This window comes from Pyrus communis, chromosome 4 (assembly GCF_963583255.1).
Source record: "Pyrus communis chromosome 4, drPyrComm1.1, whole genome shotgun sequence".
Lineage (NCBI taxonomy): Eukaryota > Viridiplantae > Streptophyta > Magnoliopsida > Rosales > Rosaceae > Pyrus > Pyrus communis.
The window spans coordinates 11079208-11150715 of NC_084806.1; the positions used below are offsets into that span (position 1 = coordinate 11079208).

General features: G+C 37.2%; 6 protein-coding genes and 1 pseudogene across 8 annotated transcripts; 2 read left to right on the plus strand and 5 right to left on the minus strand.

The window, feature by feature from the left end:
• The first annotated feature begins 16927 nt into the window (after positions 1-16927).
• On the plus strand, positions 16928-30923 carry LOC137732296 (nucleoside hydrolase 3-like). The gene is made up of 12 exons (XM_068471604.1): positions 16928-17260; positions 18120-18299; positions 18414-18524; positions 26446-26778; positions 27130-27306; positions 27406-27693; positions 28287-28409; positions 28501-28698; positions 28997-29250; positions 29461-29665; positions 29742-30047; positions 30265-30923. The coding sequence occupies exons 1-12, from the start codon at positions 17054-17056 to the stop codon at positions 30568-30570; spliced, it is 2688 nt and encodes an 895-aa protein (XP_068327705.1). The 5' UTR covers positions 16928-17053; the 3' UTR covers positions 30571-30923.
• A 963-nt stretch (positions 30924-31886) lies between these two features.
• On the minus strand, positions 31887-33636 carry LOC137731479 (histidine-containing phosphotransfer protein 1-like). Its single transcript, XM_068470595.1, has 6 exons — positions 33440-33636; positions 33180-33310; positions 32967-33035; positions 32462-32533; positions 32265-32337; positions 31887-32160 (listed from the first exon to the last, which is right to left on the minus strand). The coding sequence occupies exons 1-6, from the start codon at positions 33497-33499 to the stop codon at positions 32101-32103; spliced, it is 465 nt and encodes a 154-aa protein (XP_068326696.1). The 5' UTR covers positions 33500-33636; the 3' UTR covers positions 31887-32100.
• Positions 33637-37101: 3465 nt separating this feature from the next.
• Positions 37102-39997, minus strand: LOC137731158 (probable prolyl 4-hydroxylase 4). The gene is made up of 7 exons (XM_068470268.1): positions 39729-39997; positions 39571-39628; positions 39371-39475; positions 39020-39077; positions 38296-38471; positions 37743-37812; positions 37102-37631 (listed from the first exon to the last, which is right to left on the minus strand). The coding sequence occupies exons 1-7, from the start codon at positions 39854-39856 to the stop codon at positions 37336-37338; spliced, it is 891 nt and encodes a 296-aa protein (XP_068326369.1). The 5' UTR covers positions 39857-39997; the 3' UTR covers positions 37102-37335.
• Positions 39998-41370: 1373 nt separating this feature from the next.
• On the minus strand, positions 41371-44930 carry LOC137732290 (receptor-like cytosolic serine/threonine-protein kinase RBK2). The gene is made up of 9 exons (XM_068471598.1): positions 44764-44930; positions 43893-44011; positions 43376-43807; positions 43003-43254; positions 42746-42900; positions 42579-42658; positions 42347-42482; positions 42086-42235; positions 41371-41931 (listed from the first exon to the last, which is right to left on the minus strand). The coding sequence occupies exons 1-9, from the start codon at positions 44829-44831 to the stop codon at positions 41749-41751; spliced, it is 1575 nt and encodes a 524-aa protein (XP_068327699.1). The 5' UTR covers positions 44832-44930; the 3' UTR covers positions 41371-41748.
• A 1063-nt stretch (positions 44931-45993) lies between these two features.
• LOC137732678 (uncharacterized protein At4g15545-like) lies at positions 45994-48556 on the minus strand (annotated as a pseudogene).
• Positions 48557-60930: 12374 nt separating this feature from the next.
• On the plus strand, positions 60931-62176 carry LOC137732249 (uncharacterized). The gene has a single exon (XM_068471552.1). The coding sequence runs from the start codon at positions 61127-61129 to the stop codon at positions 61679-61681; it is 555 nt and encodes a 184-aa protein (XP_068327653.1). The 5' UTR covers positions 60931-61126; the 3' UTR covers positions 61682-62176.
• Positions 62177-63079: 903 nt separating this feature from the next.
• On the minus strand, positions 63080-69936 carry LOC137732248 (DNA topoisomerase 1 beta-like). Of its 3 annotated transcripts, none has more exons than XM_068471550.1 (16): positions 69692-69936; positions 67969-69083; positions 67584-67778; positions 67116-67196; positions 66827-66886; positions 66609-66703; positions 66309-66465; positions 66081-66206; positions 65726-65806; positions 65539-65629; positions 65278-65411; positions 64487-64555; positions 64304-64393; positions 63896-63999; positions 63643-63811; positions 63080-63495 (listed from the first exon to the last, which is right to left on the minus strand). In XM_068471550.1, the coding sequence occupies exons 2-16, from the start codon at positions 69046-69048 to the stop codon at positions 63427-63429; spliced, it is 2601 nt and encodes an 866-aa protein (XP_068327651.1). In that variant the 5' UTR covers positions 69049-69083; positions 69692-69936; the 3' UTR covers positions 63080-63426. The 3 variants fall into 3 exon arrangements, with proteins under 3 accessions (XP_068327651.1, XP_068327650.1, XP_068327652.1); XM_068471549.1 differs by having other exon boundaries at positions 67915-69083; XM_068471551.1 differs by lacking the exons at positions 65726-65806; positions 66081-66206; positions 66309-66465; ... (4 more) ...; positions 67969-69083; positions 69692-69936 and having other exon boundaries at positions 65531-65610.
• Between the last annotated feature and the right edge of the window lie 1572 nt (positions 69937-71508).

Genomic DNA, 71508 nt, shown 5'->3' on the forward strand with positions numbered 1-71508 from the left:
GAGGGCTCTCGATCGCCTCGGCTAAGCGTTTCGACGGCCCGCTCGTCGAAAAGCGCCTTCAGGTCAAGAAGGGAGGGGCATCCAGAGAGAGCCAGAGAGAGCGGCGTCGATTGGGAGGCCGGATGGAGAAGTCCCAAGGATAGCCGTGATGTCGAGGATCGTGGGGCCGAGGGGGCCGAATGGAAGGACCATAGTGTTGGTAGCCGAACACCATAGAGTCAAGGCCGCCATAAGCAGCTCCTTGTCCATGGTAATCTCCATGGTCGAGAGCAGGATGGCATCGTAGATACCAAGGGCTTTCCACTCCTCACCGAAGAAGGACCTCATTCGGTCCACCCAGGCGGCCCAGGCTGAGGTGGTCGAGGGCCAAGCTCCTTGAGGCCGAGCCAAACACCATTTCGACCAGTCAAACCCTTGAAGCAGGGGTGTCAGGCACTGCTCCTTGAGAAGATTAGTAACAGACGACGGCACGTCGTCTCTAAAAAGGGGGCCCAGAATCTGGTGAGTCGTGGCCATGTCATTTTCAAACCGCAGCGTCTTAACGGCGCTCCGATTAATGAAATCTTTGCACTTGTTAATTTCGTCAGAGAGCTTTGAAATAAAGGAGGCCATTGTTAGAGATGATAGGAGATAGTTTGGGAGAGGAAATTGCAGAAGGAAGAACTGGAAGGATTTTTGCTTGAACGAACAGGGATGATAAAATTGGGATTTTGGAATTTCTGAAAGCGTGAGATGCGAATAACAGAAATCTGGGTTTTTATAGGCTTTTCAGAGTGAAGACCAAGCGACTGGAATTCGAAAAGCACTGGTTCAAATTGGGGGGAAATTTAACCGGGAAAGGTCCAATCATTTCGGATATTTTGGGAACCTGCGAAGATAGGATCGAGGGGTCGAAAAATCAGGACGCACGATTGCGTGCGGCGCTAGTTTTAATGCATTAATGAGGATAAGACGGTTCAGTTAGTGCACGGTTTCGAGGCCCAGGAGTGAAGGTTATTAAGATCGGCGAAAAATCGACACGTGGCCACGCGTTGGGGGCAACGAGGAAAGTGCAATCACGTCTCATAAATATGCAGGAATAATGGTCATTAAGTAAAGTCCAAAAAAGCAATAAACGTTTTCGCTTCTTCAAGGCCGAGGCCCGACCCAGGTTTAACAGTCGGCGACCTCAGAAGCGAGGGGGCAATGTTTGGGCCCAAAATATTATCGGTGGGCCGAGCAGCAGGATGTGCTCGGCCCAAGGTGATGACAAATACTATGCGCCGAATAATAAATCCTGGGCCAGATGGCAGGGTCGGCCAAATCCTATCCTAAGTAGCCCGGATAAATAGAAAAGGGCGAGGAAGTCCTGGTGCGACCAGGATTCTCGACCGGCAAGGAATAAAGCTTCGAAAATAGGGAAAGTTCAGAATCCCAGTGAGAGTAGGTTTGTTCGAGTTAGAATCGAAATGGTACAAGGACTCCCAATCCAAATCAGAATACGAATTGGTTTCAAGGAATGAGGTACTATAAATACAAGAAATCATGCAACAGAAAAGGACCTTCACAATCAGCATACAATTGCCCTGCGCAAAACCTCTCAAACACCTTGAGATTTTTCCTTTTCTTTTCCCCGCCGACACACCTTCAGTTTGGATAAACAGCACTGTGGAAGCACCCGGCGAGCATCTTCAGTTTGGATAAACAGCACTGCTGCCGCAGAATCAGCCGACCAAGAAGCACCTTCAGTTTGGATAAACAGCACTGCGTCGAGGTCGACCGATTATCTATCTAAGTCTCGGCCGAGAAGGGTTTTCGAACCTTTATTGGCAGAGGTCACCTTGCTAGCCTTTTCGGCATAGTCAGGTGTTACGAATCGCATTGCTCGGCGTACAGGACGCCGAGTTATTTTATGATTGGATACTCGCAAGTAGGTTTCAGGGTTCGGCATTCCGACGGCCGAACTACGTTTACCATCAAGACATACATCACGTTCGAGTACCTGTGCCCATACAGTTTGGTCTCGATTCGACGTGCTTATACTCTTACGAATATAATCACAGTGACCGAATCGGGCTCCGACGATTATTGAACTCTGCAGAATTAGCAGCCTTGTCTTCAGGCTGTAGAACTCAGAGACCGAGAGCGTTCCTTCCTCGGTCGCAATCGCAAGATAGAAGTCAACGACGCGCTCCAAGCGACATCAACAAATTTTACTCCTCGGCCGAGCTCGGCCGACGAGTTGGCACGCCCCGCATTCAACCGAAGGACGTAGTTAGCTTACTAGTTACTCGGCCTGCGCGCCACGTAGGTTCTGTAATTTTTAGGGTCAACAACATCCTATTGTGAATATTAAGACACATTAATGTGAGCATCACACTCTTACAAATCAGACGATTTTCTTGAGTGAAATTGAATCATCTTCCTTAGATTAAACTTGTTTTTTCCAATGGTCTAGTTGTGAGAATTTAATGCTCACGTTACTTTCTATTGGTATGTATTTAATAACTCACGGTTACCTAAACACATCGGTGGGCCGACCAATCTTATTAAAATTCATTCCTATTGAACAATTCGTATCCATTGATTTTTTTAATTTATTTTTTTTCAAATTTGTTTGTTTTTTAATAAAACGAAACTGACATGCATGTTTTGGAGAGAGGATCCGGCGACCTTGGTGAGGATCCCTGAGATTTTTTAATCACATTCCTTTATTGTATATTGTACGATCAGTTTTTGTCAGGTAGTGTTTATATTCAATTTTAAATAAAAAAAATTACAATGATTTTTGATCATACGATATAGGATGAACGGATATGATTAAAAGAAACTTATGATCCTCACAAAAAGGATCCGCTGAGGATCCTCCTGCCATGTTTTAGATAGATTATACATGCCCCTGTTATCACGATTACATTTTTCCCTAGTTTGTTGACTATTCTGCGCAGATCTTATGTATCTTCAAGGTCATAGCCTTCCATTTCGCGTTCATACACACATGCCTGCACCATATTTGTCCCCTTCTTTACATAAAAAGAAATGAAAACAAAATTGAATGGTCATGGAGAAACCCATAATCCATGCATTGATTCTGAGTTTTCTTAGTTTTATATTAAATTCCAACCATCGAGGGTTGAAGTGTACACGTGATCCAACTATTTTAAATCATTTCTTTAATATCAACGATCTAACGATAAAATATTGTCAAAAACAACAATTAAATATTGACAATATAACAATCATATACGATGATATACTAAAAACTAATCATCTTAGCAAATCAGATTGAAAATTAATCATTTTAGTCAATTGTCCGAATCAAATTTCCATGTGCAGATGAAACCATCATTGCTCACCACTTTCTTTGATGAGCAGTATTTAATTTGATTTTCTACATCAATGGAATGGATTAATTTGCGATCAATCTAGAAGAGTTGAAGTGGATTGGTTAAGTTTTATAATGTTTTAGGGTTATCTATTAGTAGAAATTGCAGTGAACACCTCGAGGTTATGGAGCATGAGCTATATGAACACTAGCATGTGTTCTTGCTTTTACATGTGTGGGTTTGACTTTGTATTCTCACTATAATTAAACTACCCATTGAAAAATTCATTTGAATATAAATATATCCTTAATTGATCTATCCTTGAATCCTACAACTTGGCCTCTAAAATTTTCTAGATTAAATTTGAGATGTTGGGAAATAAGATCTTTAGAGGATCCTCAACCTTTATCTTCCAAAGCATTCACTAACTTGACAATTCAGTTGACTGGTGTATAGTGGCGAAGCCACTTGAGGACTAGGAGAGATCCGGGCCTATCCCGAAGTTTCTTCATTTTTAGTTTTTGTTTGTGTGTTTTTGGTTGGATACTTTGTATTTTTTGATTTATGTACTTTTCCTCCCAGCTAACTTTATTATATTTCTCTAGTTGACCAAAAAAATGTGTTTTACAATAGTATTGTTATGAAACCAAATCCTTATATCAACTAGCCTTCTTTAGTTAGTCACCCTTTTGCATGATTTGTTGAACAGTGAAACCACGCATATATGGCATAGAGGAAGAAATTTTTATCAATTCGGTGTAGTAATTTTTCTTCAATTTCAATGTAGGAACTTAGAAAGAAGTTCGGTGCTTATGATATAATTATCTCAATCTTATCTTTTTTTTCACGACTCTATTCCTCTCTTTTGATTAAAATTTTCCATTCCACTACAAAAATGAACTTTTCTCGCATTAGTTATATTATTTTTTGTCCAATTTCTTTCCTATGGCTTAGAGGCCCCTACTAGCTTCGATTTCTAGCTCCCACAGCTTGTGTATAAAACCTTAGATGATTGTTATTTAGACTTTCTCAAAAACAAGTTTAAGTGAAATTTGTTATAGGAAAACTTTGATTCTGGTCCCTGATTGACGAAAATCATACATTGAAATTTTATCAATTTAAATACTTTTTTAAGAGAAATTTAAATACTTTATTTAAGGACAAAAATGTTAAATTTTAGTATTAATTAAGAAATCTATTAAAAAAATTACTAATCCTTCCTAAAATCATGCAAAGATTAATACCAAAAAGGTTTTTTTTTTTTTCTTCTTAAATTTGAATTGTGTGAAATCTGATCAGATTTTTTATTTTTTCAAAATTAAAATGTTTTATTTGTTTTTCAATATTGGTACTTTTTAAATTAAAAACGTACATTTGATTATAAAATATAGGTACATTATAAATAGAAGGCCTAATTGGATAAATGGTCCCTGTGATGATAAGGTAATCGGAAGATAGCCCTCGTAGTAAAATAATTAGGATTTAAACCCTTATGGTATAGTCTGTTAGCAAATTTAGTCCAAAAGTTAGATTTTCAGTTTAATGCAGGGATAAAAATGTATTTTAACTCATTCTTTCTTTCTATTCACATTTTCTCTTCAAGTGTGGCGAGTTTGGACACATGGCGAGGGACTGCTATCAGGAGGTGGAAGCTATGGTGGCGGAGGCGGCTATGGAGGTGGTGGTCGTAGCGGTGGTGGAGGCAGTGGTGCTTCTGGAGGCTTCTACCAGTGCGTTGAGTCCGGCCATTTCGCGAGGGAGTGCCTTAACAAGGGTTGAACCAATCATTTCCACTTCACTGTCTCTCTGCATATGCTGCTGGTCTGTTTGGTTTTTGCTTAATTAAGTCTTGGTTTATATGAATCAAAAACTTATTTTGAGTGTTTCGAGTAGTCATAGTTGTCGGTTTTATGGTCATCTCTCATGATTTCAATCTATGGAAATCATGAAGTAAATGATTCATTTTGGTATGGTAATTTTTCTTTCTTTTTTTTTTTGTTAAAGTTTTTAAGTGAGGATTCAGTGTTATTCTGGCAGAAAATGTGGATCTATGTTTAGTGGTTGGATTTTGATTCATACACATGAATATTAATGATAAAAAGAAAAACAATTTGTTTCTACGAGTTCGATTTCAATTTCGAACTTCCAGAGCAACCTTTGAGTTCTTTGTGCACATCAAGGTAATTGGAAAGCAAGCAAGCAGAAGCATCAAGGCCATTAAATCCATCATAAATCCCTATGAAAACCCAGTCATGTTCCTTCGAAACAACCACATGAACTCAATCCTTGCTGGCTTTTCCTTGAGCTGATTCAAGATTTTGGCTTCCCATCGAGTAATGTCCACTCCCACCATTCTCATTCTCATTCTCATCACTCAAACTCACATGGCTGCTCAAACACAAATTACAGAGACAGCAGAGAGATGAGAAAAAAGAAGGCACACGTCAAAGTACATTTTTATCCTTGCATTTAACTGACATTTAACGGAAAATTCACTTTTGGATTAATTTGGCTAACAAATTACACCACGAGGGTTTAAATCGTATTTTTTTTTTTACCACGAGGGTTATCTTTCGATTACCTTATCACTACAGGGACCATTTATCCGATTAGGCCTAAATAGAAAAAGTGAATAGATTTTACATAAAAAAATTGGTACATTTTCAATGAAAAATGGGTATCATTATAAATAAATTATGGGTACAAAATTTAAACTACCAAAAAATTATAGACAATAATGTAATTTCATACAACCAAATTTTGCTATTTTTTATTTAAGCCCCACCTACATGTGATGTTAGCATATATCTAATATTAAAAATTAAAAAATTAAATACAAAAACCTCTCTCTCCACTCCCAGTCCCACTCCCTCTCTCTCCCTCTCCTTCCCAATTTAAAAACAAAAATAAAAAAGTTTACACACAAAGTGTGTAGGCATATATGCTAGTAAAAGATTAAAAAAAAATTATGGGTCCAAATAAAAGTTTTAAAATATGGTCATAAAAAAAATTTATGTGGTACATGTCACATCTTGGCCCGGGGCGGATCACTTCCCGGGCCCGCTCCACCACCGTAGCACGATATTGTCCGCTTTGGGCTTACCATTCCCTCACGGTTTTGTTTTTGGGAACTCACGAGCAACTTCCCAGTGGGTCACCCATCATGGGATTGCTCTAACCCCCTTCACGCTTAACTTCGGAGTTCCAACGGAACCCGAAGCCAGTGAGCTCCCAAAAGGCCTCGTGCTAGGTAGAGATGGGAATATACATATAAGGATCACTCCCCTGGACGATGTGGGATGTCACAATCCACCCCCCTTAGGGGTCCAACGTCCTCGTCGGCACACCACGACCAGGGTTAGGCTCTGATACCAAATTGTCACATCCCGGCCAAGGCGAGACCACTTCCCGGGCCCGCTCCACCACCGTAACACGATATTGTCCACTTTGGGCTCCCATCACACCCTCACGGTTTTGTTTCTGGGAACTCACACGAGAACTTCCCAGTGGGTCACCCATTTTGGGAATGCTCTCGCGCGCTACTCGCTTAACTTCGGAGTTCCCATGGAACCCGAAGCCAGTGAGCTCCCAAAAGTCCTCGCGCTAGGTAGAGATGAGAATATACATATAAGGATCACTCCCCTGGGCGATGTCCCCGGGAATATACATATAAGGATCACTCCCCTGGGCGATGTGGGACATCGCGCCAGGGGAGTGATCCTTAAATGTATATTCCCATCTCTACCTAGCACGAGGCCTTTTGGGAGCTCACTGGCTTCGGGTTTTATCGGAACTCCGAAGTTAAGCGAGAAGCGGGCTAGAGCAATCCCATGATGGGTGACCCACTGGGAAGTTGCTTGTGAGTTCCCAAAAACAAAACCGTGAGGGAATGGTAAGCCCAAAGCGGACAATATCATGCTACGGTGGTGGAGTGGGCCCGGGAAGTGATCCACCCCAGGCCAGGATGTGACAGTACAAATTAAAAAAAAAAAAAAAAAAAAACTGGTTGCAAATTAAAAATGGGCACAAATAATAAAAAAAGAAATATATGATACAAAATTCAGCCATAAATGTAAATGTATCAAATGTACGTAAAATGGTTAAATAATTTTTAGTTATAAAATGACATGTAAATATTTTATTTATTGAAATAATAATATGGATACAAATCAAGGGACCTTAATAAAAAAAAAAAAATATTTCAATCAATGAAATAAAAAATGGGAAATGGGAATCTAAATTCTCCTATATTATATCACCTACATTCCTTATCTTAAAACTTGTGTTCTAGTTTGAACCCATTATAACACAGTAAAAACGAACCATTTGTAGATGTCGATAATTCTCACTTGAACTTGCTTTTCAAAGAGCCTAAATAGAATTCATCAAAGAAATTGATAAATGATCTTAACACTTAAGCTACAAGCCGTTATGATAACAAATGACTTTATTGTACTTGATATTTGATCCCAATGTTTTTTCTTATCCGGTGTAGAATACATCAATCAATCTACAATTTCTAACAATATTCACGTGAAAAAATTTATGACATACCCTATTAGTTAAGGCTCTGGATCACATGGATAATAAGGGGGAGTCAACTCCATCATGGGTTACAAAGTCTTTCTTCCCCACATATATATGATGTAAACTGACTTTAAACTTTGCAATCATAACCATCCCATCATTCATGATATATATATGTAATACATTATGGAGCGACCTTAAAAAAAAATTGTGTCCTTGAATCCTAACCTCTCTCTCTCTCTCTCTCTCTCTCTCTCTCTCTCTCTCTCTCTCTCTCTCTATATATATATATATATATATATATATATATATATATATATCACTCACTTATTAAGAGTCAGAAGAGGATCGACAGACGCCCACCTTAAAACGTTATTATAGTCAACTTAACGATTTTGGCAGAAATTAAGGATATGTCTTGCTTGATATATCAATGACGGCAGCTAGATTCATGCTTCCTATACCACCTTCAAATTCAATTAGGGTTGGTCGAGGAGTATGATGACATACAATTTGTCCAAAATCGCTCAAACGCCGTGCACCCTACCACCCCGCAACTGCCATGAATATTAAAAGTTAAAAACCCCTCCTCTATTGTTAAGGGCCATCCTCTCAATTGAGATAGAATAAAAGGATCACTTTAGAATAATATATATCAAATATATGTGTGTATATAGGATATGCTAAGACTAATGAGGCCCCTTTAAAGCATACATGAACCAGTTCTATTGCGCATGCTCAAAAGAATCTGTTTTCACTATATATTGTCTATAGTTTCAACGATAACGTCGGTCGATTCATCTTAGCACTACTTTTCTTCACTAGATGTGAGATCTTTCACTATTACTTAGAGAATAATTAATCACTTGAGTATATGATTTGTATATGATTTTATATTAATTATAAAATGATAAGAAACTTATAAGGTGAGATGATATAAATACTAATATTATCAATTAATTACTATATATTAGAGTAAATTACATTCTCTCTTTAGCATATATATGCAATGATTGTTAATATTGCACGGGACCAACGACCAACTAATTCCCATATAATATATAAACTTTGATTTGTAGTGCGATATTGGGACGTCCAACGACTAGCCCTCACACCTCATAATCATATTATCCTTATGATGACAACTAGAGGTAGCTTAATTAGGCAGCAAATTAAGTAAATTGCTAACTCTAATTTAATTACGTGTGTAACATGAGTAGTTTGTCTAGGCTCTTGAATTTGAAATTTTCTTATTGTTTTGTTCCTTGGTTCACAAACAATCATAGGTGGCACAACCTGATTAAATCCACGAATGGTACAAAATAAATCTTGTTAAATCCACGAATGGTTGAGAAGGACTTACCTGGCATTGTCAAATTCGACTTTATGTTATGATATGAATGGACAAATATTTGAAATATACAAATTACACAGTGGAATTATAGGATAAAGGATCACAAGCGGTCACCCTAGAAATCCTAGGAATCCAAATAGGAAAGGAATCAAACAAGTAACAAATATAAAAAAGATCTTACAATATTAGAACCCGAATTAAACACATTAAACGACGACATAATTCACCCAAAATCCAACTGGGCTTGTTGCAAGTCTTGTAAATATCTCATCGATCGTTTTCTTCGAATCCATATATTAAGGGTCCAAATTTTACATGTACAACAAAAGTAACGTTAATCCGAACAGCCTAAAAAATCCAAAACATCCACTTTCGATATATTTGCAAATGATTTGTTAACTTGTGAACTACCAGTTCTCCAATCACTTTTCTCACTTCCGTCTTTTTAACTTTCCCACATCTAATATAATACCAATTCCGTCCTCTTTAAAAAAAAAAAGGAAACTAAATCAAGGTGATTTTATTTTCGTGTCCAAACACCACATTGATTAATTCATTTGACCAAAACAAATGATATATTTGTCCTAGTCGTAGAAAGTAAAGCACCATTAGTTTCCTCTTCTTTTTTGATAGAGATGTGTATATATGAAGAATCATCATGTACAAAGATATCTAAAATATATTAGAGAACTTATTTTGTGGGTGTAATATTGATCATATTGTGAAAAAGCATCTTACACCCCAATAGTGAATTTGATGTATTATTTGTAAAATTGTCTTGCACCCCGATAGTGAATTTGATGTATTATTTTTGTAAACTTGTCTCGCACCCCCAAACTGTTTAAATTTCATCGTAATTTTAGATTTCTTGTGTATTAAGTAGAGTATGAAATGTCTTGTACAAATGTTTTATTATTGATCAATGAAAAATTGGCTTGGAACTGGTGTGGAAGCCAGACTTGTGATCAGGGGGAGGTTGAAATGCATATGTGTCTTTCCAGCCCTCAAAAATAGTAGATAATCGTAGCTTGCCACCAATTGCCCCCCTTTTTAAAAGAAAAAAAAATTGACTCGAAAATTCATCTCATTCTATATCTCCTTCTCATTATTCTTTCACACTTTTTTTCTCATAATTCCTTCACTTTATTGCCCATTAACTAATATGAATATTGGCCCAAATGGGGTATCTTTAATTTCATCCCAAATATTCTTTATCTTAATTAAGCTGAAACTTAATGTGGAGCCAAAAATATTCACTAGGCGACACGTGAATTTTTGGACAAAAGATGACAAAAATATCCTTGAGGCATAACGGGATTCCTATGCGCAAGCAGCGGGCAATCATCCCTCAACAAAGTCGAAAATGCGCAAAATAGGTAACAATTAAAAACCTATTTCATCAAATCCCATCTACAAGGTAATTCCCAAAACCTATCTCATTCCATATATTTTCTACTTCATTATTTAGCTAATCAATTAGTTAAATAATTTATTCACTCCATAATTCCTAAAACATTCCTTCTAAAAACATAATAATTGACTAATTAATGGGTTAATTGCCTAATTAATCCCTTAATTGTCAATTAGGTCATCCATTTTACCCAAAAAGCACAATAAGGCCGGTTATCCTCCACCCCAAAGAAATCAACCATGCTTTCTACCTTTTCTATCACATCTTTCATTTTTATGATAATAATTAGCTAAGTTAATTAGAGAATTATTTTGATTAATTAGCTAATTATTTCATAACTCCCTATTTGAAACAAATCAAGAACCTAGCCCACAAAAGGAGCTAGGTGGCCGGTCCTCTCTCACCCAAAGAGGCTGGCTATTCACCTATAAAAAGTTCTCCATTCTCTCCCAAAGGGGACTTCCAATTCTCTTGCTAAAATTCTCTAAAATTCTCGAACACTTTCTCTCTAAATTCTAACTTTGGCATTGGAGGATCCTCGGCCAAAGCTCGCCCCCCCAATTCATCGTGGGCACGTGAGGCTCTTGGCCTTAACCAAATGTGTTAATTGTTTTGTAGGTGCAATTTTGTCCAAGATCAAGGAGGAAAAAATTTGTATCCACACTTAACCCTTCATTCTTAGCACGTAGAAATATCAATAAATTATTGGAAATTGATATGACCATGGAGTATGGACACCTAATTAATTAGTACTGTTGACTGTAGTCCTCCATCTTCAAGTGCACAAGAACAAGATAGCTTTTACCCTTTTAGATATTGCTTCTAAAATCTTCTAATAACTTCTTTGCTATGCGCCTAATTATGCTTAATAGTCAATATATTCAGTTTAGCAACTAATCCAATATATAATAAGTTGAAATTTCTTTTACTGGATTGCCACCATTGTCAAAAAATCAATAAATAATGGCAATGCGTGCAAGATATATAATATATATGTGTGTGTATATATATATTATTATATATCCTTCAACCATAAAGTTCATGCTCATTCAATGGCTGCAAAATAGGGATCTTTACGTGGTGGGGCTTTCCTCAGCATATAGGAGTGCATGACGTCTTGGAGAACAATCAATCATACAAAATTTAGGGTTCATAAATGATTTGAAGATGAATACGTGATATATCTTCAACTTATAATGTGAACATTCGATCCAAAACCAAAAGTTAATGAGTGGAGAAGTTCAACATCTTTTTGAGCATTTTATACAAGACTTTATAAATATTAATAGTCTCCGACTTTTCTAATGTAAGATATTCTCAGCAACACATACGTTTAGTGATGTATCATCTTATGTAGATATTACTATTGATTTTGGAGAAGTGCTTGATCAATATTAAACGTATTATATTAAAAACATCTTAGTATTATTTTGTATTGATAATGACCCTTAATTTGGATCTTAGTATAGAGTAGGGATAGGGATGCTACTTAATTTGCAACCCTAGTTGTCAAATTTTCAGTAATCGTAATTAATTTTTGGGTCTGATTTCCAGATTGTTCATTTTGTGACTTCCTTCCTCGTTCCTAAGGGTAATGCTAGGAAGATTAAATTTGTAAACTAAATTATGTGTCCCTAATAAGAATTAACACGTTTATCAACGCATAAGTAATAATCCAATCATCAATTTCCATATCATTTAGTTCACAAATTTTTGTCTACAATTTTTGTCTCCCTAGCATTACCCCGTTCCTAATTAGTGGATATTAAGATTGATTATATATTAATGGAAAGTTTAAATAGTGGATTATAGAATAAAAAGAAAAGTGAAAGAATCAAATATATTCCAACCGCCAGAACTGAAAATGGATGCTAGAATTTGGAACCAAAAATGTGTCGTGGGAAGCTGGGAATCCCCATAACGACGATAATAGAAAGTTAGAATGGTGACTTGTGAGGTGTATATAGAGTCCCACAAATGAGAAAGCAATCGGTTCAAATCAAAATAGAATTGCTTGTAACACGTTGGCAGATGCCATTGGACAGTTTGGAAAGTTGGAGTTTTCTCTTGGAGGCGATATAGGATGAAGTATTATGTTGAATTGTATGACATGCACATATAAATCAAGATTCAATGTTCAATCAATAATTTAATGATCAACAGTCAACAAAAAATAATTACGGTGGAAGGAGAAACCCAAAATTATTTAAACAACTAAGCCAAAACTTTCTTTATCAAAAGACCTAATAGAATAGTAGTGATGATGAGAAAAATAGAAATTGAACATTGAAAACAGAAAATATTACCCAAGCTCTAAACAATGGAAGAGAATCCTCTCCTGATTAATTCTATCCAGATCCAAGTGATCAACAAATCCTGATCGTTAGAAATAGACCTTACGGTCAAAAATTCCCTTTACTATTTCCCCCACAACACTTCTTTCACATCTCTCTCCTTCTCGCATGCACTAGATTCCAGAAAGAGGATAGCCACCATCATCCCAACATGTAGTCGCCAATACTTGTTGCAGCAATTTTTTAGTGACAGATTAGTATGGGTGGTGTTTGTAGTTTTCGTACATGTGGTAGCTAGTTAGAGTTTTATTACAGTTGTTTGTTTAAGGAAATTCACTCTAGATCATTGTCTTGATCATTGGAGTTATTTACTTAATTGGGACAAATGTATTTGTTTCGATTGATCAATGAAATATCAACCATCGTTTCTTGTAAAAAATTTATGTTATTCTCTATTAGTTTTATTTCTACTCTATTTTATCTGTTACTTGAGCGTTTAGAATTTGTAAACTCTTGATTGGTTCTTCCTATTGAGTTTAATAATTCTTTCAGCTAGTATAGATAACAAGGTTATCATGCAATATAATTATGAATAAGGTGAAAATATAAAAATATCGATACATATGTTGTTTTGGATTTTGGATTAATGTGGATAGATATATTATCATATTTTGGTTAATAATTTTATAAATTGTGGGTGTGGAATCCAGACTTGTGGTCAGGGAGAGGCTGAAATGCCTTTGTGAGTCTTTCCGGACCCCGAAAAGGATAGAAAACCGTAGCTTACCACCAGTTGTCTCATTTTTCAAAGAAAAAATAATAATTTTATAAATAAGTATCCGATTTTCTTTCACATTTGTGAGAAGTACGACTCCACACAATTCTGCCATTGAATATTATAAAATAAATAAATACCCCCAAACTCATACTATCCGCTTTACTCGATAACAAAATTCTCTTCGACAAAACAAAAGTGAAAACTGAAAACAGATAATATATCTTAAGAAACTCATATTTCAAAAGTGAAAATTATTTGTGTGCTATTTTTGGATCACTGATATCTCTGTAGGTCCCATTATTTCCCTTCCCCTTGTTTGTTATGGTCTCTTAATAATTAATATGTGTTCCTTGTTGAGGCTTGTCCTCCTAGTCTTTGGTTGATATATTATATATTTAAAATTTAAAAAAAAAAAAAAAACCTTCAGCTGGGGATATTGTTTAAATTTTAACACTAATTGACATACAACTGATTAAATGAGATAGAGTTTATACAAGTTTTTCAGTATGTTCGAAACATAGGGTAATACACAAATAATGAGATACTTGTGTTAAAAAATTAATTACTTAAAAAATAAAACTTTCTACCACTTATCCAATAATACATGGTACACAACCCGTGTTTCGAACATTGAGAAAATTTCCTCCTCTACATTAGCCACACTTCTTAGTGTTTCTGGAGTATTTTGCTCGCACTTACCGGGAAAAAAAAAATATATATATATATATATATATCTATATATGTAACATCCCACATCGTCTAGAGAAGTGAATCTTGTAAGCCTTATATGTATATTCCCATCTCTACCTAGCACAAGGCATTTTGGGAGCTCACTGGCTTCGGGTTCCATAGGAACTCCAAAGTTAAGCGAGTTCGCATGAGAGCAATCTCATAATGGGTGACCCACTAGGAAGTTCTCGTGTGAGTTCCCAGAAACAAAACCGTGAGGGTGTGTCGGGGCCCAAAGCGGACAATATCGTGCTACGGTGGAGTCGAGCCCGGGATGTGGTGAGGGCCCAGACCGGGATGTGACAATTTGGTATCAGAGCCAATCCCTGGCCAGAAATGTGTCGACAAAAACATCGGGCCCCTAAGGGGGGTGGATTGTAACATTCCACATCGCTCAGGGGAGTGGATCTTTTAAGCCTTATGTGTATATTCTCATCTCTACCTAGCACGAGGCCTTTTGGGAGCTCACTGACTTCTGGTTCCGTAGGAACTCCGAAGTTAAGCGAGTTCACACAAGAGCAATCCCAGGATGGGTGACCCACTGGGAATTTCTCGTGTGAGTTCCCAGAAACAAAATTGTGAGGGTGTAGTCGGGGCTCAAAGCGGACAATATCGTGCTACGATGGAGTTGAGCCTGGAATGTGGTGGGGACCTGGGCCGGATGTGACAATATATGTATATATATACACACACAGTATCAAACATGTGTAATATACACACACACACACATACACAGTATCGGATATGTGTAATGCAATCTTACAAAAATAAGTATAGTTCTATACAATGCATGGATTGTCAAGTAAAAAGTTTACTTCTTTCAAAGAAAAGATCTCTGAGTTATGTTATGATGATTGATGGACCTTTCTATTGTGATATTTATTTTGACAAATATGCAATTGACATGGAAGTAGTTTTATTCTTTATAAACACGTATAAGATCTCTTTTTTTTTGGGACGTGAGATTTATAGTCTCAACACACGCTTTTATGTGTGATGAATTTTCAAGTTTAACATGTGAGAACATAAATCATGTGAAGTGAAGTATGTGGTTGCGCTTCACAAATAGGCAAACATGCTCTATATCATGAAGGAAGTCGATGTGTCACTATAAAATCAATTGACAACATAAGTAGTAACTCAATTCCTTATAGAGAATATTTTATAAGGAATTAGGTTGGGGTTTTGGTGCCGAAATTAGGTTGGGGTTTTTTTCCTTGTTGAGGGTTGAAAAGTTTTATGCAGTGCTACCTTCGTCGAAATCAAGGTGGTGTTGGTTTTCTTAGGGCAGCTTCTCTTGTGACTGTCGGCGAAGTGGTTGTTGTGGTGGTGGCATTTTGCTGGATAGGGATTTGGGTTAAGATTTTTCTTTTCAATTTTTGTTCTTGTTGAATGGACTTTTTGGCTATCCTTTGTCGAATTCAATGTGTGTTGGTTTTCTTAGGGTGGCTGCTCTTGTGACGGTCAGCGAAGTGGTTACGGTGGTGGTGGCATTTTGCTGGATAGGGATTTGGGTTATGATTTTTCTTTTCAATTTTTGTTCTTGTTGAATGGACATTTTGGCTATCCTCAATTTGCATTGGATTGTTCGATGTAACTTGTATTGGGTCTTTTCCCATTTAATGAATTTCTATTTCCTTGAAAAAAAAAAAAAGAATTATATAGTTTATAAAGAGAGGTAACTTATCAATGTCAAGGGTCCCCTTGTAAAAGAGTAAAGTGAAATGTAAAAAAAAAAAAAAAAAAAAAAAAACTGGAGGAGGGATTTGTTGGCAACTCGAATTTCGAACTCATCGGTTGGACATCCATTGTCTACACTCTTTACGTCTCTCTATAATTGACCAAGAAAAACAAAAATGAATGCAATATTATAGTGTATATTCATTTTAATTGACTTGGTTACACTTGTATGAGTTATGTTTACCGCTTCAATTTTATTTATTTTAACATGACTAAATAAGATACTAACAAGTCACTGTATTTGAGCAGTAAAATCCTTCTCTTGCCCCAACTCGGCAGAAAAGTGGGAAACATATTCAGTAAGCAAATTTGGGACGAACAATGTTGAAGAAATAAAATTGTTCTTGAGTAAGCAAATAATTCTCTTATGTGCATATATTTTTGTTATTTACTAAACTCGCGTACTAACATATTATTTGGTTAACAAATTTGATAGTTCTACCCTTGTTGATGAAGTTATAACCTTCTCACCAATGTAAAACTGTGGTTTCCATAGAGTCCAATCAGACAATTACATATATCCTTAATAATTCTCTCAACTAAAAATTGTGGACAGGGAGAAAATGAACCCAAACCCATGTTGAATTTGAAAGGGTAGAAATGTGAAGTAGGACTATAGTGGTTGGAGGTGGCTTTGAAAAAGGAACTAAAAACATAAGTAATAAAATTCGATTGGTGCGATTCATGCGCCTTCTCGTTCGTCACGTGCCTCCGGCGTGAGTGACGTGTGTTCCATCCCATACATACCTTCATCATAAATATTTCTAAAACTCTCTCGACCAATATCTCTCTAATTCTATAAATCTCTTCCCATGGTTAAGTTGCAGGCTTAGCTCCAACCAGCATTAAAGCATCATATCTTTGTAGTCTGGAGGGAAAAGATTTCTGGGTTTTGGTTGAAATTAAGAAATAGAAATGTTGTGGCAGAAGAAGCAGCGTTTTAATTGGGTAGTGCAGATGCTAGTTGCTGTGGGATTAGTACTAGTTGTGATTGGAGCTGGTAATTTGCAGACTGTGGAAGGAAGGCCTCACAGGATTCTTGTCGATACAGATGTCGATACCGATGATTTCTTTGCTCTCTTGTACCTCTTGAAGCTTAACAGATCAGAGTTTGAGTTGGAGGTGAGTTCATCATCCATCATCATCAATTGTTTGTGTTCATCCAGAAAGTAAAGGCTATAAGTTGGGTTTGTCAAAGCTAAGCTTTCCAAATCTGCAAATGCTTAGAGCTCTCAAAATTTACATGTCTCTTCGATGTACATCTTTCCAACAATCGTATATGTATGCATATATATATATATATATATGCATGCATGCATGTATATATACACACGCATATATATATTATATTCATTTCTTGCGTTAGGAATCTAAGCAAGTGATGATCACCAGAAAAACTCATCGAATTAGTTTTGGTTGATTTAAATTTTAATTGATATTTGGTTTTGAAGGTGCAGAACCTTTTTTTATTTATTTATTTTTTTTTTAATGCCTTGAGGACCGAGTCAAATGATTCATACACTTGAATGGATTCTATATTTGGGAAAAGGTGTAATTTAATAAAATATCAAGACAGTGTTCTTGGAGTTTTAATATTTTCTCAAGCTAAACCTTGTTTAACTAATTAAAAATTAATCTTTTTGGTCAAACGACATGTAAAAGTAAAACAACTTTTATTTCCTTTATGCAAAAGTGAATCATTGTTTTTACCTTAAACATGTTTTCTTGCAAAGTAGAAAAATAAATTCCAACTATAGTTTTCTTCCCTTGCACCCAAATTCTTGTCTCCTTCTACAGTTTTCATCTCTTGCAAAGTAGAAAAATATATTTCGACTACAATTTTCATCTCTTGCATCCAAGTTCGTGTCTTCTTCTACGACAGTTGGAAAAGCATTTTATTTTAAAAAAGTAAAAATAAATAAATCATTATTGTTTCCTTAAACCTTGGTAATTATAGAACTGTAAATTTGTTTTACCACAGGCAGTGACTGTGAATGCAAATGCTTGGACCAATTCTGGGCATGCTGTGCATCAAATCTATGACATTTTGTACATGATGGGGCGTGATGACGTGAGAGTTGGAGTGGGTGGTGAAGGTGGGATCAAAGAAGATGGTACAATTTTGCCAAATGTTGGAGGATATCTTCCAATTATCGAACAGGCATGAACGGATTATATATCTCAACTCATGAATCATAATTATGCTTACTTAATCATGTTAAATTCATATTTACAGACACTAATTTATATTACTTTAAAAAACAATTAACTTCAGAGGACTACAACAGCAGGAGGATGCAGATATAGACAAGCCATTCCTGTAGGTGCTGGAGGTCGATTAGATATTGATTCTAATTTTGGCCTCAGAAAATCATTTCTCCCCCAGGTAAAAATAATGTACACACAGTAATTTTAAGCTGTAATTCTTATATTCTCTGGTTATTTTCTTCTTCACTTTGAGTCTGCCAAAGTTTTGCATACATTTTTTCTCCTTCTGCAAATAACTATTATAAAATGTATCTTATTAAAGAACGATGTGAATGAGAAGAAAAAGGGCGTGTAGAAATCTTTTTTCAAAATTAAATCTTTGACTTGAAATATGGTGAACCAAATGGCTCTACGTTGAAAGCTGATAGGAAGAAATTATAATTAGCACTATTACTGTAGTAAATCGACATCATTGACTAAGGTTCTAAAAAACGATAAGCGCTAGTCAGACGGCGAGCAGGGATCTAATGTCTAGGCAAATTAGGCAGAATTAATTAAATTTAGTATATAAAATATAAATAAGTGCCTACTTACACTCTAAAAATTAATAATATAATTGTATTGAGAATTTAGAAAACTTAAAACTTAAAACTTAAGCCATATTGTCACCATAACTGACAAATGCAACAAAAAAAAAAAAAAAAAAAAAAAAAAACCAAAAACCAAAATTGAAAATTCACTAATTAAGTAGGTTATTTAGAAAAACCTTTAACTTAATTAAAAAAATTAAAAACAATGAAACCGCCTAGCCCCCCTAACTCGCCTAACCAGCCTAGCCCACCTAACCCGCCTAGCCATTGCCTTAGCATGCCTCGCCCTTACTCGATTTTTTCCATGTTTCGACCTAAATCGCATCGGTCCTCCACCATCTAACTACCTATACTGATTTTTAGAACACAGATATCGACCCATACTAGTACTTAATTTATGTTATATAACGACTCTTTAAAGCTATTAATTAAGTTATAACCATACCAATATATATATCAACAACATATAAAAACGATATCGATATAATAAGACAATATCGACAACATATAAAGATGATATATGTTGCAGGCATAATTTACTGAACAACTATGGAGGCCAGAAAGAGAAAGAAATGTGCTGCAATAGTAGAGAAGGAGAGATATGTGTAATTGTGGGTGTGTGTTATTCCACCTCATTGTGCCTTTATTTATAGTAGTAGGGAAGGTTAATTCCTTACCCTTTAGGATTAGAACATTTAACAGGTAATCTATTCCTAATAGGAATATAAGATACATTCTCATATCTACTAGGATTTACATAATCACATTCCTATTCCAATAGGACTGCAACACTCCCCCTTGAGTGTGTAAATACTCAAGTAAATGACACATCAAGTCTTCAGTGATGAAGCAAGTACATTTGATGAAGTCGTTGGCACAATGAGCGAATGCGAGTCTCAAATCAACGGAAGAATGCATAAAAAGTAAAACTCACAGAACCTTTGCTATGGTAAAACTCAAGGTGGGAGAAAAACCCATAGACTAAGGAGAAAAGTGAGAAGTTGCATTAAGTCAAAACTATACGCCTTTTGGACACAAGTAGAAGAGCTTTCAAGGGTATGATCAGCCCAGGATGGGTGCCTCATTAAAACCTAGTTAGGTAGCAACAACCTAGTGGAAAAAATGCTCCTAATTGTAGGGAAAAAGAGTACATTAAGATCAACTGAGTATACTTCTCTTGAGTTTGACATAACTTCCAAATGAGAACTACAAGCATTGCATATGACAGTTAGGCATACCAATTCCTCGGACAAGCTTCTGGAAGGTTGACTTCGGCAGTGATATTGTGTAGAGGTCGGTAAGCTTGTCTGGGATCGGCTTGCATGACTTTAATCTCCCGATGCTCTGCTGATGTAGATGTAGACGCAATATGTCTTGACGTTGACTTTGTTGATGTATCATGTCATGGTCGGGTGGATACATGCGGTATAGTCTTCGTAGATCGTCGTTGGGACTCAATGATGGATGAAAACACAACAAATACTTCAAATATGCTCAACAAAAACTCCTAACCTTGTCTCACTTGTGGCGTAATGAAGTGAGGTGAGTCTTGGAACGATTCGAAGATTTCGTAACTAAGGTCATATCGTGGACCTCCAAGATATTGCGATATCCTTAACGGTAAAGACATAACCATTTAGGGATTTTACCTTGTGCCGGTTTGATAAGTAACCTGCGTCAGCATAACAAGAAGGCAATCATCATTTCGAGGATCAGGGGGTTGGATCCGCTTGAGATGCGTTGGGATTTGCCCTCGTAGTACCTTCAGGGTATGTCTTTAATACAAATTTAGTGGTTGTGTGTAGATGTAGTGCTGCATCTTTACCAAGATCAACAACGAAGAAGATGTCCTGCCTAAATACAATGAGCTAAGTACAACGAAGCGTAAAGTTGAACTTTAGATATGGAATTTCGGATTCCATAACCTATTCAAGGGTTTTATTTGCATATAATGTATGGACGATCAAAGGTATACTCAAAAGTGACACATTCAGAGTGTAGTTCGACTGGTAGACTAAGGTACCGTCAGAACAATGCTTGAACTTCAGGTCAAGGCATAAACAAGTTTTGTTATGATCCTTCATCTCAAATTTCTTCTTCAGGTGCGAGGGAGGATTCTCAAGCTTTTCCGGAGTCTTAGTGAGATTTGTGTTACCGACATAAACTGTAACTCTAGTAATTCAGAATAAGACTTCATAGTTTAACATGCAAAGGCATAATTTATATCCCTGACTGATCAAATAATCACTTAGACGAGTATACCACATCCGTCGAATTGTAAGTGAACGCCTTAAAACGAGTTAACAGGGTGTTCCGTGGTTTTGGAACTATTTGAACCAATCCATGTAATTCTTCGGGAACTTACATGTAAATCTCTATATCTATATCCCCATGGAGAAAACACTAACCACATTTCATAATGCTGCTATCAATCACATGACATTTTGAGAGATACCTTACGCCATAAGGCATGCATCATATCGCACTATTTCATTCATCTCATAACACTTCCTTTCCCACTTGTAACACAACAGGGTTACCTTGGGCAGTGTAGGAACAGCAGGTCCAATACACACTTTGGTAAGAAATTTGACCTGGATTGTAATTTCAGTAGTCCAATTAGTTTTATGTTGCCACTTAATCAACGAAAGACGGTTCGATATCGTCGCTTTTCATTTATGTCGGTAGCTACCATGTAAGTGAAAATATCATCGATGATAATCTCATTTCAGTTCCATGTAGCTCATCCAAACTAGTGTACTGGACCAAGAACTTCAAGTCTCGGGAGTAATCCGGATTAATCTCATGAGATGGAAATGATTTGAGACAACGATCAAGTTTAGATTCATTGTTGTGCTGTGTTTTCCTCTTTTAGGGAAGTGAATCCTACGAACCGAATGATCTGTCGTGCTCCAGGCTAAGATAAATTGATTGGCTATCCGCCAGTGTACCAGACCCTCCAACAGGGGGCGTTTAAACAGTCTAACAGAGGCGGCATATCCTCCAGGGATGTTGACTCGACGTCCGTTAAGTAAGTCTATCCTTGCAGGTATGTTTGCAGCTGGTATATGATCTCGTCACTTTAGCTAGATCAGAGAAATGCGTCTGGAGCAACATTCTGAAAACTAGAATTCATCGCACTTGCTTATTACATTTGTGCGGTATGAGGATTGAGATGAGATATAGTGGGCAACGTCCATGCAAATTCATGTTGTTTTTCAAGAACGTTAACGTTCTTATCTCCCCCTAACGACGGGAAGACTATCTCATTAAAGTGACAACCCGCAAATAAGCGGTAAAAAGACCGCGTGCAAGGGCTATAAGAAAGCTAGTGTGAAGGAGAATCATGATCGACAAAAGATACACATCCTTTTTTAAGGACCCATGTTGGTATGTTGCGGCATCACAACTTGACACATGGAATGCACACCCAAATGCATAAATACGAAAATCATTAGGTTCGTACCCAGTAACTAACTGTAACGTCATATAGGTTAGGTGGTAATGGGCCTCAAGGCGGACCAACATAACTATGTACAAGGATTGCATAACCCTAGGCAGAAACCCAAAACTTGGTACTTTTACCAAAATTCGGGCGATCATTTAAATTTGCACTTTATGATCGCTGGGCAATGCTATTTATGGTGAACATGGGAATTCAATGTTCAATTATAAACCCAAAATACATGCAATACATTATCGAAAACCGTCGATATAAACTCTCTGGCATTATCCAGTCTCCCGGACCTTAAGGGATAAGTAGGGTGGTGAACCCTTAATTAGCCAGTAGATTTAGCAGTAATGTGTGTGGACAAACATGTGACCAGTTTGTTAACTCATTAACCAAAACCATAAGTATTTATATGGTCCGCATTTTGGTTGGATTAGTCCACATTTATTCCCTTGAATCCACTGTGAAAAGAGAGTCGTGTTGTATCTTTGCGAGGAATGATATAGAAAATCAATTTCCTTAATGAGCATGCTTGGCAAAATGTGCTTGTAGGCACAATATCCTTACTTCAGATAAGGAGACGCGTTGTAGCATCATTGTTCAACCTAAGTGTCCCAAAAGGTCGTGCCAAAGCAAGTAAACTGCTCAATCACCAGGCTCCAGGCCGACCACATATGGTGTATTCCCAGTTGGAAGACAACCCATTGGCCCCAAATCAAAGCTTCAGGCTCATTTTTGGAGGTGGTGCAAAGATATTTACTCTATTTTCTTCAATGGTTTCATTTATGATCATTGTCATCTCGAGTATCCTTAAAAACTCAATGTCAGGGAGAATTTAAGGTCCCTTAAATGGTGATGCAATACCATTCATACAACAAGGAGCGTGCCAATGTTCTTAATTAGGTTGGATAGACCTGAAGTCGTTGTTAGAGATATGATTTATGTGTAAAGTTAGTGTGCGTAGTACGCATTCATCGAGACAACTAACTTTCCCACATTCCTACCTAATCACGTGTTTAATTGAATTGGTCACATGTATTAAGAAACATGATTCAATTAACTCATATTCGAGGACAATATCAATAAGATTATCCATAAGTAAAACATACACCAAACTTGAATCCAAGAACATGGAAAAATGTTCACAAAGTAAACCAAAGTTACTAGGGTGGATTCGGCCAACAAGGTCATCCATGTCAAAATTCTGCTCTTCCAACGATGTTTGGTGGAGCAAAATTAGTCTTACATATTGACTACTAGAATGGTACTCCTTAGCAACACTGGTAGGGGCACGAACAGGTGCATAACCAATGATCTATTTCATCAAGACGGAAGTAGATTTTGCAAGGTTAAGGTTTGGGAATACTATCCCTTATTCTTGAAGTTTTAGGTCTTAGGTGTCAAGGATCACGCTTCGGGCATGATGCCACATCTTGGCAGGCCTTGATTTTACCATATGTTTTTTGTGAAAAAACTCCAAATTGGATTTTGAGAGAGTATGTCATTCGGTGTATCCTTGCCAAAGCAGTGCATCACCATTCGGTTAGGCTTTGACCGAACTGGGTTGAGCCATTCGGTAGACTCCAGCCGAATTGGGTCTATACCTTTCTCTCACATTTGTGGTAGTAATCAGATCCGAGAATTTGGTAAACTTCCTCTTTCTACATTGCTGCTTCAGAGGCGAGTTAGAAACATGAAGGACGAGAAAAGTATTCTCTAGTCAAAATTTGATCGGATTTATAAACTTCAGAATTGTACTTATTATGGACGTAATCATGGTGTGCTTCAGGTAATGTCTTTCATGATTAAACGGTCCATGGAAGCCAGCCAAAGAGCCATGGAATCCTCGTTCATGAGGTATTTCCATTTGTAATGCTTCGGATACAAGTCTTCAAATGAAGATCTTGTTGGCTACAATGGTTTCTCAGCTTCTTGATAGTCAAGTGGAGATTCACGTCTTCTACCCACATAAAGTGGTTTCTAATAGAAACATCCAAATCAGGGAAATCGAACTTGTGACAGTTTGACAATCCATTGAATTGGAGGGAATAAGATTGTGATTGGGGCTATGGGAATAAATCATCCATAAGCATCAAAGTTAGAACATTCGGGGTTCTAAGACATGGTTTTCATGAAAAATTCGGGTTTTCATGGGTGTATTGTTTTACGAAAACTTCGGGTTTCAAAGGCACTAAATTTGAAACTACAGGTTCAATTTAGTTTATGAACGTTTAGTTCATAAAAGAGAGGTTCCTGCAAGAAACAAAGAATGCAATATACAATTAAGTGTAGGGGATTTGAGGTTCTTCGGGAACTCAAGTGTGAGAGCTTCGTTACTACGAAAGTATGTCAACGGTTCAAAGTATAAAAACAAATTATTGAATCGTTAATGTCCAAAAGTGATCTTCAAGTCAATAACTTTGGAGTCATTATCAGATTAATGAACTGCAAGTCACTTTTAATTAATTCAATAGATCGGAGCCAAACAGGGTCTCGATTGTAGAAGCTAAATAATATTAACATACGGGTTAATACTATTTAGAATGCTAAAATAATAGCATGTGGGTCGAAAAAATTGCCCCAAAAGATAATTGGGCTCGGGTTAGGTACCTTGAGTAAAAGGCATGGCCCCAAAAAAGGGCATCGGGTGTGAACTTTCAGGTCACACGGTGAGGGAGAAACCCCAGCCGCAGCTGGGTTTCAAGGTTGGACCTCGGGGATGGCACAGGACAAAGCCCAGCAGATTTGTTGGCCTGTTAATGCACGGCAGCCCAGCCACAGTGGGCTTGCGTCATGCAAGGACCAAACCCATGTATATAGGTTGATACTGGAGTAGGCTATAAGCCTTAGTGCGCGTGGGACAGTAGCCCAGCAAGCATGACAACTTGCTGGCATGGGCCGAGAGTAGAGGGAGGTTTAAAAAGGAAAGCTACAGGCTTCCTTGATGACTGGGGACTACGGGCCCGAGACAACCCAACCAGGCCAAAGGCCTGGGGTGTGTATATGCTCGCATCAAAGCTGCGGTCAAGGTCCATGTGGGTGCAGCAAAGCCCAGAGGGCTGCTGCCAAGTTTGTGCCACAAAGGGTGGTGCCATACCATTCCCAAAAAATTTTTCGACATATGTAGGGTTTAAGAAACCCTAGAATTGCTTCTAATTTAATTTGATACTTTGACTCACATATTCCACATAACAATTTAATTGTGCGATGCAGGAAACAAATATATGAACATATACAATATATTTATCGGAAGGAAAATATAAACATAGGGGGTATCATGGGGAATGTTTTCATGCTTCATGGTTGTTTCAAATATCTTACTTTATTTTAAGCGTACCTGATTAGCAAAAAACAACAATAGCCTTTGAATTTGTAGAAGATCCTTCTCGGAAAGCCGGAATTGCGTCTCCAATGCGTTGTATCACGTTCAACAAAGAAAAAATAAATTGAATCAATAGCATGTCGATCAATTCAAAATAATAAATTAATCATAAAAAGAATGATTAAAACGTAATACTCTCCTAATTGAAGAATAAACTCTCTTTAGCGTATCGTCAAGAGCGTGCTGATAACGTATTGTAGGTATAATTTACTGAACAATTATGGAGGCCATAGAGAGAGAGAAAGGTGCGGCAATAGTAGAGAGAAAGAGAGAGATGTGTAATTGAGGTGTGTGTTATTCCACCCCATTGTACCTTTATTTATAGTAGTAGGGAAGGTTAATTTCTTACCCTTTAGGATTACAACATTTAATAGGTAATCTATTCCTAATAGGAATATAAGATACATTCGCCTATCTATTAGGATTTACACAATCACATTTCTATTCCAATAAGACTGCAACAATATCGATATAATACGACTATTTGATAACAATTATAGTGTTATGGAAGAGCACTGCTATAGTGATAATGTTATATGATTATGATAGCTTGTCTGATAAATTCATACATGAACTAGTGAAGAACTGTTTTCTTTATTCATTTTTTGGTGTTACATTAATTCTATATCTTGCTCAGGAATTTTTCTTTTCTTTTCTTTTCTGTAAATGAAATTAGGGCAGCAGGAGATACACTCCCCTTCGACAACCTACTGCTCAGCAAGTGATGATTGACAAAATATCTGGAGGTCCCATTACTGTATTTCTGATAGGAGCACACACAAACTTTGCCCTTTTCCTTATGAGCAATCCACACCTAAAGAAGAATGTTGAGCACATTTATGTCATGGGTGGTGGTGTGAGATCGAAAAACCCTACTGGTTGTTGCCCGGAAAATTCCACGTCGTGTGTTCCTCGGCAGTGTGGTGATCCTGGCAATGTCTTCACAGACTACACTAGTAATCCTTACGCAGAGTTCAATTTCCTTGGTGATCCCTTTGCTGCGTACCAGGTAGTACTACAGTTCAATATATATTTTTCGGCCGTGAATCATTGCTAGACGGTGAATTTTGACATCACATTTTGACAACAGCCGTCAACTGAATCAATGGTTCAAATTTACAGTTTGACGACATAAACATCTTATGTTGCCAAGCAGTGACAACAGAACATTATATAGTTTTATGGAAAACGAATTATTATGTCATCAAATTCATACATTCGGGCAAGAATCAACCTCGTTAATGGTTCATATTCACAGTAGGTCTAGTCTAGCAAATACGTCGTCCAATAGTTTGAGAAGAGAAAATTTTCCGGTTTTATAAATGGTCGCGTTGGTGATAATGAAATTGATATATTTCAGGTTATACATTCTGGGATTCCAGTCACCCTTGTTCCTCTGGATGCAACAAATACCATTCCCATTAGTCAAAACTTCTTTGATGCCTTTGAGAAGAGCCAGAACACATATGAGGCACAATATATCTTCCAGTCCTTGAAAATGGCTCGTGATACTTGGTTTGATGATCAATTCTACACGGTACATCCACGATTATTCGATTTTTCTGTGTTTATTAGACTTTGCATACCTTTCTTAAGGATCAAATAATCTGATATGATACAATATGACTATTTTCAGAGCTATTTCCTGTGGGATTCATTCACAGCTGGTGTGGCGGTATCAATCATGCGAAACAACTCGAATAATCCTAATGGAGAAAATGAGTTTGCGGAAATGGAGTATATGAATATAACTGTGATTACTTCAAATGAACCTTATGGGGTAACTGATGGCTCTAATCCTTTCTTTGATGGCCTCAAAGTTCCAAAGTTCAACCTAGACAAAAATGGTGTGCATAGTGGTCATGTTCAAAAGGGACTAAGAGATCCATTTTGCATTGGGGAGAATGGCAAAGGGAAATGCAAGGTAACTAACTTGCTGTCTAGTTTACAACTTCCAAAATATAATCTCGTAAGCCTCATTTGGAGTTTGGTATTGAATTGGAAGGGATAACTCACTAGATTTAATGTTCGTTGAAAGAAGAAATGGATGTCAAATTCTAAAATTTTGTCCAAGGTAGAAGATGGATTAACCATGAAGGAAACTTATCCTTCCGAGTCCTATCATTTTGTGGGGATTAGAAGAAATTTGTTTTCTTTATCAGTAATCCATCTTCTACTTTCAACTTGGACAAGATTCGAAATTTGGCATCGGTTTCTTCATCCAATCCCAATTATAGAAACCAAAAGAGGATTTAGTGGTTGTAAGCTTAACTTACACGAATTCTCATTTAAGGCAAAGTGCAATCAAGTTTATCGATAACATATGCACATTCTGAAAAAGCGTGGATAACTACACTACACAAAACTTTGCTTGCTTATGTTATAATCTTTGTAAACTCGATTTTGTTTTAAAATCTTAGAAGTGCTTAAAATAAGGGTAAGCTTGATTTAATGAACAAGAATGCTAATGTTTAAACATGATCTTCAAATGTTGAAGAATTTCCTATTTTGATACAGGATGGTTATACAGAAGAAGTAAGAGGATCAGAGGCAGTGTCTGTGCTTGTTGCTACAAAAGCCAAACCAAATCAGGACCCTCAAAGCCCACTTGACAGAGAATTCTTCATAAGTTTCTTGGATGTAATTAAGCTCACTTAAATCTTCTTTCCATTTAAGTTTTGCAGGTTTGTATAATTTTTTTTACTCTTTTCCAATTTTTTTTTTCTTGCAGGTTCTGAACAACCCTCAACAAAAAGGGAGATTCAATTTAACAACCCAATTTCCATTTTACAAGGAAGTTACATACAAACCAGAATTTGGAAACAGAAAACTTGGAAAACCTGTTGTCTTTGACATGGATATGAGTGCTGGAGACTTTGCAGCTCTCTTCTACCTCCTCAAAGTACCTATTGAAGTGATTAATCTCAAGGTAGAATTTTTGTTGCTTCTTTTTTCTAACTTAACTTGGTTAGTCCCCTGAAAACTGATAATGTTAGCGAGAAACTCTTAAACAATCAAATTATACGTATAGAAAACCACTCACCAATAGCACAATAACAGTTGGGTTCAGGGTCTTTTCTTCGAAATGGAGCTTTAAACCCTGAAGATGCTTATTTGCGAAGAACCCCTATTTTTCGAGAAAATAGATTGGCGAAAAAACTTAAGAGAGTAGCTTAATTTGTCATTGATTTCCATATATGAGAAAAATCCGTTTGTGTTGGTTTCAGGCAATCATAGTAAGCCCAACCGGGTGGGCAGATGCTGCAACAATAGATGTGATTTATGACTTGCTGCATATGATGGGCCGTGATGACATCCCAGTAGGTCTTGGAGATGTATTTGTTACAAACCAGTCTGATTCAATCTTCTCTGCTGTTGGAGACTGCAAATACCTGCAGGCCATCCCTCATGGCAATGGTGGATTGCTGGACTCGGACACTCTCTACGGCCTTGCTCGCGATTTGCCACGAAGTCCACGAAGGTATTACTTTTCCGTCACTCACCAAATGATGTGTCAGATACATGTCAGTATCTAATGAGGTTAACGGCGAACCAGATTTGAATAAACGAAACACTACCATATTATTTAGTGAACTTAGTAAACGAATTTGGTGAGCTGAGCGATACTCTATGCAAAATCGTATGTTCCTTTAGATGGACCGAGAGTGAATTCTTAAGTCCTTTTTACCAGGTATACAGCAGAAAATTCTTTAGAATTTGGAGCCATTCGGGATACAGATCACCCTGAACTCAGGCAACCACTGGCATTGGAGGTTTGGAAAGCTGTGGTGAAAACACTGGATCCAGGATCCAAGATTACCATACTGACCAATGGACCCTTGACTAATTTAGCAAAGATCATTTCGTCGGAAAAGAATACCACCTCTCTAATACAGGTGAGTTCATTGAGCTTAATTCGTATATTCTCACATCAAGTATTTGCAGCAATGATGCCAATGTTGCTCATTGCAGGATGTATATATTGTTGGAGGGCATCTCAGCAGCAATGACAGGGACAAAGGAAATGTGTTTACAATTCCTTCCAATGAATATGCAGAGTTCAATATATTTCTTGACCCTTTGGCTGCAAAAACAGTCTTTGAGTCCTCACTTAACATCACACTCATTCCCCTCGGCATCCAGCGCGAAGTTAGTTCATTCTCGAAAATCTTAGAAAGGATGCGCTGGAAGAAGAAGACACCTGAGGCCAATTTCACCCGGCGTTTGCTGTCAAGGCTCTACCGTTTGCAGCAATTGCACCATAGATATCATCACATGGTAAAATAGCTTCTTATCTAAGAATATATGCATGAAACACTCTTAATCTATGGTAGGGAGTCTATTCCAACACTACTTCATTCCAACACTACTTCACATATCTGACATGTTTATTGTCAGACTCACACAATCGGGCAACCATCCACCTGATTAATGGTCTAGATTTATGGTCTAACATCTTACGTTCTCACTTCTCATATGTTATATTATGCTGCAGCAAACTTTTTTGGGGGAAATTCTTGGAGCAGTTCTCATAGCTGGTGATTCCCATCTGAATGAAACCTTCCAAGTGCAGCCCATCAAAGTTTATGCTGAAGGTGTTGAATCCAGTGATGGACAGCTTATGATCGACGAAAATCAATGGAAACTGGTCAGATTATTGGACAGTGTAGATCCTGAGGCCTATTACGATCTTTTTGCAGACCGGCTTAGCGATTCAAGCCAGTCTGCTGTATTAGCTAGTTTCGAAGAGCAAGTAAACTTCTGGCGGAAGCCTCCAAATCAGTCCGGCACTGCTCCGTAACATGTAGAAATTTGAGTGAACAAAGTAGAGATTCTGCTTCAAATATAGCACAAATGGCAAAAACAAAGAAGGGAATACGAAACGGAAAAATGCCATTGGAATTGTTCATTGGCTTATTTGTTTGACAAGGTAAACTGTTCATTGATGATTCACTGTACTTGCACAGAGGGTAACCTGCTACATCATATTTTTATAATGCACAAGTTGCCACTATTAAAAGTAATTATAACAATAATTGATCTCATCTCAATAGACTAAGCTTTCGGGAACATGATCATAACCATGTCATTATCACTAATCATTATTATAATCTCACCACCCCAAGCCTGCCAACTTTCCATGCTTTATCCCTTGTTGCACCATTGTTCGATTTAACCACCCGTTGCAGGGATGACAAACAGCTCTCTGCAACAGGGGTATATCGCTTTTCTTTCCTTCTCACACATACATCATGCAATGTGTGAAAATGTAAAAAAAGGTGTATACCAATGTGTGTGTGAAAATGTAAAAAAAGGTGTATACCGATGTGTGAGAAAGAAAGTGAAGCGGTATAACCCCGTTTCGGGTAAGTTATAATGCATAACAAGAAACCTTTAACATGGATCATTTTCCTTTTTCTATTTTATTCTGAGAAAACAAAGAAAGATAATATTGTTAAAAGGAACAAAATGTTATTGTCCGGTTGTGGTGATCATTGACCCTTCTCATTGATTCTCCTTTCCTTGAAGAAAGAATTTGACGAGAAAAGCACGTTTGAGCAGCAAATAAATGGCCAGCAAAGCAGATCAAGATTGACAATTAGCTTCAAAGAATCAAATCTTTCACATCTATTTTATAATATGGATTTATTAAACAAGACTTCATGAGTCATTTGTTTAATCTCTGCTGGCACCGATGACAACTAAGGATTGATACGAATGGTAAGCATGTAATTCTACTAATAATACACGGGAAATGATTTTCGCACTCTCTTTTCTCCTCCCACACTTACCTGCTTGTTTCTGTCCTTGATTCACCGTTTGATTTATACAATCATGTGGCCAGAAATAAGAGGGGGAGTGCAAGAGGATAAAGAGCGAGTGTGAAATCATTTCCCTAACACAACAATACCAACAACGAGGAACAGCCAACACAAAACTTGAGCCATGTCAAAGTTTCCACAAAAGCAGAAACTGCGGGCTGGAGATTTCTCACGATCAAAACCCTAGTTGAATACAAAAACTTGGGATCGGTTTGCGCAGCCGCAGTTTCAATCACAACGACCCAAAGACATGAAGAGGTAAAGTAATTAAGCAATAAAGCATATCACCAGCTAGTATTGGAAGGGAAACTCCTTTTCATAATAACAAGGTTAAAGGTTCATCAAGAAGTGGCACCAGATGGAAAAACTACTACTCATAACATTCATACAAGCACAAATTCAACAGTGAAGAGAAATTTCAATCAATTAAGAGAGGTGTTATACAATACTCGTGTGATGAGATCTCTCCAACCACCCTAACCTTCTTGTTTCTTTTCACAATTGTCGGCTTAGAAATTCAATTCCAACATAGGAATCGACCCGCCAGCTGCCATAATTTGTTGCTCCATCTGAAACCAACAATATTTAAATTTGGAAAAATAGAATAAGTAAATGGAACAATAATAAGTTAAACATAATAAGCAAAATCAAGCGTCTATACAATTCTACTCACCGCGAAGAGAGTTTCAAGCTTGCTCTTCACGAGGTAGTACTCATGCTTTACTTGTTGAACACATCTAACACACCTGCTAACGAAAAGTCCTTCAGTTTTCATGGTTCAAGACCTCACAACTTCGAGAGCTGATTAAGAAAGAATTAAATGCAAAAGAAGAACACTATATAGGAATGCTTAGAGTAAAGTAAAATCACCCTTCAGTGTTCTGTTCCTCGCAGAAGTTGCGGAAAGCAATGCAGGCATTTTTAACTCTTTGCGCACCAATACTGTTGAGCACAAAAACTCTCATCAAACACATTCAATTAAACATGAACAGCAATTTGCTCTCAAACCTATGTCCCTATATCTGAACTAGATTAAGTTTAGGGTAATGAATAATTATCACACTCCCATTTTCTCCTTCTGTACTCGTTGATTCTCTTTGAACTATTCAATCCAAAGACTAGAAAAGAGGGAGTGCAGAGGGAGAAAGGGGCGTGTGAAAATCATTTCCCGAAGTTTAATCTATCCAAGCATGTACTCTCAGGTTGAACAAAATGCAAAACTGTCCAACAAACTATACAACTAGGAGTTCGAAACGGTAAAACGAGCATTTCCAACTATAAAATCAACTAAGAAATTCAAAAAAGGACCAACTTTTGCTACTTCATTTCATGTTTCTTTTTCATAGGCAAAAGAATAAGAAAAATTGAAGTGTACCTGGAGCTACTACCCTTGAACTGGTGAACATGGGCATCAACCCTTTTGAAGTCTACGGTTGGTTGTTCTCTGTGCAAACAAAAATAAAAAAAGGGAAAATCATGCACTCCTCAAAGTATCCAAAGCCAACTATGAGCACCGCACAAATCAACCCAGTCCTATCTAATCCTAGAGAAGAAACGATAGTGAAAAGGTAAGATCTTGGATTCTTACAGAGCTCTGGTGAGATCATTGAGAAGCTTCTCGGAATCTTCAAAGAAAAGGGACACCACTTCGACAACAAAATCTGGGTTGCTCTCATCCTGCAGCTGTTGGAGCTGCAAAAACTGACCATCCAGAAAGCCCTTCTCTCACCCAAACCAAAAAAAACCCAAAAAAACAAAAAATCAGGAACAGAACAAGCAAATACAACGAAAACAAAACAAACCCATCTGTGATTTTGCATAAATTTCACACTTCTCTGTTGCGTTTACCTCCAGGAACAGGGATTTTGTGTAGTCAACCCACTGTCTCTGCATTTGCCCCACCTCCATGTCTTTGCTTTTGTTCCTTACCGCACAGACAGAGTAAGCGAAAGAGAGCCAGCCAGCTGAGAAAAGCTTGTGCCTTGAATTGCAGATCTTGAGGAATTATTGCACAAATCAGAGAGCATAAAAGTATAAAAACCTAGAAAAAGGGTTTGGTGAATTCAACGTGAAAAAACAAAATCCAAAAGCTGCTTGCTTTGGGGTATTTGTCTAATGTCTAGTACAGGTAGAGTCTGACCTTCCCTTCTACTTCTTTATGCGGATGTGCTCTGGTTTTTACTTTTTTTCCCACAGAATCACAGACCCCACCACTTGCCCTCCTTTATATATAATAATTAGTAATAATTATTTATTATTACCATTTAACCTCCTGCACAATACACTCTCTCTCTACCTTTGTTTTTCTTGTAATTTTGTACATTTTTCAAGTCTCTGGGCTTTTTCTCAAGGAATAAACCCTAGGGTTGGAGAAGGACACGTAGACTGGAATGTTACGGTGGTGGTAAAGTCGGTCTATGTGTTGCTATCATTTGGGAATTGGAAGGTTCTGCTCAATTCATTCACGAATCAAAGTTTTTACACAGTTCATTAGCTTATTTTATGAATATAAATTACCAAGAAAAACAAGATCAACCCGGTTCTAACCATGTTCTAGTTTGGTTCGATTGGGTGCCAGTTCTATTTGGTTTCGGCCTTAACCCATTTCATTTGAAGGGCTTTAAAGAGCCCTAAGCCCTAATAAAAAAAATTGGTTGCAAATTTTTAATTAAAATAAGACGTCGGGTGAAACTTAAATGAGTTGGAAGGTGAACTTAGGCTTCACAATCTGGACTCAAGCTTGAGTTTGGGATCATTTGGCATCGTTAGGGCTTGAGTTCACTCGGGTTGTAGGCTCATATTGCTCAACTTTATATTCAACACAGCTCGTTCTGGGTTGATTATTGGCGCTGGTGAATTACACGATAGTGGCCAAGGAAGATTGAAATGTCTCTGTAGATCTTTCTAACCATCAAAATGATGATAAACTGTCGTGACTTCACTACTGTTCCCTTTTTTAAAGGGAAAAAAAAAATCCTCTCTTTTCACTATCAACTGTTTATTTCGTACCGCCCAATGCTAAGAATTATTAAAGAGAATTGTATCACCCAAGAAAATAAAATCCGATTAAAATCTTAGCTAACTTTCTACAACTTATTTAAAAAATAAAAAAAAAAGTCGTGGTCTATGCTCCACATATAGAGGGACCAGGACCTGTGATTTACAAGCTGTTAGCGGTTTTGCTGGTTGGAACTAAACCCCAGCCAGCTTGTTAGGGATTTTAGGGTTACTAAAATTAAAGATAATTATTAGAATAATCCCCAACTAATCAAATGCCACCCCATCCCAATATCCCCATGTGGCAGAATTATCATTCGCCAAAATCGCGAATTAAGCAAGTTTGGTAAGACGTGTTGAGATCTCTCCTGATTGGAGCTCAATGACTAAGAATCTGCACCATTCAAATTAATCATATGGTCCTTATTAACACATTTTATTAGCCCTCCTCACACCAAATAAGGGTTCGGATTTCTCTTGAACAATCCAAATTTTTTAATCCTTGAGCTTTGAACAATGGGATCTAAAAAGGATGTACCTTCCAATCTTCATGCTATATTTGGTGAATGTTTGTTTTATTTATTGAGACTTATAATTCAAGTAATTCGCATTCACATATTCGATATCTATCCTAGAATGTCGCTCTTGAATCTAAATAAAAAATTGTTTGTTTATTTCTTGGTCGAATAAGCAATCCCCAAATATAAGAGAATCTTGAAATCTCTCTTACAGCTGTTGCTGTAGTAATCAACTGTCGATTGTGTTTTGCCAACCAAAAACACAAAGGGCCAGTTGTGTTTGTCGAAGCCCTCCTCCTTAACCTATACCCTTTTCAATTCAGGAAATTTGCTCCGTTGGGTGAGCTTTGGACGGTTCGGAAATGTCAAAACTGTTGAGAGAGAATCCTCCTCTATATTTTCTCTTTGTTTTTTTCTCAAAAGACAAAGTAAGGTGTCTTGTTATATTCTAATTTTTTTTTTTTCATAAATGGTGATGAAAATTGTAGGATTTGGGTGGAAACATATTCTTATAGTCCTATAGATAAATGGAACATATTCTTATTTAGTTGTTTAATGCTTCAAAGGTTGTAGCTATTTGTGCTCCATTCATATAGTTGGATATTGCCAAACTCAAAATGTTAGTTGTCCACGTGTGAATGGATGGCTTTTAGCCGTTGATACATTGTTCGACATACATCAACATCTAGAAACTTGACCATCCCAAGTAAAATTCAAGTTACAGACTCATGGTTGATAAAACACGATAAGGAATCATTGGCGTCACCTTAATTCTGCAAGTAGCAATTTAGCATCTTCCTTCCTTTCTTCATATTCAAATATCCTGTTAGTGGTGCCCAAAATCCATTACTAATACTTCTACTATGCCCCAATGTACATACCAATTAGATTAATGTAGCGTTGAATGTGTAGCTAATGATTCAACAGTGAATGATCCAATGACTACAGACGTCAGTGTACACACGGTACATACTAGAAAATCTGTTTGTTTACAACCTCAACTCTCGTATAATGGAGCACTAGAGGGGGTTGACCCAGCTTGAACACAGTATTGACGTGTGTCCCATGCTGTTTCTACGAGTTACCAAATCATAGCATGCATCGGATGTGCCAAATGACCTAATGGTAGGACAGACATGCAAAGGAATAAGGACCACTACTCCTACTTGGGGAGGAGCCTCCCTCCCTTCTAATCATGGTGGTGGGAATCTAAGAGCTGGTTTGGTATTACTGTACTTTGAAGAAAAAAAAAACTACTTTTGCTATGCTGTGAGAATAAGCAGCAGAATATTTGGTAAACATTTTTGTAAAAGTGCTTTTGAAAAAAAAAAAAAAAAAAAAAAAACAGTATTATAGTGTTTGGTAAACTTTTATGTAAAACAGATATGAAAAAAGCCGGTTTTTCAAAACTGGGTTTTGCAGCTTCTTGTTTTTAGTTTTTTTTCATCCAAAACTGTAAAAAAAAACTGAAGCTGAATGTTTACCAAACACAAAAACAGCTCCCAGCTTTTTTTTATACTAGTTTTTTTCAGAATCACTTTAGTACCAAACCTGCAGATATTATGGCACGGCACGACTATTTCAACCCCCAATCAAACAGATATAAGAAAGTACATACTTTAATTTATGTGGCTAACAAAATTATAAGAAAATCTATGTGACACCACTAAAAATCAGGAGAAATTGAACTTTGCAAAAATTCTACTATGATCCGGTGTATAAGCATATCAAAAACTTGCATCTCTCTTTCTCATGATGCGCAATAACACATGTAAATGGCAGTGCGCACGTGCAAACGTCTCAGCTCTCAAACTTCAAGCATGTGAAATGCGAGTTGCGACATGGATAATATTACAACTCCTCCTTCTAATGGAGAACAAAATGGTCGAATAGTGTGAAATTATAAACATACACATAGCGTAATACTCCAAGCAATCAGCTAGATCTTTAAACGTAGTGTAAAACTTCAAGTCGTTATTTCAGGTCTCAAGTATATACATGGACACATTTCTTTTGGTGGTTTCTATCGCTGAATTTCGTTTCAAATAGTAACAGTACAGCTATAACCGTTACAATTAACAAAGATACAGGGTCTATTCAGCTATATACGTCTGTAAAAGTGCTTGTAATGAAAAATAAAATTACAATCCACCAAAAAATTAGTGAATGACCGCAACAGGAACAGGAAGCCTCCAACTGATGCTCCGCGTGGAAATCACGAAGTGAATTCTAACATACCTTACAACTCCTCCTACAGTAGCCAGGAAGGTCGGGAGTTCCAACCATATACTCTCGGTTCTTGGTGCATTCCCCAAGGGCAGCCCATCTCTCACAACTCTCATTCAGATCTCCACAGTTCCCGCCAGCATCCAAGTTCTTGTCAAATGAGTCAACATGAATCCACTTCGTTGCTGACCATTTCTCACCTTCAATCACTGGGCAACCCGCATGGAGACTGTTCGGGTCTGGAACAGCATGTGGGGTGAGACTGAAGAAAAGAAGAGCATCTCCTCGTCGTGGTTTCACTGAATATTTCCAAGGTGAAGAGAGAAGCAACAGAATACATCAACTTTTCTACAACAATTTCTATATTTTGATAAAAGCTGTATTAATTTATAATTTTATATAGAGCTTACCTGCAATTCCTTTCTTTGCACACTCAGAGAGACTGTGATCTATTTCTGCAGCCTTACGGCGTGAAGGTATCTGCAGCCAGAGTGGTTTACAAAAATAATTATTAACAACATTAACTAAAGCATACAATCAAGCTGGTAAAAACTTCTTTATACTCTACCACCCAACCCCGTCTCAAGACTCTCAACCAATTAACAGAACTAGTAATTTTTTTTATCTTACTTTCTATGCCTCCGTATCCTTTTAGTTTTTCATAATTTTTATAATAGACAATTGTTGAAAGAACTATAACCATTACCAACATTTTTGCTAATTCAAATGCAAAATAGAACAAAGTAATGCAGATTCACGAGCATGTCAGTCATGCTAATATTACCAATCCAAGAGCAGCCAGGGGTGGCTTATGAAAATAAATCTTCCAGGATACAGATTAGATGATCCCTATGTTGTTAGGCAACTATCACGTAGAAATTCTGGTAACACTAATCTGTTCAATGGTGCTCGAGTTAGCTCAATAAAAATTACAGAATCCAGGAGGTGAATAATGCAGCTAACCTCTGCTTCAGGGAACACAGTTTCACCACCTTTGGCCACGTCAGTGAGATACATCAGTACAGTTGCTACGCGGTGTCCACCCCTAGCAATATTGACCTTGTCGACAAAGTAATCATAGTGTGGTGCATATTTCTGCCCAGGTTCATATCTCAATACTTGTATGTCTTCACCATTTTCTGAAAGTCAAGAAACAGATATCACATGTAAGATTGCCCCAGCAATGAACATGAAAACGTTTTTTAAATTTTCATCACATCATTCTTTCTTTCTCAATCCAATATTTGCAATGCTCGGTTTTTTATGTTGGAAGAATAGATAACCTCTGAAATCTTACAAACATGGCTCTCCAAACATTCAAGCTAGTATCTGTTTTTCCCATGTTCACCCAATTCAGTAGCAGTAACAATATTACCAAAAATTATGCTTGTCGTATTTTGATTATCTTCCCTTATTTATACTCGGTTTTCACTTCAATCTTCTTCATCAAAACATCTAAACACCAATTATAAGCAAAGAAGGAAAAGAAACATGTCGTATTGCTAAAATCTAAATATATGGCCCTGTCAATGCAACATACGAGGACCTCAATAAAAGGATAACAATTTTGATCCATGATTCGACAAGGTATGGCTGTGAATATTAATTGTATTATTCAAAGTTAACTACCTGTTAAAGGTTATAAGAAAAGAACAATACAAACAGTATTCTTCTGCAAAGGGTTTACCTTTTGGAAGAAATGTCCATGTTGCAAGCTTGGCCTCAATACCAGCAACAATAGGATCCTACATAACAAATTTAAATTGTAAAAAAACACATTTGATATACATCCATACGTTGGTGACTTGCAATCCAATTCATGACCGATGATCATCCCGTCAACAATCAAACATCCACGGCGTGTCTATACATACACATTTATAATGTAATCAATGCACTTCGGGCTAAAAACGTAAAATTGAATGGCAATTGGCAATTAGCAAAGCCTAACAAAAGTAGTATATATGGTTAAGGAACACATACTTATGATATAAAAATGATGAGAAATGGAAAAGGGAAGGAGAAAAGAAGCAGAGACCTTGGCCTTGGGAATGAACATTCCGGAGCTGGTCCGGACCTCGCTGAGCTTGCTCTGACCGGACAAGTTATCGGCGACGGCGGATCTCTTCAGCTCCGATTTCGCCTATTCACAACGAAATCAAACACATTGATAAAAGCGTGAGAGAAAAAAAAATCAGAATTGAATACATTAAAAGATTGAAATGCGCGTTAACTCACGATGGAGATCAAGTGATCGCACTCGGCGTCCGTCAGCAGACCTTCGTAGACGAAAGCTCTGCAAATTGATCATCCAATCCAATCACATCAATCCAATTCCAATCGAAAAATTAAAAACAAAACACTGTTAGTTTAGAAAGAGTGGGAAAGAGAGAGACCTAGGGTTCCATGAGATCTGTTTGACTTTGGACGGATTGACGGTGAAGGTGGAAGCAGAAGAGGGGGTGGAGCAGATTGAGAGCAGGAAGAAGAAGAGGAGAAGGAGGTGAAGGCAAACCCTAGTCATCAGTGCTCGGTCGGATTCTCAATCTCTGAGATGGAGAGAGACAGACTGTGTCAATGTCAATTGAATTTCTAATCCCGATCCTAAATTCCTAACCCATATCTCAGTGCAGTGCTGCTGTGAACCACCAGTGGCTGCCGCCGTGTATTTTTCATCTTAGTTTTAAGTTCACTGTTTCGCACATCTATTTTTATTTTTCACACACTATCTTGCTAATTTTCTTATCATAATTTTTTTTAATTTATTCGATTCGACTGTCAAGACGTGATTTTCCATTTTAAAATCATTGTCCACTAAGGCAATATTTATTTACTTACAATTGTTCTGCTTTTTCTTACGTTAACTAATAGACACATACAAAATAAAAAATGTGTAGTTTTGTATTACAAGAAGTCAAAAATTAGTTTCGTTAAGAGAGTAGTTGATCATATTCTCACTTCTATACATGACATTTTTTTCTCCATCTACATAAGCATGTTATAACGAGCCATGTCATTAACTACATGTTTACCTATTTAAAATGCAGAACTCATAAAATCGAAGTGAATATGATCGACTATTTTCCTTGGTCAATCTAATTCTTATGATCAACCATTTTCCTTAGTCAATCTAATTCCTCGTTTTTCGAATATCAAATAAGGATTTGTATTATTAAATACACAAGAAACCAAGAATCATACATCAATTCTCATTTCAAGTAAATAAATATTTCATAAGTTCAATTACAACGAAACTTCTAACTTGAGATTTCTTAAAGAACTTGAATCATTTTCTTTTATGGCTAATGTTTCATGTTTGTTAAACTTTTGTGTTGGTTAGATAAATCATATTTTTGCGATCTCATTTTATGATAGGTGATAAATTTATGAACAATCGAAGATAATAATTAAGCTTGAAACTAAATTGATTCGCCAAATGAGTGTTTCATTAATTCAAATATAGATTTGTTGTGTGACATAGCAAAGCATAGTGCATAACCACTTCAAAGTTATATAACTCGTCACTTTAGTATCTGAAATTTAAAATCAATGAAACTGTTTCAAAGATTGTCCATTGTCAATTATTTTGGTCTTCCATGAAAAATCTTTGTGAAATTAAAGAAACCATCAGTTTAAGTGAAGAGGTTGATTTGACAAAAATACCCTCAAATTAATGTAGATTTTTTCACATAATGATTAAAATGATCGATGATAGAAAAGATCACTTATATTTGTTTTAAATCTCAAGACCAAAGTTAGGAATTATATCAATTTCAAAAACTATTTTGACTTAAAAAAAACCCAATAGAAAACATTGTTCGTTTAATTGTGTTTTGACGGTTTTACCCTATTTTTAATGCTCTTTCCTCTTTAATCTTTTTCCTCGAGGGTTTTTTTATTCGAATGAGAGATTCTTCAGCGTGATCAGCACACGAGGTGGTACATCATGTGTCATTGTACAAATAATGAGATATGTGTGTTAAAAAGTTAATAACTTAAAAAATAAAATTTTCCACCACTTACATAAAAACGCGTGATGTACCACCTGTGTTTCTATCGCAATAAAAAAATTTCTCGAAGAGGTTCCCCTTCACGAGAAATCACCTACTCACTCGTTCCAGCAGCTGTACATACATGCTCACTAAAACCACTCACCCTCTCCCTTCAAGCTTTTCTCTCATTCAGTCGTCGTTTCGATTACATTCATTGTACAGACGATGAGTAATTAACAAAGCACATATAACATTAACATCTCCAACAAACGTCCTTTGCTCTTCTCTTCCTTCTCTTGCATGCTCATCGTTTTCTGCTTCTGAAACTGTCTAGCGTTTTTGGTCCGTGGACGGATTTCAGCGCAATGTGAATCTGGCCTTAAGAAACAAATTCAACTACCCCAACACCCCATACATAGAAAGTTTAGGCCTCATTAGAAGTGCCCAAGATAAACTCCAGTTGTTTCTCTCTATCACTTAAACACTTGGTTGAGTTGTAGTCATCTGCATCCAAGAGCTCCTCCGAATACGTCCTTTGAAGTTTAGACTTTTGACGTTTTGTAGCGTACTCCAAACTGCCTTCATCGCCTTCTAAAATTTCGACTATCTGCAGCGGATTTAAAACAAAATTAAAACAAAACGCAACACCAACTTGTTAGTTAAGTTATGACCAAAAAAAAAACTTGTTAGTTAGGTCATCACATATATTGGCACTGTAAAATCAAACTTGTGAGCAGTCGTTGCTAGAAATAATTACATGCCTGGCTCATTTGCGGTCGATTCACTGAAGACTGGTGTACACAAAACGAAGCAGTTAACGCAAGACGTTTCATTTCTTTCAAATCATAGGCATCGCCAAGGCATGGATCAACTAGCTCATTCATATTATTCATAGAGAGCAAAGGTTTGGCCTGGAAAGTAATGTTTCAGTGAGATCGAATTTGTCAACAAGTATTCCAGTATACTTCTTAACTACCTACAAAAAGTAAACAAGAAACCGAGGTACACAGAAGTGAACGTACCCACATGACAAGGCTTTTATGTGAACTATCCAAAGCTTGCCTGCCTGTGATGAGCTCTAATATTAGCACCCCGTAAGCATAGACATCGGTTTTTTCATCTACTATGCCGTGCATGAAAAACTCGGGAGGAAGATATCTGTCATGATTGGGGAACGGAATGATGTCAACTGATCTAGAAAACAAAACTAGCTTAGTACAAAAGCAAAAATCTAAAGATTTTGGATTAACAAACCCAAATGTGCCTTCGAATTTCGATACAACATGGTGAGTCCATGAATCTGGTAGCCATTTTGCAAGCCCAAAATCAGATATCTGGATTCAAATTGGAGTAACAGAGAATTATTAGCACAATGCAGCTTTTTGACAATCCTTTATAGCAATTGATCAAAGAGGGTGTACCAGAGGCTCAAAATCCTCTGCCAGCAAAATATTAGAAGCCTTAATATCTTTGTGAATAATTCTCCTCTGGCACCCCTCATGAAGATACAGAAGGCCCTTAGCTGTCCCTAAAGCGACTTTATATCTGATGCCCCAATCCAGATTCTCTCTAGGTCCTAGAAAACACGCGACGAAGAAACAAAACCAACGAGTCACTTGTTTGTGAAATTGGAAGAAATTCTGCTGTGCAAAAGATGAATTCACAACGATAAACAAACCGTAAAGTATAGACGATAGGCTTCCATGGGGAGACAAATGTAGAACAAGATGCATCCCTCCATCAACCCCATAGCCAATCAATTTCGCAATATTGGGATGGTCAACATGAACTATGACACCAAGCTCAGATAAGAAGTCTGCAGTCATTTCTTCTTGAGTACCGCGAGTCAGGCATTTGATCGCGACAATCTGCCCATCTTCCAATGTTCCCTTGTAGACGTCAGCATAGCCTCCCTCCCCGATCAAGTTCTCTTCAAGAAGACAAATCTAAAAGTTCTATGAGCATAAAGTGACAACCTTTCTAAAAGACCATGATTCTAGCGATATACGACTAATGCAATGTAATTGCTCTAAAGAAATGTGAGTACAAACCGTGGCTGAAGTTGTTGGTTGCGGCTTGGAGCTCTAAGAGTGAGTAATTCTTCCAGGAAGATTTGAAGCAGCAAAAGTCAGAATCGAAAGACCTAGGGGCAGGAGAGTTGGGCTGTGGAATGAATTCCTCTCTTATTCTTTTGGTTTTCTTTCTGGTGAGTTTTGGTTTTTGAGCACCTTTAGGAGGGAAGGTTGGGAAGGGATTCTGTGGTCCTTTTTTCAACATGCCAAAAAAACTGCGCCCGTGATGGTTGGCTCTTGGATCCGAGTCTGAAGTAGTACTGCTGCCTCTTCCATCCGAGTCTGAAGTGCTGGCCTTGGGAGAAGATGTTTCGGATCCTAAGCTTCTCGGACAGTATTCATCCTCGGAAACTCCTCTTGAAGAGGGCTCATCTATTGAGACATCCTCATCCAAATTTAATGATCTCAAGTCTATCATGACAAATCCCAAAAGAATTAGTACCACATTGCTATATATCTGCAATATTAGTAAAAGAATACGAAACAAATTTGTTACCTTGACTTGAAAAAGAGTCGGAGAATCCAGCTCGCGCTCTTCTTGATCCTCCGAGAGCAGAAGGCTTTGTTGTAGCCTGAGCTTCTTCATTGTATTTGGCCGTTTCGCGGGAACCATTGCTGCCCATACGAAGCAATATGTCAGCAAAGAACAGAAAATATGCCAAAATCTAACAGATTAAGTAACCTAAAGAGCAAATTCAGCCAAACCATGGTAGTATTACTAGTACCGACCATCCAAGTGGGGAGGGGAATAGGAAGAGAAGGGCCACAGAATATGACACATGCATAAATAAATATCTCTAGATATATAGAATCAAATAAATGATTTGTGTATGGATTATAGAAGAACCGTTGAAACATCATCTCTTGAGGAACAGGGAAATTATTCAAGCGAAAAAAAAAAAAAAAAAAAAAAAAAAAAAAAAAAAAAAAACCCCTAAAACAAAAACAAAAGATTCGAAAGTGACATTTTTAACCAACAAAACCATGTGCAAATGAATAACGTAACAACAAAACCATAATGCTTAGCTCCTCGCATATAAGAAACAAACCATAGTCAGACATTATACAAAGATATAAACCACAAAATAAACAATCAGACGTAGGCGTAGTCACATTGGCTAGAATGGATGTGCTACCTTAAGCAATTTAAGTTGGCTTAAAGCAAAATGTCACTTGTATAAAAAAACGTCAAGAAATTTTTCCACACGCAAGTGGCATTTTGATTTGTTTGCAGGGAGGAATGACTTATATTTTTACCCTAATGAACGCAATATGACAAGTAAATGCGACCTCCTAGGCTAGACATTCATATTACTAAGAGGAAACGAAAATTTTACCATTGCAGGATGAGAGTTTGAAAAGCTTACTACTTAGAGACAAAAGCCGCCAAACCAGAAGCTATGATCTGAAAAGCAGGCACGGAGGCGATTACCATGAAGAAGTTTCTGGTTCAGATTCTGGGGCATCTTCCATGAATTCTCAGAGGCTGCCACCAACCAAAGAGAACCGCTGAAGGTTTCAGAAGCCAAAGGAAACGACACACCATACACACAGAAACCTAGAGAGAGAAAATCAAGAGAGAGAAAGCAAGAGGGAGAGAGGGAGAAATGGAAAATAGTGGCTGCCATGATTTTTCCGTTTTTTCCCTCTAAATATTCCTGCATTTTTGGACAATCAGCGACTATTAAAACCCAAAAATCGGCTTTTAATTGTTATTGGCACAGCGTTAATTAGCTTCTTAATCCAGTCGATGTGATCTGTCTTAAACTCTTAAATAAATAGAAATAACAACGTGTAATTTTTGCATGTTTGTGAAAAGGTTTTGCAAGCAAGCAAGCACGTATAGTTATGGAGATTCCCAAACTCCTACAGTTTACACGTCTTCTGGGTCTTTGACACGTGGCAATAATTAACAATCAACGGTCTGAAACGAGGGAGGGGGTATTCAGTAGAATGTGTTGTGCGTTGGGGGGGGGGGACTTGTATGACACGGGTATATCGTCACAATAGTGTTCCGTTCTAATAATACAAGGACATAAGTTAGTTTCTTTTTACGTATCATTATTTTATTGAACGCCAACGGTATACTCGTGTCATACAAATTGTTCTCATGCGTAGGACGGACAAGTCATGTGGTCTAGAACTTGGATGCGTGTAGCAAAGTTTTTCTCTCCATGTATCTTATTGGCCTAAAAGCTTATTAAGACTTGTCTTAATTTGACATAAGCATGAGATGATAATGTATCTCTCGTCTACTAAATTTATCCCTCGTACTGTTTAGTATTGACAAAGAAATCACCTCTTAATAATGCCTTATCCTATCAATTCGTCACGTTGTTAATTTTATGTGAATAAACCATAGTACACTCAAAAGGATGCACTACGTTAATTGCCGAAAGTACAATTTCAAAAGCATTTCTTGACGTGAACTTGTGAAAAGCCAATCTTCAGGGAAACAACCACTTACCTCATGGATGGACTCGAACGTGAGTAATATCAGGTCGTTTAACGTACCACTGAGTGATACGAGATACGCAAGATTTAACCAATAGTACTACTCAATAGTACGTAATTTCGCAAAGTTACTAGTCATACAGTTAAGTAGCAGGAGTTCAAAGAATGGTTTCAGACTTCCAGTACACGTTGAATTTGCATTTAATTACAGCCAAAAAACAGATTAAAGTGGTAAAACTGGCTTTTACAAGATTCAAATTGTCAATTTAATGGACATTGCGGCTGATTAATCCTTCAAAAATAGCATATAGGTCCTTGTTATCTGGCCCAAATATCTCATCCGCCTTCTGTAGCGTCTCCTGAAATTTTGCACAACAGTCACTCAAGTGGTAATGGAAAACTTAAAAATGAACATACGCTGAGCAGAGGGAGAGAGCGAGGATGGAAGGAAGGACATACCTCTTTTGTTTGCTTGTTTCCCGTTTAGTACCTTAACATTTGCCAGTAATGCACCAAACTGCTCGTAAGACAGACGACTCCTTGGGGGAAAAGAAATAAAAGATCAACGGTGAGAATAAACTTCCTCAACAATAATAGTTTGAATAGCAAAGTAAAAATAGTTTGTAAACTGGATGCAGGCCAAACCCGAAATTTTGGATTGTGGTACTGGTAGTGAATTTTCGGTATTTGAGACTCAAGAACCGATTCCATACTTTATGACCGTATCAATTAGTAACTAAGAAAATTGAGATGGCAACCCATCAGGCTTATTCCTTGCGCAGCTCATAAGCATTCATGGCCAGTTACTTGGAAGTTACTTAGAACGACTTGAAATATTCGTAGTAAGCTGCTAATTTTGGCAGTGAATGAATTGTAAAACCTCGTAAAACAACCTAAGCGATGTGGGGTTGTTCTGCGTACCATCTCAATATTCTTCAGACAAATTTCTGTAACTTGTTCTTTCCCACCAGATTCAAATTCAAGATTTAATCAGCGACTTTACCTGACTTGACGGGAAAACTCTTTCCCATCCACCCTAGTTCTTCCTGAAACAGATTAAGAGAGAATCAAATAACCATACACATTAACTATGACCAAATTATTTAACATTGTTGCAGGGTGACACCGCATGCATCCTACCTAAAAAATTATTTGAACCGTGATTAAACATTTTCTACAGAAGTTTCTCGAGCTAACCGCGTTCCGAGCTGTGATGGATTGAGGGCGCAGACGATCTGTTATCAAACATGCCTCTTGAAGTGGCGAAGGACATGGAGTGTCGCTTTGGAGACACAGGTTTCGGTGTTCTTGTTGGTGATGCGGATGCAGAATAGATAGGAGGAGAACCAGGGGGAGTGAGCCGAGGTGTGCTAGTTTGGGATGCTAACATGACACTGTGTGCTATGCGAGCTCTTGAGGCTGCCATTGCAACAAGAAAACGCAAGAAAATTAAATTTGACATGTTAAAAAGTTCTTCACTATAAGCATAACTGAAAGCAATTTTTTCGTGACCAAGATCTTAATTCAAACCGTACCAACTGTGTCGCGATCCTCATGAAACGTACTTCCTGCTTCAGAAAACGTGCTTTGGACTGAAAATGTGACATCACCTTCTGAAATTACTGTCAAGTTAGGGTTTTGTTGTACATTGCCAGTTAAGCAGAGAACCAAAAGATAGAGCAAATGAAGTTGGCCCAAAAAAAATAAAAAAGATATAATAAGTAACAAACAAAAAATGTAGTCACATTCTAATGGTTAATTTTTTTTCATGATTTACAGTCTAACTACATAATATATAATTGTTTTATGACAATGAATTCTACGTACGGTTAATTTTTTCTTATGATTTACATTCTAACAACATAACATAACTGTTTTACGACAATGAATTGCAGGTACGATTAAAACAAAAACAAGGACGAAAAACTTAAAATTAAGATTTCGGGATAACAAACCTCCATGTCCAACATGTGGTTTAGAAGACAAGTTCTCTTCGGCTTGTACAGTATTAGAAGGCTTGGCAACAACCTCTGAAGCTCCACTCTGTGTCACAAAATCCAATCCAACATGTCAAATTAATTAAAATAATTAAAAGCAGAAACGTAATTAAATAAAATTGACAAATAAAATTTGCCACAGGATTTTCTTTATCCTCTGCAAGTGATCGCATAAGCGCCTTTCTGAACACCTGCAGCTGCGCACATTAGCAAACTAAGCTCAGTCTAAGCAGAAAACGGCGCCGTTTCAACCTCGGCAAAAATTCAGTTACCTTCGATACATCTTTGTTCAGCTTCCTCACTGTGTTAGAGAGTACGGCCCTCTCCTTCACCAATCCCTCCTATTTCGGAACCGAAGTCAAATTTAGTCAACGCATTCACTGAAACTGAAGCGGTTTAAGATTCGTGGGTCGGGTTGGGGCGGGTCGGACCTTCTCCTGGTCGCGAGGGCGAGTTTGTCGGCGGTCTCGGGGAGAGAGGCGTCGAGGGACTCCACCTGGGATTGGAGGTCGGCTATGATCTGGTCCTTCTCGGCGAGCTTCTTGAGCAGAGCGGACGACTCTGATTCCAGGGCCGAGACACGTGTCGAGATAGCGAGGGACTTGATTTTGCGGGCCACATCGAGCTGTTTTAAAGGATCCGACGGCAGTAATTCCAACACTTCCACGGGAAGGTCGAATTCCGAACTGCCCGATTCCTTCGCAAGCATCTCGCCTTTTCCTTTGTTTTTTTGTTTTTTCGATTTTTTTTTAACTTTTTTGTTTTTTAATTAGATATTGGTTGATTTGATTGGAGGGAAACGTGTGGTTTGGTGATTGGATAGGGTTTTGAGAACAAGAGACAAACGTGTACACTTGTTTGAGGAGAGAGGATCCTTGCCGGATCTTCTTTGTCTTTGTGAGGATTTCGAAAATCCTCTAATTACATCCGTTTATCGTATATCGTACGGTCATTTTTTATCAGGTACTCTTTATATTCAATTTTAAATAAAACAATTTGCAATAATTTATGATCACACGATGTACGATGAACATATGTGATTGAAAGATTCCAGGATCCTCTTGGCAGTTTGAGAACGCATGTAAATCGACTTTAAGTTCAATTTGCTATCCCTGCTAACAAAATATTTTCAATGTGTCGAGAACATATATCGTTACACCAAGTATTATAAATTATAATACAAGTTGTTGAATATTTGAAAAAAAAAAAAATGTCAACCACTTGCATTGATAACACTTAAGGTACCAAGCTGTGTTACTGTCACATTGAAAAATTTCTCCTATAAATAGATTTTAAGTTAAATTTACATATAAGTTTTAGTGCTAATACATTTTAAACATGTTTTCTTTTTCTTGGTAAAAACCCATTTTAAACATGTTAATGAGTTTTTATCACTAACACAATAAATCCAATGGTATTCTGCGCTAATTGTAAGTGGGAGGTTTTAATTTCGACTTTCATAATAATGAGTTAGATAACTAATTACTCATCCAAAAATTGCCCCTTCCACTCCCCAATATTATTGCATCACAAAACAAACAAACAAAAAGGATCGGACAATTAAAGATTGGTAATGTCACTAGCATTGTGAGTACAACTACCGAGATAGGCATTTTTAGCTAGATTAGGAAAAGTTATATCCCACAAATTTGTCACAAAAAGGAATATTTCTTTAATACTACATAACATTTAATTATATGAAAAATAAATGACTAAGATTGAAAATAATTTTTAACTAATTGTGAAAATAAAATCTAACGACTAAAACATTCATAATAAAAAAGCAACAAAACTGAACTAAAAGATTTTTCAAGATGTGGAGCGTCCGTACACAATGCAATCAATCACTAACTTCGTGATATGAAAATACAATAACGCATACACACTTGTCTCATTAAGGCAGGCTCACGTGGGTACGTAGCTGGGATCGGGAATAACTTGCCATCCTCCAGCTGCTGCTAGGTCGTTTTGTGTGGTTGGAATTGCAATTTGTTATGTTGAATACATGCCAACCAAATTCATCCTTACTAGGGAGGTTGATGACATTCGGAGGTCCACGTATGGCTAAAGCTAGAAGAATAGACTATTGTGATTGATTTATGGACTCCTTTTTGTGATGATGCATCCCTATTTCTCACTGTAATTTCTTTTCCATTAGTGTAATTTGACGATTATACTCTTCTTTGGACAAAAGTGGAATTTGACATGGACGTAGTTTTTCAACTGTTGTTTTTTTTTCTAGGTTTTGTACTTATAAAGTACTTGTCGTTACGAATGCGTGAGCGCGCATTAGACTCGAATCGGATCTAGAATAAAAAAGTTATGCATAGTTAAAGTACATTAATCACGGATTGCGTGTACAAATTTACAGTGTCAGAAACACTGTCAAATAGGCAGATTTAGTACATTAAAAATTGTATAAAATCCATCCCTTCCCTAATTGGTGGATCCAGTCCCCCTATCTTCAACAACCAATCAAATTATTCAATTTGATTTTTCCACCAATCCCTCGCCACCATTCCTTTTTCCCTAATTTTCTTCTTCACCAATCAATTGTTTTCCCTCTCTCACTCACGTTCAATTAGAAAACAAGTTCCATTTCTGTTCTACCAATCGGAAACTGAGCAAACCTCTCTCTCTCTCCCCCGAAGACCCTCTTGCACACCCTCACTCTGCAACTCACTCAAACAGACACCAAAACACACAAACGTGCCTTGAGAACCACACCTTCGAACTTATCTCACCACCACGAACACAACCGTGCCCTTCGATCGTGGTTTGACCAAGTTTTGGACGTCGAACGCGGAAAGTCCGACTCGGCTCAACCGTTCCTCAATGAGTTGCGATTGAGTTACATGTTTTCAAGAAGTCTAAAGGCCTCCACTTAATTCCCCAAGGTCTTTAGTGAAGGTTTGAGGAAGAGTTGACGTGAAACTACCTAGTTTCGAGAAATCGAGTTTTTGGCCTAACTTTTCGATGCTTTTTCAGGCCATGTTCCATCCATTTTTGAACTTCCAAGAGGTACAATCTTGTTCTCCTCTTCTTTAGCTTCATTTCTATATAAATTTCATAAAAAATGGTTGAGAAATGAGCAAGTTATGAAGCTTTGAAATTCTACCCAGAAACCAACGAAGATTTCCAGATTTTCGGCGAGTTCAGACGGCAGTAGACGACGAAGACTGGCGAGGACTAACGGAGAAGACGACGGAATATTCCATCAACTCTGACAGAATATCCTAATGGCGTCAGGCAACTCCGTTACCATTTAACGGAATATTCTTAATGGCTGTTAGGCCTCTGTCAGTCTCTGCCCATACGTGGTGGCGAGTAAGGCCGTGCGTCTGGCCTCCGATTGGCTTTTTGTCAATTTGTGTAGGTCTGTGACGTCGAGTAGATCGTTTCATATATTTAAACCCTATGTTTGAACAAACTATGAGGGTTTTATTTAAGTTTCCGTATATGTGTTGTTAAACTAATTAAATTAGTAATTTCATGTATAGGGGAAACGTATCCTGAGGACGTATGGGGTCAAACAAGGCTCGGAGGTTTCGTTCCTATTACGTATCTATGAGTGGGCACTTTGTTTTCGTGTGTATATATATATAGACACACACACGCACACACATACCTTATAGTTTCCACAAATGCCTTTAAATCAATTTATGCATTTTATGCCATGATTTGTTTAATTTTCAAAAATGTTGTTATGTGGTTGAGATTTACATATTGTCGTGGCATATTCATATGCATTTTACTTGCTCATAAATGTTGCACTATTATGAGATGCTAAAACAATCCTACAGGATACGCATGTAAGTTCAGGTAAGTTATTATATTGTTGCAATCATAGAATCATTATGGCATGCATATATTCATGTAGTGCTCATCATTGTTGCACCCGGTGTTAGTGCTTCCGTCTCTAGCCAGAGCCAATCCTTCACGTGATGTTCACCTCTGCACCGTATGCTTGCATTGGATCCAAGTAGGTGTTAGCCCTGTCGTACAAGTCGCATTAGGCGACTTCAACTCGTAGGTGACCTCGCATAGTGCTAGCCTTCACGTGATCATAGCACTAGAGCGTATATTATTACACCTAACATTGTCGGACAATACAGTATGTAGCACTAGAGCATACATACCAAACAAACACTGAAGAAACTGGACTTCTTGCTTAAGTAGAAAGAGAAAGCAGAATCAAAAGGACATGACCAGCCACTTTTGACTAAAACTTGTTCCTACCTTTACTAAACTCTTATTAATACATAGCCACCAAATAATTAAATAATCACGGTTATCATGAAATATTTATTTTATAAATTTCAAGTCATTAAGTGGAGAAGCACTTTCGTTGCACGAGTACATTATTACTGTGATATTTTAGGTCAATAATGTATATTATTATATGTAAATTTCATTCTATCTAACGTTATAACGCTAGCACAAAATGTCATATCCGGATAGTCATCAATCACTGAAAGTGACCATATAAAATAAAAATAAATAAAAATAAAAAACACCCCAAGGTGACATAGTTGGCTCAACAAGAAGTTTGGTCAACTGTTCAACTCCCATGGAGGAAAGGCACCAGACCAAGTGGTAGGTATCAGTTCCATCCTTCAGGTGTGACCAAAACATCTCCACAAGCATTAGAAAATGAAGACAATATTATCTTCCATGATTCTTCAGGTAACTTTAACTTTAGTTGAGCTAAAGAAACAAAAGAAGAAAAATTAAACAAAGCTTTAGCTTTAGTTATATAAATTATTTGCATTTTGGGAGGATGGTTCCTCCACAACTTCCCAAGAAAATGTATGAATATAGGAAACATCGGACAATATAGTATGATTGCTTCCTTGCAATTCACTTCTTTATGAAAAGGGTGTTCAACCCCGAAGCTAAAAGCTTCCCTTCTTTTCTTTCATTGGTCTCGTTTTTTAAATTTGAAGAATTATTATTAGGCCAGAAAAAAATTGGGTTAGTACACTTGTTGGAAATAGATTGCTTACATATCACTTAAAAAATTATGTTGAGTCAATTCAATGTTTAGAATATCCACGAAATTAGCAATATTTTTATCGAAGTACCCGAAAAATCAAGAATCGATATGGAAATAGGGATGAAATGTAAACTTTACCATATACCCGCTTGATATAGGAAAATCAATGAATATTGATAATATTTACCAATTCATTGCAGAAAATTTGTCGGAACTCATTGTAGATTTTAAATTTTTTAAAGTTTCTTTGAGAAATTTTTAAACATTGGTTCAATCATCCATTCACAAATCGGTGATTGTAATATGTTAGTGCATATGAATCTCACATACATACATACATACATACATACAGACATACATACATACATATAAACAACTTGCAAGCACTCATGACAACTCAAATAAATCAAGCATGCAAATTAGCCTTGCATTTTCATCATTTAAATTGCATTTTGTACGTAATCATTTCGAGCATTCTAAAAAATAAACAAATTAGTGAGCTCCTGCTTTTTGATGCTGCATACTTGAGTTTACTGATTGGAAGGGGAAAAAGGGAAAGGCATAAAACCAAAAGTAGATAAAGTCATGGGAAAAAAGCTTGATGGGATGGTAAAGTTTCATGAATCCCGTAATGGAATTAGATATTGCAGGTAGAGATAAAGGGATAGATAAAGAGTGTTTTATTTTTGTTTGACCAAAAAAAAAGGAGATAATGTTGTATTTTGTTGGCAGGCACTGAAACTAAGAATCTAAAATTAAGAAACACCATTCAAATCTAACCTCAAGATTTCCTAATTATTATATGTATTATTTTTCAATATAATTTAGTAGTAAATAAACACAAACTGATTACATGCCTCATTTGGAGTAGCAAGACAGGGATGCGTTACACAAGCTCATATATATATATGATATATATATATATATATATCTATATATATTATAATATATATTTAAAGGGAGCGGATTCCACAATTTTATACATACATTCTTGTAGGGCTATCTCTATAATGTATTTTAACGATCCGAACTGTTTATTTTTAGAATATCATTCATAGTTCATTATTTCTTGCAAAAAGTAAAAATAAAAAAAAACAAATAAAAAAACCATTAAGACATTCATTTGTACTTGTAGTGGAAAAAATTGACCAATATGGATCTACAAAAAAACCCTAAACTCTTAATCCAATGATCATATGATTTCATATTTGGGTATCTTTGGCAGACATGATAGTTGAAAGAAGACCTAAAGATAAACCAATCCCATCGTTGAAATATATTACGAAATGAACTCCATAAAAACATGTAGCAAAAATTATGTAACAAAAGTAGTGTCACGGATTATTTCTCATACATAAAATAAGAGAAAGAAGTCTATAATAATTTATAACATCTTTTTAAGATCATGCAGAGTCATCTCTAATGATTTATCACTTTAAAAAGAAATGATACCTTTATTTAAATTACTGATTAAAATAGCTTTATGCACGTTAGTGGGTTTTTTAATAATCATGTAGTGGCAAGGAAGTTCATTTGTTTATTGATCAGGGTGGCAATGAAGTTGTTGTTTACGATGTTCTAGAGGAATTAAAAAGAAAATATTTATCATAATACAAGAACAATGACATGGCATTCTAATTATTGTCCATTGTAGAGTACAGACTTATAAGAGCATCTTCAAATGAGTTAGTAAAAATTGAAACCATAGTATTCCACAAAATGTTGTTTTCCGAATATAGATTAAAGTAATGACAAAGCAAGAGATTATGATGTGAATATGGATTAAAGTAACAAAGCAAAATATTATGATGTTTCCTTCAAAGATTATCCACGTACTATATATTTATATTTTTTACAAGACGATATATATTTTAAGTTACTCTAATAGTCTAACTTATGAGAAGAGAGATTCAAACTTTAGTTGCAAAGATACAACACACTTTATCTTGATTCTGACCGATTTACGTAATCAACACGTGCCAATTTAACAAGAAATTATGGTAAAGGGTTCTAAGGCATTCGTCTAAACCTACAAACTAGGCAAGGTTTCCTTTTACATTTTAAATTTTTACCAATACATGTTTGTTTTCTTCTTGTAAAAAGAGTAAAACATTCGAGGCATTTGTTTAATTTTTTTTCTTCGAAGGCTAATTTTACTTATTATTTATAAAATTTTCAAATAATGGGTATTCATGCAATATTTCACATGTTATAATAAAATACAAGTGAAGAAAATAATTTCTTTTGTGTTCCTTTATTTTTTTATGGTACGTAAAATACCCGCTTAAATACTAAACACTTTAAATAAAAATTCCACCACATATGAAGATTCCACCGCTTGGAGACTTCGCTTGTTGACCAAAAGAAAAAATGCTTGGAGACTTTGCTGACTCACGTTTCATTGTCATCGTATGAACAAAAGGTTTGAATTCATATTCTTTTCTTATGGAAAGAGTACTTTCAAAATCTCTTCCACCAAGATCACCGGATCAAGTGATCCAGGCTTTCCAAATATCATTCAACGGTCGACTTATTTTGACTAATTAAAAACTGTGATAATTTTTTATCGTTGAATGAAATTTGGAAGGTCAAAATCACTTGATCCGGTGACCTTAGTAGAACAAATCATGATCTCTTTCCTTTTCTTATTTTCCTTTCCTTCCATTCAAATTTAAGTAACATGTTAAAATAATTTGGTCCACAAGTATCTTTTGTTCTTGAATTAAAAAAACTGAGTAATTTTATCGATAATAAATTAAAGTGTACAAACATGTGTGGAATTCATATAATTTGGTCAACGATGGCAAACGTGCTTCTTGAATCTTCAAATTCATTAACTTCCTAGCTCTTTCTGTCAAACAAGGATGCTAATCAAAACTCTTTGAATGATTACTTCTTTTTAAATGTCCCAAACTAACGCAAAACTCAAATAAAATTAGTCTCTTGCAACACGCTTACCCGCTTTGTAATTGGCTTTTTATTGTTTTATAGTTTTTTTATTTTTTTAATTTTGCTTATTTTTAAAAATAATAAAATATATTTTGAAAAATAATAAATGTAACCACCCGCAGTTCACCAAGTGAATTTTTTTTTTTTGGATTAATCTCAGTTTATTACTCTCAAGTTTCTTGATTTTTAACATTTAGTACATCAAGTTTTTTTCATCCTAGAGTGATACCTAAAGTCAAAATTTTGGGATAGTTTCATACATCCGTTAAGGTTGTTGTTAAGTCGGCCATTAACTGATGATGTGGCGACCACGTGGATAATGACTGGACGGTTGGGGCAGGCCATTCAAATCTGAGGCTAGGATTTCGATATGAGGAGGGGGATTGAAATCGTTGGAGGGTAGGGTTTCGGAATGAGGGGGATGAGGATCTAGGATTCGATTAGAGGAGGAGGGTTAGGGTTTGATGGAAGAGTAGCCTCTATGGATTTGAGATTGGAGAAGCTTCTAGTGCCAGAGGTCCAGGGAGAGATGTGTGTTTGCTCCCTTAGAAGAAAATTTTTGGGGAGGAAGGGAAGGTCCCTTTTTTTTTTTTTTTTTTTTTTTTTTTTTTTTTTTGAAAAAAAAATTCCACATGGACCCTTAATGACACGTGACACTCAGTCATTGTCCACATGGACGTCACATCATCAGTTGACGGGAGACTTAACAGCTAGACTAATAGATGTATGAGACTATCCCCAATTTAACACTTTATGTATGACTCTGAGATGAAAAAAACTTCATATACCAAATGTTGAAAATCACGAAACTTGAGAGTAGTAAACTAAGATTTACTCTTTTTTTTTTTCTTTTTTCTTTTTGTTTGTTTTTGAAATCCTAGTGAGAGAAGAATAGTATTATGAAAGCTTCACACTTTTTGCAAAAGCTTCTCCCATATAAATCGATACATAACTAATTATAAACCTAAACAACACTATAAAATTTGATAATAAGAAAAATGTTTTCTAATAGTCTAACACGATATATATTTTAAGTTACTCTAATAATCTAACTTATGAGAAGAGAGATTCAAACTTTAGTTGCAAAGATATAACACACTTTGTCTTGATTCTGACCGATTTACGTAATCAACACGTGCCAATTTAACAAGAAAGAGAGATTATATTCACACACCCCAAATTACTTTTCTCACACCCTTTTAAATTTTTTAATATTTTCTACACACCACTAATGTCACATCCCGACCCGGGGCGGACCACTTCCTGGGCCCGCTCCATCACCGTAGCACGATATTGTCCGCTTTGGGCCTCGACCACGCCCTCTCGGTTTTGTTTCCGGGAACTCACAAGAGAACTTCCCAATGGGTCACCCATCTTGGGAATGCTCGCGCACTACTCACTTAACTTCGGAGTTCCTACGGAACCCGAAGCCAATGAGCTCCCAAAAGGCCTCGTGCTAGGTAGGGATGAGAATATACATTTAAGGATCACTCCCCTAGGCGATGTGGGATGTCACAATCCACCCCCCTTAGGGGCCCGACATCCTCGTTGGCACACCACAGCCAGGGTTAGGTTCTGATACTAATTGTCACATCCCGGCCCGGGGCGAACCACTTCCTGGGCCCACTCCACCACCGTAGCACGATATTGTCCGCTTTGGGCCCCGACCACGCCCTCACGGTTTTGTTTCCGGGAACTCACACGAGAACTTCCCAATGGGTCACCCATCCTAGGAATGCTCTCGCGCGCTACTCGCTTAACTTCGGAGTTCCTATGGAACCCGAAGCCAGTGAGCTCCCAAAAGGCCTCGTGCTAGGTAGGGATGGGAATATACATTTAAGGATCACTCCCCTAGGCGATGTGGGATGTCACAACTAACACTTGATAGAAAAATATTAAAAAATTAAAAATGTGTGGAAGAAGTAATTTGGGGTGTGTAAATATAATCTCCTAACAAGAAATTATGGTAAAGGGTTCTAAGGCATTCGTCTAAACCTACAAACTTGGCAAGGTTTCCTTTTACATTTTAAATTTTTACCAATACATGTTTGTTTTCTTCTTATAAAAAAAGTAAAACATTCGAGGCATTTGTTTAATTTTTTTTCTTCGGAGGCTAATTTTACTTACTATTTATAAAAATTTTAAATAGTGGGTATTCATGTCACATCCCCGCCTAGGGGGGACCACTTCCTGGGCCCGCTCCACCATCGTAATACGATATTATCCGTTTTGGGCCCCAACCATGCCCTCACGGTTTTGTTTTTGGGAACTCACACAAGAACTTCTCAATGGGTCACCCATCCTGGGAATGCTCTCGCGCGCTACTCGCTTAACTTCGGAGTTCCTATGGAACCCGAAACCAGTGAGCTCCCAATAAGCATCATGCTAGGTAGAGATGAGAATATATATATATAAGGATCACCCCCCTGGGTGATGTGGGATGTCACAATCCACCCCCCTTAGGGGCTCGATGTCCTCGTTGGCACACCACGGCCAGGGTTAGGCTCTGATACCAAATTGTCACATCCCGGCCCGGGGGGACCACTTCCCGGGCTCGCTCCACCACCATAGCACGATATTGTCCGCTTTGGGCCCCGACCACGTCCTCACGGTTTTATTTTTGGGAACTCACACGAGAACTTTCCGATGGGTTACCCATTCTGGGAATGCTCTCGCGTGCTACTCGCTTAACTTCGGAGTTCCTATGGAACCCGAAACCAGTGAGCTCCCAAAAGGCTTTATGCTAAGTAGAAATGGGAATATACATATAAGGATCACTCCCCTAGGAAATGTGGAATGTCACAGTTCAGGCCATATTTCACATGTTATAATAAAATACAAGTGAAGAAAATAATTTTTTTTTTATGTTCTTTTATTTTTTTATGATACGTGAAATACCCGCTTAAATACTAAATACTTTAAATAAAAATTCTACCACATATGAAGATTCCACAGCTTGGAGACTTCGCTTGTTGACCAAAAGAAAAAATGCTTGGAGACTTTGCTGACTCACGTTTCATTGTCGTCATATGAACAAAAGGTTTGAATTCATATTCTTTTCTTATGGAAAGAGATCCGAAAATGATCTGTTTTACTAAGATTACCTGATCAAGTGATCCAGACCTTTTAAATTTCATTCAACGGCTCACTTGTTTTGATTCCTTAAAAATTGTAATAATTTTTTATCGTTAGATGAAATTTGGAAGACCCAAATCACTTAATCCGGTGATCTTAGTAGAAGAGATCATGATCTCTTTCCTTTTCTTATTTTCCTTTGCTTCCATTCAAATTTCAGTAACATGTTAAAATAATTTGGTCCACAAATATCTTTTGTTCTTGAATTAAAAAAACTGAGTAATTTTATAGATAATAAATTAAAGGGTACAAACATGTGTGTAATTGATATAATTTGGTAAACGATGGCAAACATGCTTCTTGAATCTTCAAATTCATTACCTTCTTAGCTCTTTCCTGTCAAACAAGGATGCTAATCAAAACTCTTTGAATGATTACTTCTTTTTAAATGTCCCAAACTAACGTAAAACTCAAATAAAATTAGTCTATTGCAACACGCTTATCCGCATTGTAATTGGCTTTTTATTGTTTTATAGGTTTTTTTTTTTTTTTTTTTTTTTTTTTTAATTTTGCTTATTTTTAAAAATAATAAAATATATTTTGAAAAATAATAAATGTACCCACCCACAGTTGATCAAGTGAATTTTTTTTTTTTGGATTAATATCAGTTTATTACCCTCAAGTTTCCTGATTTTCAACATTTAGTACATCAAGTTTTTTTCATCCTAGAGTGATACCTGAAGTCAAAATTTTGGAACAGTTTCATACATCCGTTAAGATTGTTGTTAAGTCAGCCGTTAACTGATGACGTAGCACCCGCGTAGACAATGACTGGGCGGTTGAGGCAGGCCATTCAAATCTGAGGCTAGGATTTCAGTAGGAGGAGAGGGATTGAAATCATAGGAGGGTAGGGTTTCGGAAGGAGGGGGATGAGGATCTAGGATTCGATTAGAGAAGGAGGGTTAGGGTTTGGTGGAAGAGCAGCCTCTATGGATTTGAGATTGGAGAAGCTTCGAGTGCCAGAGGTCCAGGGAGAGATGTGTGTTTGCTCCCTTAGACGAAAATTTTTGGGGAGGAAGGGAAGGTCCAATTTTTTTTATTTTGAAAAAAAAAATCCACGTGGACCCTTAATGACACGTGGTGCTCAGTCATTGTCTACATGGGCGTCACATCATCAGTTAATGAGAGACTTAACAGCTTAACTAACATATGTATGAGACTGTCCCCAAATTAACAATTTAGGTATGACTCTGGAATGAAAAAAACTTCATGTACCAAATGTTGAAAACCACGAAACTTGAGAGTAGTAAACTGAGATTTACCCTTTTTTTTTTTTTTTTTTGTTTTTGAAATCCTAGTGAGAGAAGAATAGTATTATGAAAGCTTCACACTTTTTGCAAAAGCTTCTCCCATATAAATAGAAACATAACTAATTATAAACCTAAACAACACTAGAAAATCTGATAATAAGAAAAATATTTGAGATAATTCTGCATGTAGTGCGATCTATTGTGTGCGTAAACTGATTCTACCTGTACATATTCACAAATAATTTCGCATATAATTCTCTCTTATATGTAAAATTATTTACGAATATGAATAGTTAGAATTAGGTGACGCGCACGCGCCTGATAAATCACACTACTAATAATTTATAAACACAACATGCCAATATCCCCAGAGTCCAAAACAAGACATTTTTTGTCTTCCACTCCACACAATATTATTTTTTATTTGTTATTTTGTTGCATATGGTAATAAAGTACTAACATTTCTCTCGTATGACATTCACCGGGCAACCGCAACACCAACTTGGCCCGTCTACTTGACGCCGTTACAGATGACCGACAGCAATGGCCAAGGGCCAGGAGTCAAGACCCCAACGACTCCGTTAAAACGGACTTCAAGTAGGGCCGACTGGTGCGAAAGACCCAGTCAGGTTCGGCCGGATTGTCTTTGAAAATAAAAAACCCTGGCGGGCCCCTCACGCGTCAAGCAGCGAAGGTGGGTAGAAACGTCATTCTCCTGATTCCTTATCTATAAATCCTTCATTTTCTCCTCCATCACACAAAACGGATTTGCAGGGAAAGATCCAACAGAGCGAAAAAATCCTCCTTCTTCCCCTTCATGTGAGGAAGAAGAAGAGGCCGCAAAAAAATCAAAAACAAAAAAAATTTAGAATTTTGTTAATTTCTTCTGGTTTTTTTCGATTTTTTGGTATTATTAGGTGTTTTGTTTTGGATTTTAGGGTTTGATATCATGGGGACTGAGATCTTACGGCCTCGGGATTGTCTGATCGAAAGGATCAGAGTCCCTCCGGCGTCGTTTTCGCGCCGGAAGAGCAGCTACTATGGGAACCCCGTTGTTAACCAGAATTACGTTTCTAACCCTAGATCTAGGAAGCCGGCGGTGCGATATGAACAAAGGAGAATCGAGGCGCAGCCACCGCCCGCGGTGGTCGCGAAGAGATCCAGCTCCGACGATGAACGTCAGGGCTTCAAGATGGAGAAAGTCACAATCTTGAGGCGCGGAGAGTCGCTGGACTCGAAGATGAATGAAAAGGGCGGTTTGGCTGGTACTGGGACCGAGAGGCCGCGGCCCGGCCCGGAAACGGTACAGAAGCAGGTGCGGATAGTGGATCTGAGGTCTCCGGTGGGTGGTAAGACCAACGTGTACGCCGGATCGTCGTTCGTGGTGTCGCCGGAGCCGATCGCCCTCCCGTTGCCGTCGTTTTCGAGGAAGAAGCAGGTGTCAAAGGTCGTTGACGACGACTCGGCAACCCGAGACCTGAGGCGGTTGCTCCGGCTCGGTTGAAAATGGAAGATCCGGATCCGAGGACCCGAGAAGGACCGTGAATGGATCCGGACCCGATACGGTTCTGTCCTTCGTCGTCTGCTCGGTTTTTCGGGTCGAATCTGTCCGTGATTTTTTTAAACGGAGGTTGATCTGGAATTCCGGGAAAGACGGGGGCGAATTAGTAATTACCTACTGTTTGGGTACTCGGTAGCTAAATCTTATCACGTTGTTGTGGGAGAAGGGAAATATTTTGGTGTTTGTTGATGAATTTGGGGTTTATGGGTAAATTAAAAGTTAGGATGGGGTGAAAATGGGAGGTAGAAGAAGAGAAAAATGCGGGAAGTGTTGGGGTTGATTCGTAATATGTGGAAAATTAATTAGTGAGTAATTATGTGGTTTGTGGGTGGGCTGTGGAATTGTGTTTATGCTCTGTTGGGAAATTGTAGTTTGTATCCATAATAATGGATTATTGTAAAAAGAAAGATGAAATTTATATTTTATTTTAAATTAATTCTGTCTTGTTTTATGTTGCGGGTTCGATTTTCACTTATTTTTCTTTCCCTTAACAATGACAACTAACATTTATTAAAAATAAGATTTTGTATAACTGAAAAATGTCACATGAAAGCTATAAAAAGTAGGGAGAGTCGAGCGTTTGGAAAAAACAACTTATGTGTGACATTATATTATAATACGCGTGACATCATATCATTGACTCCTGGGTGCTACAATGAATTGGTACCTCTGTTGTTTATTTTATTTGTTGAAGTGCACCAGTAACATGAAAGTTGCTCGACTCAATAGGGCTGTATGTGTATTTGTTCAGGGGAGAAGACACCGCATTGGTGGTCAATCCGTTACACAGAAGGCTTTCTGATACAAGGAGCTCTGGGTACGTATCAAATGTAAATCCAATTCTCATCAATTTCATTTCATGTTCCTCTCGTATTTAAGTAATCAAGTATCTTTCTCATTCATATCTTTTACCACTCCAAGTAAGACAACATGCCCTAGATGAAGGCCTGATGATTCTTATAGGTCAGAACGATCCGGCCCGAAAAGTCGAAGCCTTGAGCTTTGAACACCTTGCGGTATGCATTGTGCTATAACAATTCGTAGAAAAGATACAATCTTGTAAAACAAGGAAATAGTAAAAACATACTACGAAATGATTTCCACAGACTACTTTTCTTCCGCCACACTCCTCCCCTTTTTCCCGAGTCCTTAGAATCAACAAGAGTGCGGGAGATGAAAATCACTACCCATACACATTTACACCTCCATAAATCACCGGTATCAGGATTCAAGGGCAATATTAGAGGTAGAAAATCTTTACATCAAGTAGCAATGCTGGAAACAAATCGAATTTCGCTGAAAAAACATCGACCCGAAATTCGAGAATTTCATAGAGAACAATGACCAAAAAGTAAACAGCGCAACCTTCAGCTGCCTGTTGAATGTAACATAAATATCTTTAGAATCAGTATAAAGTTCTCAGAGTTCAAATAAAACAATTGCTGGGATCCAAGGAAAAGGAAACACAAATGGAATGTCAAGAAGGTGGCAAGGCTACACAGCCAGTCGGATTAGATTAGATTAGATTAACATACAAGAAGAATTTTCAGCCGAATGAGAAAAACACGATGAGAAAAAAGAATAAAAATGTCTTCTATAACCGAACGAAGAAGGTAAGTCGGGTCTGTTTTCGCTATTTTTTTTCTCAATTTGAAATGGAGGGGATGGGCGAGCAACATTTCCGAGAATCAGAATCTGAAGTCAGGCTCCACTCGCATTGCCCAAGAAAACTTTGCGAGGAGCGACTTGTTGAATATCTGTATCATTGGCAAATGGTCAAGCATATAGCAGCTTAAACAAAGAACTAGCCAACATTTTATCGAAATGAAAAGTATCTATTGATCGGCTGAACTACTGTCGATAGTAATATTTATTTCAAAAACAAACTCACAAGAAGACGTTACCTTCTCAATGGGAACTTCATGTCGCTTGCACCAAGCAACGGTGATCCTAGGGTCAAGATAGTTGATTTTCGACGTTCCCAATGCCACTGTTTTCAGATCCTCTTTAATTCTCATATCCAGTTCCATTTTTTCTATCTTTGCATTTGTTTGAGCTATCTTCCTCTCCAAACTGTGTCAATCCAAAAGTTACTTCACAAGGCAATATCCGTACGTGATGGAAACTTGGTCCAAATAAGCAAAAAAGTAAACTTACGCTTCCGGGGTCAAATTTTTCTTTTGCTTTCCATCAGCATCTTTCAGTGGGGGCTTTCCTTTTTTGGCCCTGTCCAAATCCACTTTCAGCTCTTTCAGGTTGCCCTACCGCCAAAAAAAAAGAATTAGTTCCACAGCAAGAAATAAACATGCATTTCAAATTAATTTTCAATGACGTAAGTCTATTAAACCCACTCAGACAAAGAGGTTTCTGTTCTCCAACTTTATTCTCGTACTTTTTAGCTACGTGATAGAGAAAGGGTGGTTGGTCTAACACTCTAACTTCCAGATCATCAACCAAGACTTTTTCCCAAAGCGCAAGTTACACCATCACCCTACTTTTTACTGACTTTCAGTTTACAAACGCAGCCACCTAAAATTTCAGTTAAGTCCCAGATAAGGTCATTACCTGAAGTTCAGCAATCTTCTCAGTTAACTTAGACATTTGTGCACTGTGAGACTTTGAGACAGTACGCTGATGATTACAAATAATGGCAACCTGCAATGAAATGCCAAAAATTGTAGATGCTGCTGAGTAAAAGTAACAGTGCTATTAGCTCAGTACAAATTCTCAAGGGATTGACTGCCACACCTCTTTGTTTGCATGCTGATAAACAACGAGTTTCTCTGAAAGATCTCCATCTTTGGTTTCCTTGTTCAACTGCCATCAGGCCAAGGCAAGGAAGAAAGATAAGAAGAATCGTCATAACAGGAAACTAAATTAGAGAGGGGAAGGAGAACAAAAAAGGGGAACCACACAAAACTAGAAATTTGGTAGAAATCAAGAGCAAGCTAAGAAATCCCTTAGTATCCTTGTTAATGCTGTATATCATACAAATGAGTCCCATAATCTAAGTAACGAGGATTCAGGATTTGACAAAGGAGGAGCCTCTCATCTCAACCATACTGAATATATGACAATAACAGTGTCATCAGATATATACAAAAACTATTTAGTCAACAAAGCATTTACAAATCATCAAAAAATTTACGAGACGAAACTAAATTTAGGGAGTTTCCCTCAATTTCTACCAAATAACACTGTACAATGCACCCCATTTTGGTTATCGCTCCGTTTCAATAATGCTTGCATGTAGATCAACTTTAATTTGCTTTGACAACAAATAAAAGAAAATTTTCAAAAATTTTCCCAAACCAAATGTCATTAAGTATAACTGCACCGGGTTTGTATATGTAAGAACAGTAATTTTTCTAATCTGCACAAAAGCTCCTCATGATTCATGATTAGGATTTTCTCCCATCCTGAGGTGAGACTCAGAATTTTCTTCTGAATCATTAACTCTTATTCTTATATTATAGAGGATATAAAACATATAAGAGCAGTACAAGGTTCAAAGACAGTGAAAGCCGGTATCAACTTACTATGTTATCCAATGTGATAGATGCATTGTAGGTACGAAACACTTTCGCTGTAAGGCCATCCATTTTTTCCTTTAGATGAGCATTCAGTCTACTGGTATCCAACAAGTCAAAAAGATCATCACTGCCACTTTTCCCTGGAGCAAATAGAAAAAGAAAGTTGATCACATTCATGGGCTTCAATTACCACAAAAAAAAAAAAAAAAAAAAAAAAAAAAAAAAAAAAAAAAAGGAAATATCAAAATTAGAAAGCCACCTACTCACCAGACTGGAACTGCATAATTGCCTTGTAAACAGGAATCTCAACTTCAACAGTATTTTCATATCTGATTGAATCTTTACCAAGGAAGTTGAACTGAAATTATAAAAACAAAAGTTGACTGGTTATTTAATGGTGATAATACAGTGGAAAACTACCTACAATGATTTTAAATTTAAGCATTAGCATCACCTCCAACGAGTTAGGGGGGATTGCTTTTACATTCTCTACTTTTAAAGTGCAGCAACCAACAGTATCGGCTTCATCATCATCCTGCAAGAGAACAACCAGTAAATTCAGGCATAAAAAAATTCTGTCCACTTCTTTGTGGACAAATGGTTTGAAACTATGATTCTTAAGCTTGCTCTAGCTAAGAGATCATATTACTGTAATCATATCACTCTGCCAATACCGGAGAGCTTTTCCATGGCCTCACTAATGTTTATATCACTTGTTTGCCTAAATTACCTCGTTCAATAAAAATGGCATAAACATATAAAGGCCAATTGCTTCTATGTACAGCTGAAGTAAGGTTCACATACAATACCTTCTCATTGCCCGCCCTGAGGGCAAGTTTATCAATGAGATAGGTAGCAACCGCAATCTGCCGCTTAGACACATCTTTACTAGTAAAATCCTTGGTGTATGAAGCCCTGATTTTTCCTATGCAGTCCTGCACTCAAAATAGCAGGGTTTCGTCAATATGAAGACAAGCATCTTCTCTGTTATCCAAAGAAACTACTAAAAGCTCATGGGCATATCTCCATCTACGCACTGTCAATCTCCTTGCTTTATCATATTTCAGCTCGTCACTTTTCCCCTTCAAGGAACTACTAGGTGCCAGAAATACGTATTTGAATTCCTTTTGATTAATTGGATCATTCCAGAAAGCTAACCATGTAACTGTATTGTCATGTCTTACTTCTTTCCAGCTGTAGCACATGTTAATTTAAATCAAAATTAATTAATATGGAAAGCACACAAAAATAAATATAGTACAAAAGCATCATCCTTTGAATATCTGAAAGTAAATGAGTTGTTTTGCTTTCTAATTGGAGATCATGAAGAACAAAACCTTTCACCAGGGATGGGACATTCCGGAATTGGGGCATCCTTTCCTATATTAATTGTAACATCACTTGGACGAATCCGTCTTTTCAGCTTTCCCGACTGATACCATACATAGAAAGCATTAACAACGACATATACAATTGACCAGATAGCCACCACATATCAAACTATCTTCTCATGGACAACTCTGAAATATGTATCACAGAGAAAATAATATCAAACCTTTGGATGCTCTCCACGGCCTCGAAATAACCCAGGTGGTTCAACTCTGAAGTTTCCAACCTATATTAATATTGCAATCACACAAATCACTAATGTAAACTTTTCATGTAATGATAAAAGGCAAAGAAAAGAGGTATGCTACTATCTTCTTATTATAACAAGGAAACCTAATTCATATAATCAAATAGGAAGGATTGACAGAAAAGCACCATAAATTTTGTAGATATATTACGGATGGGATAATCAGATTGAAACTTAGGCTACAGGAGAAAAGCAAGTAAGAGATAACCTTCTCCTTATCACCATCAACCTCGGCCCACATATACTTCTCCTCTTGTTTCAGTTTCTCCTCCTTCAAGGCCTTCTTCTCCTGAATCAACAGAAGATTACCTATAAATTTTGACTTAAATATATAAAACAACTAGCATAGCATATGAAGCCCTGGAGGACAATCAATGTATAATATATAGAATAGTCAAGTGATACTTAAAGAATCTTTCTTATGTAAATGACCGAGTATCAGGAAAGGAAAGCACTGGTAATTCTTGTTATTCCATCTTGACTTAACAACATATTGTGGCTTTTTATGACAAGTGACAACTGATGTTGATTGCAAGCATGCTTGGGAAAGATGCAATTGGACAAAGACTTTCAATCCTATCTTGTGATTTAAATTAATGTTTTGAATTGTAATCAAACTCAAAATGTTAGCTTTATTTGATTTGATTATGGATATATGTTAGAGCCACCAACTTACTTCCGTGCTCATTTGTTTCTTCTTTTCCTTTTCATTCTGATACCAGTCATATATTGGCGTAAAATCACAAGCATCCAATTTCTGAATTACATGGTTCTTCCCAAGAAACTTATGCCAATCAGCCCAGAAATTGATTCTGAATGTTTCTTTTTGTACATAATCAGTATCTTTCATCACTGCATACATTGTTGCAACCTGCACTTATAAAATTTCAAGCGTAAGTATAGTAACTTGCAGAAACTACGAGGAAAGTAATCTAAATTAAAGAGAACTGAATTCATTAAGGTACTAGAATATACAAAGCAGAAATAAAGATGAGTGAGACAGACACCTCCTCTTGTTCAGGAGTCAAGGTAACTGGCTTCCCATTATAGAGCATCTTTACCCCATGAGGGTTGTATGGAGGCGGGAAAATGACACCATTGTGTTTTAAAGTAATCCATTTTATCTGCCCATCGTTAGAGCCCGGTGGCTTTGTTGTCGACTTAGAATACTTTGAAATTTTTGAAGCTTTTTGGCCCTTCTTGATCGTTTTCTTGATTGAGGATGAACCAACTTTGGTTACCTTTAGCTTTGTCAGAGATGTTTTACTATCCGATGCAACTTTCTTACTCCTCTGGGAAATTGGAATGAAGTCATCATCATCATCATCTTCTTCCTTTGGTTCTTGTTTGGCTGATACCTGCTTATTCTTTGCAGATGTAGAAGAATCTGAAACTTTTGGCCTTTTAGCTGAACAGTTCTCAGAAGAATTGACCTTATCTAGAGGCCTCTTACTAGAGACCACAGATGAAGCTTTGCCTTTATCCATTGTGCTGGAACCATTCTTCTGAACTTTTGAAACAACGGGCTTCCTTTCGTTAGAATCATAAGGCCGACTGCCTGATGTTCCCAACTTGGACTTCGGTGCAATCCTTGATGATAAAGGTTTATCATCATCCGAATCTTCAGAAGGTTTCACTTTCCCCAGTCTGGCACCTATCGGTTTTTCATCTTCAGAATCACTATTTCCTTGAGCAAGATGTTCAATAGAATTAATTTCCTCCTTAATTGTGGTAGACTTATTCTGTTCTGACAACCGCTTTGACTGACCATTTAATGTAGTCAACGGTGGTGCTTTGGATACTGGTGATGCCCTAGATGAAGTTGAAGCTTTTGAATTTGATACTGGTGATGCCCCAGCAGATGAAGTTGAAGCTTTTGGGCTTGCTAGCGGAGATTTTGCTGGTGGTGATTTGGTTGATGGAACCATCTTACCATTTTGAACACTCGAGTTTAGACCATTGGAAGAACGTTGCTCAGATACCTGCTTCCCTGGTTGTCCAACTTGCCTCTCAGCTGATAATTTCTTTGCTTCAGCGTTTAATTGATTCGGTTTAGATTTTGTGCTGTACCGTTTGAATACTAAAGGTTCATCATCCTCGTCTTCACATAGATTCAGTTTAGTAGAACTCTGAACAGCCATTATCCAACAATATACTCAGGTGGCATGTAAATCACCTAAATTTGTTCAAAACACAACTTATCTTTCAAGATGGATACAATACCCCAACAACAATTATATCGAAACCCCAACTCTGAGGCTAAATCATTAACTATCGACAACGAAAGAAATATTCTCATCGTGATAATCAAATACATCCAATTATATGATGACACCAGAACATAAACTCTTGCACAGATTGTAAAAAATTCGAAACATGATGATATTTTCAGATTCTCTGCTACTTGAATTTGTTTCCCTATTGATATTCCAATTCAAACTTTAGCATTTAATCAATTACCCAGTTATTTAAAGTGATCAAAACTACAAAATCAATACAAATTGCACAGCCAAGTAACTGAAAAAACTTAGCTGACCTAATTCCTAAACTTCTAGGGCAGCCTAAACAATGGACATAAGGGGTAAAAGAAAGCCCTAAAAATTTAAGAGTTTGCCTACAAAATGAATTAAGGACTGGAAATATTGGCTGGGAATCTAATAGAACAAACCCTAAATTTGAAATCACCGTGATCGCAATCAGAGAGGATATCGTATGCACATGATGACATGCAGAGAAAACAAACCCTAATGGGGCAAAAATCAAAAGAAAGAGATTAAGGCGTACTTGTTCGTCAAAGAATAAATTGAGTTTGCAGCTTCTGATCTCTTAAATTAGGGCAAATTCGAAAGTCTTATTGAACTGATTGAATTGATATTTGGGAAAAGATGGCCACCACAGTTACCGTTCTAAGTGAGAGAGAGAGAGAGAGAGGGTGAGCTTCGGTTTTGTGATATCGGATTTGTGGAATGTAGGTGAATGAAAATTGGTTTCGGCCTTAGGCCTCAGGGAAAGGCTTTTACAGAGGTAACAATGACAAACCAGATAATGTGCAGTGTTTACAATATCAGTATTGTTACAAAATTGTATTTAAGTGTGATTGTGTAAATTTTAACGGAATTGTTATTAGCACTTCAAAAATTTCATTCTACACTTCTCATTTATTTTTCTTTCTAATTATAGAAATTTTGGGATGTCAAATAAGACTTTTTGAGTGCTAATAACAATTCCCAATTTTAAATTAAATTTGATACTAGTTATTCTTATTTATTAGAACTTGTATCCTTTGGAGTAGAAAGATTCTTTCCTTCCTTATTACCATAAATAAAGGTAAGGGAATAACACATAATCTACACAACCCTACAAACACATCTCTTTCTACTCTCTCTCTCATGCTCCCTTTCTCCTCTATAAAATAAGCCACAACACGTTATCAACACGCTCATACCGTTGCGCTTAGGAATCTAACGTGGAAGTTTTCTGCATCAAACAAGTTCATCAATATCATCACACAATCAATTCTTTCAAAACAACGGTTTTTATCTTGATATTTTGGCAGTCATAATAGCATGAACATTCATCATAATGCATGATTCAACATTACGTTTTTTGAATTTTAGATTCTACATAAATTGTTTATGTGAATTGATATTGCCATGAATTGCATCATGTATATGTCAATGCATTGAATTATATGATGGATATGCATGAAATTGAATTAATTTTACAATCTGGAAATTGAAAAATTAAAAATAAAATAAAATTCTAGGGTTAATTGAAAACCCAACCCGCGAGCAAGCCGAGACCACGGAGCATTTTGGGCTTTAAACCCAGAACCAAAAACAATGGCATGCCATTCTTGGTGACTTGCAGTCACCGCCAACATGGCCTTGGCCGAGATTCTTCAAAATGTCACTAGAATTTGAAGCCCCATTTTTTCGAATTCATGGATTCTTGGTTTGCAGGACGTCGAGACTAGTTTCTCTATCACAATCGAGGTTCCTTGTTAAAATCCGATTAGCATCGACGTTTTTCTTACCCAAAACATGGCCGCCAACAACAGCGTCGATGGGCTCACCTTCAGTGGCATCGCCTAACAATGCTAGGATGTTCTTTGGTCCTTACCCAAGCCCATCTGAGCTTGGCTAAACCTCGATTCAAACACCAGCCCTTTGGGCTCTGGTGTTTCTCTAAGCCCACTAGAGAGATTTGTTTCTCTGAGCGCACATATTGCAGCCCATAACTAGTTGCTCAACCCAAGCGTGACACCAGCCCGAGGGCTATGGTGTTTTCCCTGCCCGCGTCACCTTGAATCCCAACTTTTGGTTGGTGCATCCGTATACCCATACGCGCATGATCCCAGCTCGCTGCTAGAGAGTTGGTGCACCACATTGTGTCACACTCGAACCACGCCCATTTGGGCCTCTGGTATATTCGGCCTGCAGCCGACACTTTAATTTTGGTTTGAAGTCCAAATAATTAATCCTATTATTATAATACAATAGACCTTGAAGATCTATTTGCATATTTCTGTATATATATTTGTGATTGTCTACAGGAACATATGAACCTAAAGTTCATAATTCTTTCGAAACCTGAAGTCG

Coding starts and splice junctions, on each gene's coding strand:
- LOC137732248 (XM_068471549.1), bottom strand. CDS start 69,048: ATGGCTGTTCAGAGTTCTACTAAACTGAATCTATGTGAAGACGAGGAT. Junction 66,704..66,826: donor GCCGTGGAGAGCATCCAAAG/GTTTGATATTAT, acceptor GTATGGTATCAG/TCGGGAAAGCTGAAAAGACG. Junction 63,812..63,895: donor AAAAATTTGACCCCGGAAGC/GTAAGTTTACTT, acceptor GGATTGACACAG/TTTGGAGAGGAAGATAGCTC.
- LOC137732296 (XM_068471604.1), top strand. CDS start 17,054: ATGTTGTGGCAGAAGAAGCAGCGTTTTAATTGGGTAGTGCAGATGCTA. Junction 26,779..27,129: donor ATCCCTTTGCTGCGTACCAG/GTAGTACTACAG, acceptor GATATATTTCAG/GTTATACATTCTGGGATTCC. Junction 29,251..29,460: donor TTGCCACGAAGTCCACGAAG/GTATTACTTTTC, acceptor CCTTTTTACCAG/GTATACAGCAGAAAATTCTT.
- LOC137732249 (XM_068471552.1), top strand. CDS start 61,127: ATGGGGACTGAGATCTTACGGCCTCGGGATTGTCTGATCGAAAGGATC.
- LOC137731479 (XM_068470595.1), bottom strand. CDS start 33,499: ATGGAGGTGGGGCAAATGCAGAGACAGTGGGTTGACTACACAAAATCC. Junction 32,534..32,966: donor TTCAAGGGTAGTAGCTCCAG/GTACACTTCAAT, acceptor TGTGCTCAACAG/TATTGGTGCGCAAAGAGTTA. Junction 32,338..32,461: donor GAGGAACAGAACACTGAAGG/GTGATTTTACTT, acceptor TTTCGTTAGCAG/GTGTGTTAGATGTGTTCAAC.
- LOC137732290 (XM_068471598.1), bottom strand. CDS start 44,831: ATGGTAATCGCCTCCGTGCCTGCTTTTCAGATCATAGCTTCTGGTTTG. Junction 44,012..44,763: donor GCGGCTTTTGTCTCTAAGTA/GTAAGCTTTTCA, acceptor TCGTATGGGCAG/CAATGGTTCCCGCGAAACGG. Junction 42,659..42,745: donor CAGAGGATTTTGAGCCTCTG/GTACACCCTCTT, acceptor ATTTGAATCCAG/ATATCTGATTTTGGGCTTGC.
- LOC137731158 (XM_068470268.1), bottom strand. CDS start 39,856: ATGACTAGGGTTTGCCTTCACCTCCTTCTCCTCTTCTTCTTCCTGCTC. Junction 39,476..39,570: donor GCGATCACTTGATCTCCATC/GTGAGTTAACGC, acceptor CGTTGTGAATAG/GCGAAATCGGAGCTGAAGAG. Junction 38,472..39,019: donor ATGGACATTTCTTCCAAAAG/GTAAACCCTTTG, acceptor CTTGACTTTCAG/AAAATGGTGAAGACATACAA.